Below are 60,948 nucleotides of genomic sequence, written 5' to 3' on the forward strand. Positions count from 1 at the left end.
CACTGACCACATTCAGGAAAGAGCCATCTTACCTGTCCCCACACATTCACTCTGGGTCACTTTCCCCACAGTTCTTACCAAAAACAGGATGAGTCTGAAAATTTTTCTCTGACCAGATACTTGTGTGAGCAGGGGCCACCCTAGGCCTTGTGGGGACAATGACAGATGCCTCCTGCTACTGTCAGAGGACATGAATCCTGATCTTTAAACATGAAAAGAAAAGGTGTGCTCCAGTAAAACACAGAGTAAAATATAAACAAACTATGAGGCCTGAGGATGCAACCCTAGCCTGAGGATAGGCTGACCCAGCCACACACAGCCTCTATCCACATTCCTGGAGACAGGACAGGCCCAGGTGTCTGAGTCCCTGTGATCACAGGCCCTGCTGGGACAGGTGCTACTGAAAGACAAGGAAAAGGAGCAGAGAGATGACACCTGAAGAGTGACCACACAAAGCCCATGACACACTGAGCAGAGACTGGACACAGGCCCCGTCCCCCTCGGCTCCTCACAGCCTCTCCCGCCCCAACCTGCACAGACTCAGCACAGGGGACATGCAGTTCTGGCTGGTCTTCATGACTCCTCTTTATTTCCTATCAAAAATTAGGAATCCTTTTAATTAACTCACCTTCCCCACATGACAAAATATGAAAAAATAATTTCATCTCTGGATTACTATTTTCAAAAGGGAAACAGACATTGTTCCTCAGGAAAACACAAAGTACAGGCAGGGGTGGTGTCAGCCAGCCCCACTGCTGCTGGGACAGGAAAGTCATGAGTGAGAGGAGGCTGGGAGGGCCCTGGTTGGCAGGGCTGGGCCAGTCTCCCCACCTCCTCACATTGTGCTAATATGATCGCAGACACATGAGGACTGCCTTCCCAGAAAGAGATACCAGAGGATCTGTGTAGGATCAAACCACTGTGCGTAGTTCCTTTGGATCAGAGTCTCCTCGTCCAGGTCCTCTTGCCCCACCTGCTCTGCCCAGGGCGCCCGTGGCTCCACACTCTGGTCTGGAGAGTCGCTGTCGAACCGCCCGACATGTGTGTCCTCTGCGTAGCCCACCGTGATGTAGTGGGGCTCCCCGATGCCTGGCCAGGACATGGTGGTGTAGAATATCCTTAGGGAGTGGGAAGCTGGGGACGGAGAGGGAGACCCTGGGCTGACCCTCTCTCAGCATGGGCCCAGGTACCAAGGAGATGGGCCTGGAGCAGAGAAAGGGGCAGGGGTGGGGGGGGCTGTGAGGTTGAAAAGGGGCGGTGGGCCATGAAGGGCCCAGACTTAGGGGACCAGAACACTCAGGGGAGGTGGGAGGGACAGAAGGGGCCAGAATGCAAATGGCCTGAAGGGGTTCAAGAGGTTGTGGGGAGATGAGCCTTTCCTGGGGTCCTGCACCCGCAGGGGGCTCCTTGCTCCTCCCTCCTGGAACAACAGTGTCCAGCTGGACATGCACTCACCCGCCGGGGTCTCCATCTGGGCTAGGGGACCCCAGAGCAGCAGCAGGAGGGTGAGGGGCATCACACCCCATCCAGGGGCCTGGGGAGAAGGAGTCCAGGAGGGTCCTTGGAGACTTTGTAACTGGAGCAGGATGATGCTGATTGTCTTCCCTGGAAACCCCCAGGAAATAGGGCGATTGAATGGGGGTGAGTGTGGGGTCATCAAGGCTGCACCACCCCACAGAGCCTGTGAGAGGGAGACATGATGCTCTAACAGGGTGACATCCACAGAAAGGGGAGGCTCCAAATTCCCTTCCCCACCTTAGGGAGGAGTGGATTTGGGCTGGGAGAAGCAGCAGCCTGGAGGAATGAAGAAAGTAGTAGTGTTTTCAGATAATTGAAAACTGTACAGGTGGTAGTTTCTCCAAGGTTATTTGTTAAGTGAAACCTGAAATAATATCAGAGCATATTTCCTATTCTGTTACATTTCCAAAGGCCTCTCGTTTTTTTTTTTTTAAGGATTTTTTTCTTTCTTTATTTTTTTTAAATGAATTTTATATTTATATTCCCCAGATGGGCAACATGTGACCTCCTGTCTTTGGTGAGCTCTCAATATAGCCTCTGAACTGGGCTGTCCCAAATCCCTGGAAATAAGAATTACTCTTCTTCTTCTTTTTTTTTTAAAGTTCTCTTTTTATTTTATTTTATTTTTGAAAATAAATTTTATTTTTATATTCCCCATACAATTGCAACCCCCTTATTTTGACCCCAATCCCTCCCCTCCCCACCCCACACCCCCCATAGAGTGTCTCTGGTTCATAGTTGTTTGTTGATTTTGATTTTCACTTTCTTATAGTTATTCATTTTCCTGGTCCCTTATTTAAGTTTTCTAGATTCGTGCTATGAATGAGACCATCTGCTATTTTTCTTTTTCTTTCCGGCTTATTTCACTGAGCATGATCCCTTCCAGCGCCATCCATGTTGCTGCAAACTGCATGTGTTTATCTTTTTTGAATGCTGAGTAATATTCCATTGTGTATATATGTACCACATCTTCTTGATCCAGTCATCTATTTTTGGGCATTTGGGTTGTTTCCAAAGCTTAGCTATTGTAAACAGTGCTTCTGTAAACATAGGGGTGCAGGTGCTCTTTGGAATTGACGTTTCTGTGTCCTTTGGGTAAATACCTAGGAGTGGAATTGCTGGATCATATGGAAGCTCTGTGTTTAGTAGGTCCAGAAATCTCCACACAGCTCTCCATAGTGGTTGGACCAGTTTGCACTCCCACCAACAGTGCAGTAGAGTTGCTTTTTCTCCACATCCTTGCCAACATTGGTTGTTGCTAGTTTTTTTAATATGTGCCATTCTCACTAGTGTGAGATGGTATCTCATGGTAGTTTTGATTTGCATTTCCCTGATGACAAGTGATGTTGAACATTTTTTCATATGCCTGTTGGCCATTTGCATTTCCTCTTCAGGGAAGTTTCTTTTTAGCTATTCTGCCCATTTTTTGACTGGATTATTTTCTTTGTTTGTGTTGAGTCTCATCAGCACTTTGCAAATTTTTGTGATCAGTCCTCTATCATTAGTGTTGTGTGCAAAAATGTTCTCCCAGTCGGTGCGGTTTCCCTTTGTTTTTGTTATTGTCTCTTTTGCTGTGCAGAAGCTCTTTAATTTGATGTAATCCCAGCTGTTGATCTTTGCCTTCACTATCACTGCTTTGGGTGATGCGTCTGTAAAGATGTCTTTGATGTGCATATCACGTAGTGTTTCGCCTATATTTCTTTCTGTGTATTTTATGGTTTCAGGTTTTATGTCTAGTTCTTTAATCCATTTTGAGTTGATTTTTGTGTATAATGTGAGGTAGTGGTCAAGCTTCATTCTTTTGCATGTAGCGACCCAGTATTCCCAGCACCATTTACTGAACAAACTTTCTTCGCTCCAATGCATATTCTTTGCTCCTTTGTCAAAGATTAGTTGACCATAAATCTGTGGGTTCATTTCTGGATTTTCTATTTGATTCCATTGGTATGTGTGTCTGTTCTTGTTCCAATACCATGCAGTTTTGATGATTGTGGCTTTATAGTAGAGTTTGAAGCCTGGGAGTGTGATGCCTCCATTCCCTTCTTTTTGTTTCAGGAGAGCTTTGGCTATTTGGGGTTTTTGGTGGTTCCATATGAATTTCATCAGTAATTGTTCTATTTCTTTGAAGAATGACATTGAAATTTTGATTGGAATAACATTGAATCTGTATATTGCTTTTGGTAGGATGGCCATTTTAATAATGTTTATTCTTCCAATCCATGAGCAGGGGATGTCTTTCCATTTCTTTGTGTCTTCTTCTATTTCTTTTAACAGTGTTTTATAGTTTTCTTTGTATAGGTTCTTTACCTCTTTGGTTAGATTTATTCCCAAGTATTTGATTTTTTTGTTTTGATAATAAATGGGATGGTTTTTTTGATTTCTTCTTCTTCAGATTTATTGTTTGTGTATAGGAAGGCTACTGACTTTTGCGTGTTGATTTTGTATCCTGCCACTTTACTGAACTGATTGATGAGTTGAATTAGTTTTTCTGTGGAGTTTTTGGGGTTCTCTATGTATATTATCATATCATCTGGAACTATTGATAGTTTGACTTCTTCTTTTCCTATTTGGATTCCTTGTATGTCTTTCTCTTGTCTTATTGCTCTGGCTAGGACTTCAAGTATTATATTGAAAAGCAGTGGTGAGAGTGGACATCCTTGTCTTGTTCCAGATCTTAATGGAAATGCTTTCAACTTTTCACCATTGAGAATGATACTGGCTGTTGGCTTGTCGTATATGGCCTTTATGATGTTGAGGTATGTTCCTTGTATCCCAAGAATTTCAAGGGCTTTTATCATGAATGGGTGTAACACTTTGTAAAAAGCTTTCTTGGCATCTATTGATATTATCATATGGTTTTTATATTTCTTTTTGTCAATGTGTTGGATAACGTTGATTGATTTTTGGATGTTGAACCATCCTTGTGTCCCTGGAATGAATCCTACTTAGTCATGGTCAATTATCTTATGCATACATTGTTGGATTCTGATAGCTAAAATTTTATTGAGGATTTTTGCATCAGTGTTCATTAGCGAGATTGGCCTGTAGTTTTCTTTTTTTGTGTTGTCCTTGTTCGGTTTTGGTATTAGTGTAATGCTGGCTTCATAGAACATTTTTGGTATTATCCCTTCCTTCCCAATTTTTTGGAAGAGTTTGTGAAGGATAGGCACTAATTCGTCTCTGAATCTTTGGTAGAATTCATTTGTAAATCCATCAGGTCCTGGGCTTTTGTTTTTGGGGAGGTTTTTGATTACCATTTCAATTTTGCTGCTTGTAATTGGTCTGTTTAGGTGTTCTATTTCTTCTTTATCTAGCTTTGGGTGATTGTAGAGTTGTAGGAATTTGTCCATCTCCTCTAGATTGTTGAACTTGTTTCCATATAACTGTTCATAGTAGTTACTGATTATTCTTTTGATCTGCTGTCTTTTGTGATTTCTCCTCTTTCATTTATGATCCTGTTTATTTGTGCTTTCTACTTTTTTTCCTTTGTAAGCCTGGCTAGGGGTTTGTCTATTTTATTGATTTTTTTAAAGAACCAGCTCTTGGTTTCATTGATCTTTTGGATTTTGGATTTTTTTTTTTTTTTTAGTTTCGATTTCATTTATTTCTGCTTTGGTTTTCATTATTTCTTTTCTTCTACTGGTTTTGGGGTTTTTTGTTGTTCTTTTTCTAGATCTTTGAGCTTCAAGATTAGGTTGTTTCTTTGAGTTCTTTCTTGTTTCTGGATGTGAGCCTCTATTGCTATATATTTTCCTCTTATTACTGCTTTTGCTGCATCCCATACATTTAGGAAATGGGTGTCCTCCTTGTCATTCAATTCAAAGAATTTTTTAATTTCTTCTTTGATCTCCTCATTAGTCCAGTGGTCTTCCAGTAGTGTGGTTTTCAATCTCCATGAGGTTGAAGAGTTCCTGGCCTTCTTTTTATGGTTTATTTCTAGTTTGATGCCTTCATGATCAGAAAAGATGGTTGTTATGATTTCAATCTTGGTGTATCTTTTGATGTTTGTCTTATGTCCCAGTATGTGCTCAGTCCTGGAGAATGATCCATGTGCGCTTAAGAAAAATGTGTACTCAGTTTTTTTTGGGTTTAGTGTTCTATAGATGTCTGTTAAGCCCAAGCGCTCTAGATCCTTATTTAGAGCTTTAGTGTCTTTACTTATTTTTTGTCTCGTTGATCTATCCATTGTTGATAGTGGTGTGTTGAAGTCCCCCACTATGTATGTGTTTTGTCTGATGTCTGTTTTCAGAGATGACAGTAGTTGTCTGATATATTTTGGTGTTCCTTCATTTGGTGAATATATGTTAATGAGTGTTATTTCTTCTTGAAGTATTGTCCCTTGATCATAATGTAGTCACCGTTGGGGTCTCTTTTCACCTTTTTGAGTTTGAAATCCGTTTTATCTGATAAGTATAGCTTTTCCTGCTTTCTTTTTTGGTTCATTTGCTAGTAGGATTGTTTTCCATCCTTTAACTTTGAGTCTATTTTTATCTTTTGTAGCTAAATGTGTTTCCTGGAGACAGCAAAAGGTTGGGTTTGTTCTTAATCCAGCCTGTGACTCTGTATCTTTTTATTGAAGAGTTTAGTCCATTTATATTTAGAGTTAATATTGATATGTTAGCATCTCTATTTGCCATTGTGTTTGTCTTTCCTTTGATTTTATTTGTTTATTCTTTTAATAACTTTTTTTTGGCCTTCTTTCATTGTTATTTGTCCCTCTGAGGTTCTGGCTTTAGGACTCCTTGTAGTATTTTTTGGAGTGGGGGTATAGTCGTAATAAAATTCCAGAGTTTCTATTTGTCTGGGAAGGTCCTTATTCTTTCCTCATAGAGGAAGGAGAGCTTTGCGGGATAGAGTATTCTTGGTTGGCATCTGTTTTCTTGGAGTCTGTTGACTATGTCCCTCTACTCTCTCCTTGCCCATAGTGTTTCTTTGGAGAAGTCTGATGTCAGTCTGATTGGTTTTCCTTTGAATGTTATCTGTTTCTTCCCTCTTTTCAGTTTCATTATTTTTACCTTGTCCTGAATTCTTGGGAGCTTTACTATTATGTGTCTTGCTGTATTTTTCCTTTCGTCGTGGAAGTTTGGTATTCTTCTTGCTTCTTGTATATCAATTTTCAGCTCCTTCTTCACGTTAGGGAAGTTCTCTTCAATCATCTCCTGGAATATTTTCTCTGTTCCTACATCTCTCTTCTCTCCTTCTGGAATTACTATAACTCTTATTTTTCCTTTCCTCATGGAGTCAGATAGTTCCCAAAGTCTTTCTTTGGTCTTTTTCCTTTGTATTTCTCTTTCTTTTTCTGTTTTGGTTCTTTTTATTTCTGTGTCTTCAAGAGTACTTATTCGTTCTTCAATTTCATCTATTCTGCTTTCATTGCTTTTCCCAGAGTTCTTTAGTGCCTCCATTAATTCTTTGATCTCCTGCATTTCTTTTACTTCCCTCTTTAGGGACTCAATTTCATTCTTCTGATCGTTGATTATTTTTCCCTTATCATTATTTTCCCTTATGACTTCTGTCAGTTTTTTAATCACGGCAATTTTAAATTCTCTTTCTGGAAGGCTCAGAAGTTCTTCCAAGTTACTGTCATTCCAATCTGGGGGGTAGTTTTCTTTTTGCAGTGTGCTTTTTTCCTGAGGAGTTGCTAGGTTGCATGTGGTTTTTCTACTCCCTACTGTCTGTTTTCTAATTTGCCATATGCATTGGGACACTGTGTTGCTGGTACTGGCCGGCATCTTGGGTGAACTTCTCAGCTTCCCTCTGGCTCCTCTGGGAGCCATCTGCCAGTTTCAAGCAGTCTTTACTGAAGAAATGTCCCTGCTCTAAAGTGGCGATGCAGGACGCAGTCCCTGAGCGCCCGGTCTGCCCTGCCGGTGTGTTCCCACTCCCCCTCTGGGCTCGGACTGCAGACCAGAAGGGGTCCATAGGCCTTGCTTGCATATCAGTTGGAACTTGTACTAATGTATGATGTTTTTAAGTGATAGATTATTTCTCTAAGTTACATAGATCTTTAGTGTTCATTACACTAGAATCAAATCGTCAAAAAAATATGTTTTGTTTTTTAATCACAAATCCCCCCCAAAAAATGTTGTCAGGTAGTGATGGCACTCAATTTTTAATAATTCTGGCTTTCTCTGAGAGCTTATATTTTATCAGGTAAAATTACTGTGAATGTCAATTGTCTGTTGATTTTCTTCAAGAAACAGACATTCATTCTGAGGAAAGTGTCTGCTAATTAACCAAATTTAAATGACCTTAGTTTTTGTCATTCATCCCTTCAGGTAAGTGTTGCCTGAAAATAAAAAGAGTCTATTGCATCTCATACAAATATTTTCCTCAGGACACAGTGCTTGCGAATGCCACAGAAGTGCTCTGTGTGTCCTTCCAGGTCAGCATACCAGATATTTTTAAATTTAGAGTTAAGGATGACACAATAATGAAGATAACTTTTAATGCTTTTTCCAGGACATTTTCCAGTGAAATTGGCTTTAATGTTTGTTCCTCCAGGCAAGTGCTGGTGAAGAATTACTGCTTCTGCAGTGGTGCTCTAAGCTCCACTCTTACTAAATTTTACCTCAGCAAATGCCAAATGGTGAAAAGACAATTGTGTCTAAGTGATGTTTTAAAGCCAGTTTTACCTCATGGATCCCATGAAAGGTTCCGGGTGACTTCAAGGGCTCCACAGACCACACTTTGAGAAATGCTTTTCTCAGGAAACCAGGGAGCATCTCCCAAGTGTTCTCTGCCTTTGCCTCCTATTCACTTCCCAGCATCCCTCTCCCTGGCTGGCTCCTGCCTCCCCAAGCTGCCTCCCCTGCAGATACAATGGGAGCAGAGAGAGGACCCTGGAGATGTGGAGCTTGCACCGTCAGGAGAGATGGACACTGAGTAAAGGTGACAAAGACACGTGTAAACCTGACCTGAGCCCCATGCTGTGAGGAAGGAGCGGGTTTGTTGTGAAAGCAGAGATGCAGGACCCTAACAAGTCCCAACCACTATTATCAATAGTATCAACAGATGTAAAAAATTTTTTTAATTAAATATATATATTTATATATATAAACCAATTAAGCATAAGGAAATCAGAGTTTATATCTTCCCACAGCTGTCACTTCTGTCCCTGATACACACATGTAAAAACGTGCTCTGGCCCCGCAGACCAGCCTGTTCCCTCTGCCCTCAGCCCCCTCCACTTCCTGCCCCAGGATCCAGCCATATTGAGGAGACCTGTAGTCTAATCTGCCTCCTGGTCCTGGCCCCGTCCTCACCCTCATCTGCTCTTCCCTCATTTATTATGCACTGAAGTCAGGCCTCCCCAAGATGTTCAGGAAGGTGTCCCCCAGACAGGCCACTTTGCCATGTGGGTTATTTCCATCAGGGGTTCATCTTAAGAAACGGTGACCACTTCTAGAACCACCTAGTATGAAATCAGTTGTCTTATCCACAGTGACAGTTATTAAAACAAACAAAGTTTCAATCTGAGAAATCAACATATATTAAAAAACATCTGCTCTTCATATATGAGTCACCATTTCCTTGCCATGTCATCCCCCTCCTCTCTCCTGGGGTCCCAGGCCCCATCTCACTCTTAGCTCAGGAGACACATCCTCATTTCCTGCATGGATTTCAAACACTCATTGAGATATAGATTCCCTATGCATATATAGGATAATTTGGTTATTTCCTAGTACTAAAGAAAAAGAAAAAAAGATTTTATAAAATTGCATGTGCTCAGAATAACAGTTATTAAAAATTAGAGATTTGATCATAGAAATGAATAAATCAGTAGAAGAACTGGAATATTAAAGTCTCACTCCCACTAATAATGTAAATGAAAGGAAATGACAAGCAAAGAGAAGACCTACAAGAAACTGAGCCTGTCAATCAGGAGATTCCAACACGTTAATAATAAGTGTCGAAAAGAGTGGATAGTGGAAACGATGAAAAAAATTCAAGAAAATCCCTGAGCACTCACAGATAAAATGTGCACGTTGAATGTCCTCCCTGGGTTCCTCCTACAGAGGATGAGCAGCCCCACACCATGACCCACCCCAGCAACTTTCAAAAAGAGGCTGGAGAAGGACAGACCTTGGGGCCCTCAAGAGACATCTCAGGCCTAGAGGCCAGAAGACCCTGGAGCCAGGCCTGCCCAGTCCTCAGGGGAATCCAGCCAGATCCCATGACAGGCCCAGGTGAGGGAGACGCTGGGGCACAGACATTCACTTCAGCTGTGTGTGGTCTCAGGGGTTACTGTCCATATCCCTCCTCTAGTGGGCAAGTGACACTAGTGGGCAAAGGGGAAACAAAGATGATGGACACAGAGAACAGGACACAGGAAAATCAGCCACAGGGGAGCGGGGACAGGAGAGATGCCAAGGGTGAGGTGAGGGGTCCAGGCCTTCAGCCCCTGCCCAGGTGAGCAGGACCCAGGCCTGGGAGGCAGAACTGAGGCTGTGGGACAGGGGTCTGCCCTGGATGAAGCAGGCAGAATAACTGGTGTGTGTGATATGTCCATGGAGATTCTGACCGTGGGGTAGTCTTGGGGGTGAATAGGAATGAGCACAATAGGAACTAAGCTAGTGAGGGAACAAGATATTTATAACTCCAGGGCCAATAAAAAAATCAATCCAAGAAGGAAAAACAACCTGGTCTACTCACTGCTCAGCTGTGACCAGCTCTCACGAGGTCATAAGGATGCAAACCCTGGATCCCGGTGTGTATCTCAACAACCTGCCAGAGGGGTCTCAGGGGGCAAATGCTTGTGCTGTGGATCTGAGGGGCCTCCTTCGAGGCCTCCTTGCCACTCAGACCCAGCTCTCAAGACCTAGGCAAGAGGCCTAGGGGGTGTGGGTAGGGACATCTCCCTGATTCTTGCTGAAAACTTTAATGTAAAAGAGCAGAGAACAAGTAGACCTTCAGGGGGGCCCTAGAACGGCTGCCGGAAAGTGACAAGGCCACCCTGGGGAGGTGCCCTGGGAGGTTTTGAAGGACAAGCTGGAGGCCTTGACCTGCCCACAGACCTGCCTTGACCTGCCCTAAACCTAATCCTAACCCTAACCCTCAGTCTGTTGTATTTTATGAACATTTTCAAGCACACAGAAAAAATGAAATAGCAGTGCAGAGCACACCATCTAGATCCCAGCATTAGCATTCACCACATTTGCTTTATCACTTATCTTTTTTTTTTTCAATTTATTTATTCATGCACACAAGAACCCAGGTACAGGCCAGATGAGCAGGAGGGTGGGAGGATTCACCAGAGACAGAGTGGGGAATAGAACAGGCAGACTGACAGAAACACACTGCTGAAGGGAGCAGCACTCAAGACAGGAGACGTGTGGGATTCTCGCTGGCAGGCCAGGATCGAACCCGCACTGCAGCTGCTGCAGACAGCTTCACAGTGCTGCTCTCAACCGCCTGCATCACCAAAGGAGGCCCTTTAGCACTTATCTTTATCCACGGATCCATCTCTCTGTTCATCCATCTTATCTTTTTGATGCATTTCAAATTAGTTGCCGATGTCAACACATTTCATTTCTCAATACCTGAGCATTCCAATTAATAAGTAGAGTTCAAATTGGGTTAAGATTTTTTTTTTAGATAAAACTTCATTTGAAGAAATGCACAAATCTTAAGTATACTACTAGAGGAGTTTTGACCTTTGTCAAGATTATGATATATTATTATTTTCTGCTCTTGAAAACAATGAACACTTAAATAATTTAATGATGTGTCTCACTTAACAATACAATTTATCCGCCCTCCCTCCTTTTGAGTAACTACCACAGTCCAATCTGAAGCCTCCCTGGCCCCTCCATTCTCAGCGCATTCCTGTGACCACACTCTCCTTGGGACAGAGCCCAGGCCTGAGTCATCTTCATAGCTATTTATTTAGTTATTTATTGATTCTGATAGCATTGATTTTCCAACCATATATACATACGGGATTATAGGTACACACACACACATATATATGGGATTATAGGTACAAAACTCCAAAATATATGTTATCTCCCCATATAAATATTATGTATCAATATGATATGTTATTCATCTTTGATCTTTCAACAAATAAGTTTATCTAACTCTCCCTTTTTCCTGTCATCCACAAGACTGTTAGTCAATCATAAGCAGCAGCTTAGCTGTTTTCATACCTTCACAGCCATATATTACCATTGATATCTATGGTAAATATTTTTATCGTCAGTTTTATTAGACAAAACTGTATTTACAGTGTAGGGTAAGTGGTTTTCAGGATTTTCTGCCCTCCCACCATTAGGCTTTCCCTGCTTGATGGGGCACCTGCAGTTGTTACATTGTTGTAAGCTAAGTTGTTTACTTCTATATGCCAAGGCTCAGTATTGAGATATTGACCAGGGGAAGCAGAAGCAGGAGAGAGGCAGGAGAGGGAAGGGGAGAAGGAACAGGAAAGAAGCCACAGCAGCCCAGAGTGAAGACTTGTGGGGGCCTTGGAGGCCTGCTAGGCTCCTGGCCACCGCCCCCCACCTCTGTCTGTCGTGTACCTGGTTGCTGCACTACATGTAAAGGCTCAATAAAAGCCTGAGAAAGCCACCGAGGGCTCCAGGACTCTACCCGTCCACTCTAACCTTAGAAAACCAGCTCTGTGCTCATCCTGCCCCTACAACAGGCAATGTCTGAAGCATCATTTCATTAGAGCAAGAGATGGACATTTCTTCTAGAAAAACGAATGTCTGAAGTTAGATGAAGGACAAGGAAATAGGGCCTCCCAGGTGGCCCAGGGTTTAAAGTCTCAGCGCTATCAAGCTATCACCAGCCACGGCAGCATGAGTTCGATTCTTGACCAGAGAGCTGATCCACGTGGCTCAGCAGACCTCTCCTCTCCTGCTGCTCCCTTCAGCAGTGTATTTCAGTGGATCCTCATGTTCTGCTCCCCGCTCTGTCTCTGGCAAATCCTCTACTTCTACAGCTCTGGCCTATACCCCAGTTCTTACATGCATATGTAAATGAAAATAAATCTTTAAAAATAAATAATATAAATAATAATAATATGGGCCTCCATGGTGGCACAAGGGGTTAAGATGCAGCCTATGAAGCTATCCGCAGCCACTGCAGCACGAGTTTGAGCCCCGGCCAGGGAGCTACCCACATGGCGCAGCAGACCTCTCCTGACTCTCCTACTGCTCCCCTCAGCAGTGTACTTTGGTCAATCTGCCTGTTCTGTTCCCCACTCTGTCTCTGGTAAGTCCTCTCAACCCCCACACCTCTGGCATATACCCCAGTTCTTGTATGCATAAATAAATAAATCTTTTTGAAAAATCGAGAGAGGTAGTCACGATGCCTTTTTCTTAAGACCTACAGGTTAGCTCCCTGTAGACTCTGAGAATGACTCTCAGGGACACTCGGGTGTCAGGGGGCTCCTCTTTCCTGGGCCTGTGGTATCCCAGCACCAGGAACCTTCTAGAGTGGGGAGGGAGGTGCTGACCAGCTCCCAGGGTGCATCTCTCAGGGGGAGGAGAAGCCCCACCTCAGGTTATGATCCGGGTGTGACTCTCGCTCTTTAGCTCACAAGGGGCTTCACCTCGGGGTCCTGGTGCTTGTTCCTGCTGCTGAAACAGCTCCAAGATTTTTCTGGTATTGCTCCCAGTCAAAGGACGTGGCCTCTGGAAGAAGAAATGGAAGATTAGTCCCCGTGGAGGGGACTAAAGAGGGAGAAGGGGGGCCTGCCCTGGTGGCGTAGCGGTTGAGCACTGGGCTGCGAAGCTGCCAGCAGCCTCTGCAGCGCCGGTTCGTTCCCCAGCCACTGGAGGAGGGTCCCACATGGCGCGCAGACCTCTCCTGCCATGCCCACTGCTCCCCTCAGCAGTGTATTTTGTCACTCTGCCTGTTCTGTTCCCCGCTCTGGCTCTGGTGAGTTCTCTCACCCTCCCATGCTTCTGACTGCACCCAGTGCTTGTATAAATAAATAAATCTTAAAAAAAAAAATAGAGGGAGAAGGGGCAGAAACCTGCCTGAGGTAACTCTGCCGTTAGGTAAACCTCTTAGGGTAAATATTTTTTCAGTAGGCTCATAAACTCAACCAGATTTTGTTGTTTTTGTCAGATCACTGTGAAAAGCTGTAGAACATGATGTAGCAAAGAACATGATCTCAAATGAAGGAAAACTGAGTTTGAATCCTGACTCTGCTCTTAGTCGTACCACCTTATCACATTATGAGTGTTATAACTTCTCTAGTCAGTTTTATCACGAGTACCATGAAGGGTAATAAGTTATGTGAGCATACTGAGGACACAGCTGTGGGACTGGAAACTGCACCGCCTTCCACCTGAGGGAAAGAAAGTTCAGTAATTTGGGGTTCCCTATACACCCCCTCCAGAGTCAGAGGGTCCCCAAACTAAGAGACCCCCCTGCTGGCACATGTGAGAGGCGTCTGATGAACAGACCCTCCTCCCTGACAGGCTGAGGAAATAGGATGAGGGAGACTGAAGACTGGGATCATTTCTAGAACTGACTGGTCAGACCAGTTTGCAATCACACCAGGCAGTGGAAGAGGCTCCATTCCCCCCACATCCTCACCAGCACGTGTTGTTTCTGTTTGTTTGTTTGTTTGTTTGTTTTTAATAGGGCCCATTCTTATAGGTGTGTGTTGGTCTTATTGTGGTTTTGATCTGCACAGATGGGTATATCAGGAAGATGTGGTCAATAAACCAATGGGATACTACTCAGAGATCACAAAAGATAAACTGTCATTGTTTGCAACAAAATGGAAGGAGCTGGGAGGGATTGTGCTAAGCAATACTAGTCAGAAGGAAAAAGATAAACGTCCGATGGTTTCACTTATAGGGAGAGTATAGAGAAACGAACAAATGTCAGGAAAAAGATAAACTTCACAAGCTGACGTAGATCTGATGCATACAACAGAGCAGGGAAGAGGTAGGAGTCACACAGGGGAGGGAGGAGCACAATGCACTGTGGTGACGGATCACAGATGTCAGGGGAGGGGGAGAACCATGGGAACTATGCTGAGGGGAGAATTCAAATACTGTCTAAAAGTTAACAATGACATAAGAAAATAAATATAAAAAATAAAATATTTCAGATGCAGAGAAAAATGCAGCACTTTATCTTTCTAGAATAGTATGGCTTAATCCATAATGGAGCAAGTTACCAAAGATTTGTCACAAATTCAGAATGACAGTAATACACTTTACCGTATAAGACCAAGAACCTTCCCCTTCTGCAGCGCTGTGTGACCGTTGTGATTAGGATTGTTGTAAACCACATCCTCCCCTCCTGGTCCTGCAGAAATAGAAAAATACCATTTTCCTGTGCTGCCCACAAAACCCCATTCCTGTACTGGTTTCTCTCCCCTGGACTCCTGAACTGGGGCCAGAGCACAAACTGACCAGGACCCAGTGGGGCTGCTATTCTCTCTGGGGTGGTTCCTAGGATCTTAGACAGTGGGTCTGAGAGTGAATCAGTTGTTTTGTTGGTGCCAGTTGAGCTCCAATCAGATTGGTCCATTTAAAGCCCTAAATGGTCTCAAAAAATTTGAATGGCACCCAAAGCTCTATTCTGATTGGTCCTTTTTACAATTCAGGCACTGCATTCATAAATGAAACACCTGCCAGTGTGTCCACATGCCTGAGATCAGATAGTCTCACACAGGAGTGCAGGCTGCTGTCACTCAGAGCCCACTAGACAGGTCCACAGGCTGCACACACTAAGGTCCCCTCTCCTCAGGGCATCAGGGATCACAGTGGGAGTGGGCTTCAGAAGGGCCAGATACTCACCTGAGCACCCAAAGCAGACATCCCTCTATCACAGCCCAACAGGCCGGTCTCCCACCTGCCACAGCACAGCCCAGATCAACGCTGCCAGAGTTCAGGGATGCCCAGAGGCTACATGCTGAGCTTGGGGCCTGGCACACCATGGGCCTCTCTCCCCATGGCTTGTGTCAAATCTTGCTGCTGAAGCGGCCTCAGCAAAGCCACTGATTGCACCAGGTTGCAGGGATCCTCATTTAATGTGGCTACTGGAAAATGACCACTGGCCAATTCTGACCTTACAGACAATCTGTCCTCAGAGGACACACCCACTGGGGCTGCTGTCCCCTCTTGGGTGGTTCTTGGAAGCGTGGACAGCACATGGCCCCTCGGTGGGTCTGAGAGTGACTCGGCTGTGACAGGCCTGGCAGAAGCTAGGTCACAGGAGATGTTCCCCGAGCCCCTGTCTCCAGGCAGATGCTGCAGGTCCCCTCTGCCAGGAGGGTCCACTAGTGGCCCTGAGATCATGACTTTCCTACAAGGTGGGTGAGGAAGGTAAACAAATGAAGGGCAGAGGAGATGGTCAGGGAGGAGGTGACCACACCTGCCCTGGTCAGGCTGCAGGAGCCTCCTCCCTGCCCCGCACACTCTCACCCTCTCCAGTCTCTGCTCCCCATGGCGCCCCAGGCCTTTCTCAACATGAACCCTCATCTGCCTTCTCTGCTCCCCACACCAGGCAGGGAGGGCTTACAGGGCCTGGCATCACCTCCACTTTCTCCCCCACGCCCTTTCCCTGCAGCCAGGAGAGCAGACAGGGGCTGAGCACCCACGATGTGCCAGGCCCTGTGCTGAGACTCACAGGCATCAGCTCCCCGTCCTCACCGCATCCCTAATCTCACCACAAACAGGCGAGGAAACTGAGGCTCTGGGGGGAGTCTCTGTGTGGGGTGCTCTGTGCTCGTGTGCTGGGAGGGACGGGCTGGAGTCCAGGCCCAGGGTGAGGCCCACACTCCTCAGCACCCACTGCAACAACTCCAGCCCCTGCCCGTGCCCAGCCCTGGGCCTGCCCCACGCCCAACACCCAGGACCCTCACCCCATCTCCTCGGGGTGACTCAATCCCTGTCACCTCCCGCTCCCTGGGGGCTCAGGTCACCTGTCACCTCCTCGGGGAGGAGGCCCAGTGGCTCCCAGGTCAGGAGCCCCTCGCTCTGTGCTGCCGGGCCCATCTCCAGCTGGACTCTAAGTTACAGACACACAGCCCTGGGATGCTCACTCTGTGCCCAAGTGCCTGGCAGGTGGCACCTCAATATATATCATTTTAGTTAAGAAATTAATACAGTTATGCAAAGAGTAGCTCAGGAGGACTCTTGTTTCTGGTAATGGCGGGTTAGGACTTTCACACCAACCAACATACTGCAAACACCCATGTGTTTTGTTGGGATTTGCCCTGCTTATGCACACAGGGATTTCAGACATTTCAAGGGCTCTGATATGAAAAAGTGTCCTTAATCAGTTTGAGCAGAGGTTAGAAATTGGTCTTTCTATAGAAGTTTTGGGGCCCAGCCTCTCTCAACACCTCCCCTCTCTCTCACTCATCTCCCGCCATCACAAGAGCAATATCAGGGGGAATTTTTTTTTATAAAACTTCACAATAAAAGGGCTGCCTGGGCAGGTAGTGGGTGCCCGTCACTAAGAGGACACAACCCTCACTCTGGATGTTTCCAGGGGATTGTGATGATGAGAAAATGAGAAAGAAACAATAATTTCACCCCCTCTAACGTTACACCTTCTTCTAGGAGCTGAGGCAGACCCTGCTCCATCTCTCCCTCCCTTCCTTGACTGTTGCCAGGGACCAGCATCGGCAAAATGTCGTGTCAGGGCTTCCTGAAAGGATGAGACGGCCTCGGTGAAAACGAAAGGACTGAGGGGAAGGGGATGAGGTAGAATGAGGAGACACTGACACTTGGTGAGGTGCTAGTATCTTCTGCCGAGAGACTCAGCAGGTCTTTATTTATTCATTTTTAGTAAGCAGAAAAAAAAATACATTGTCATGTGTAAAGCAGAGACAATTAATGTATTATGTTCCCATAGACTACTGGCCCCTACAGGTCCCAGCTAGACAGTAGCCTTCAAGGTTAATAGATAAAAAACCAGACCTAACACTAAAACTTATTATTTCAGCTAGACAGTTACCTAAGACAGTGGATAGCCTCCAGTGCATCCCTATCAGTTAAAGCCTAAGCAAGAAAAGACTTTTCTTATTCTCATGGCCTTCACAGCAGGGGCTGGCTGCTACTCAGCTATCAGAACTTTTTCTACCTAGAAACTCCTTAACTCAATAGCTTCATTTACTCAAAACTCAAAACCTTCCCAAGAAACTTCAAGGGAAGGCAAAAGAAGGACCTACTATAATAGTTGTATTGTAATGCTTGTCAGGCATGTTCAATAACTTGCCTCCCATTGTCAAGTGGGCCAAATTGTTTAATAATTAGTTTCTAACAGATAATTTTCCATGCCGTTTATTTGCAGTATACTGATGCATATAATGTAGTGTCTAATGTACTTTTTGGGAAATTTTTCTCCTTTTATGACCAAGAACAAAAAGTGAAGGAATGTTAGATCTTCAGCCCCACGGTGTGAGGCACAAGGAATCTTCAGCCCCACGGTGTGAGGCTCTTTAGCTTCGGCCCCACGGTGTGAGGCCCTTTACCTTCGCTGCTTGCCAGTGTCTTATCTGGCTGGGGCATCAAGGCCTCCTGCAGCACCTGGTGGCACAGGCGGTTGAGCGCCGCACTATGGGGCTGTCTGCAGTCTCTGCAGCGCCAGTTCCATCCCGGCCGGCTGGCAAGGGTCCCACATGGCACGGCAGACCTTTCCTGTCTCCCCTGCTGCTCCCCTCAGCAGTGTATTTCATCAGTCTGCCTGTTCTGTTCCACGCTCTGCCTCTGGTGAATCCTCTCACCCTTGCACGCATCTGGTCTGTACCCTGGTTCTTGTATAAATAAATAAATAATTCTTAAAAAAAAAGAAAAAGAAAAAGAAAACGATGCCTTTCTGGGCTCCTCTGAGCAGTAGAGACCAGAAGCAATAGAGTGGGGAGAAGGCGAAGGTTGTGGTGTTCCCTCGAAGCACAGTGGTACAGCGGGTGTCTCCTTGTTCACCCAGACCCTAGTTCGCAGGGACCTTCTACTTGCGTCCCAGATCTTGCTCTCCCTATTTTGGCTGAGCCCTGTGATGCACCCACTCTGTAGAGACTCTGGTCTCTACAGACTCTGGTCTCTACAGAGCAGCCCTGCCCTTCACCTGCTCCTGAGCCCAGGCAGAGGGCGTGGCTCCTGCTGAGTCCATGCTGGCAGAAAAAAACCTAGATGGTGTGACCACATTAGAAGCCTTTGCTAATTACTGGTTATTTTATCTCTCTCTATTATTTAATGTAATGTTAGGTGGGTTCCAGTTTACTGGCTGTATTAGTGAGAGTAGAAAGCTCAATGACTTTTTTGCCCAGTGAGACAAGGACACAGAGCTGAGAACCCAGAGCGCTGGGCAGGAGGATTTTGACTTGGGGCTCCAAGCTCAGGGACAACATCCTCCATGCAAGTGTCTGTCAGCCCAGGCATCCTATGGAGCAGGTGCCGCCCAATATCGCTCCCCCGTGGCCACAGTCTTCCTGTGGCCAGGTGGAGCAGGACCTGAGCTCAGCGAGGCCTTCCTTGGGCCTGAGATGTTCCTCACTGCTCCCCAGCCTCAGTCCACCTTCTCACAGAGCAGAAAAGCCTGAGGGGGACTATGTGGATGGAAGGGTGTCACCCACACCTCTGGGGAGATCCCTGTCACCGTGCTCAGGGGAGAGCTAAGCCTCCCTCCCCAGGCTGAGGGAGACTCAGGCCCTGATGGGCCTGCAGAGAGGGAGCTCCTATTCCTCACCCTGAAGGAGAAGCTGGGCAGGAGGGGTGGGGAAGGGAGGCTTCTCCTCAGCTGTTTGCTGGTCAGGGCCACCCGGGGTCATGGACTGGACCACGGACATCACCTCAGGGGTTGTGAGCTAGAGCCTCACCCAGGGGTGCTGTCCCTCCGGGGAGTCCTTGGGCTTCCAGTTCCTCCATGTGCTCAGATGTAGCAGGTTCTGTGTAAATTAGACATTTTAATATTTTTTTACTACTCATAGAGTAGGGGGCAGAAGAGGCAGATCTACTGAAATACACTGCTGAGGGGAGCAGCAGGCAAGACAGGAGAGGTCTGCTGCGCCATGTGGGTCACCTCCCTGGCCGGCAGTGGATGGAACTTGTGCTGCAGTGGCTGAAGATAGCTTCATGGTGCTGCAACTTAACCCTTGTGCCACCAGGGAGGCCCTCATAGGCTTTTTTAAAAATCATAAAAGTAGGGCCTCCCCGGTGGCGCAGCGGTTGAGCGCTGGGTTGCGAGGCTGCCCGCAGCCTCTGCAGAGCCAGTTTGCTCCCTGGGCCACTCCCTGGCCACCGGAGGAGGGTCAGCAGTGTACTTCGGTCCTTCTGCCTGCTCTGCTCCCTGCTCTGGCTCTGGTGAATTCTTTCACCCTCCCGCAGTTCTGACTGTACCCAGTGCTTGTATAAATAAATAAATAAATCTTTAAAAAAATAAATAAAAATCATAAAAGTCACTAAAAATTATCAACTCTCCAAAAAGGTGCCCCTTCCTAAAAGGCAAACACCTTTAGCCCTCTGAGACATCTGTCAGCATTTGTCTCATTTCAGTCCTAACTTCTTTCCTCCCCCAAAGAAAAATATGTCCTGACTTTAATGATCATCATGTCATTGCCCTGTTTTACAATTTATCATTAAATTGTATTCTAATTTTACCTTTTAAAATTTTGTTCTTTTTTTTAAATAAAGATTTATTTATTTATATGAGAACTGGGGTACAGGCCAGAGGCACAGGAGGGTGAGAGAATTCACCAGAGACAGAGTGGGAAACAGAACAGACAGACGGACCGAAAGCACTGCTGAGGGGAGCAGTGGGCAAGACAGGAGAGGTCTGCTGTGCCATGTGGCTGGCCAGGAATCGAACCCAAGCTGCAGAGGCTGCGGACAGCTTCACAGAGTTCACTCAATCTGCTGTGCCACTGGGGAGGCCCTTGAAGTTTTGTTCTTGTATGGGTTCCTCTTGTGTGTTTTTATCCTCCTAATATGTCTATCTGCAGAGTTTCCATTAAGTTTGATTTTTTTTAAATTTTTTGTACCAAAGAAGTCGTGCAGGCCAGAGGTGCGGGGTTGGGTGAGAGGATTGACCAGAGACAGTGTAGGTGGCAGAACATGTGAATTTACTGAAATAAATGGCTAAGGAAAGCAGCGGGTGAGACAGGAGAGGTCTGCTGTGCCATGTGGGTAGCTCCCAGGCTGGGGATCATCTTAGGCCATGGTGGTGATAGCTTGGAGACTTAACCCCGAGGCCTCCAGGGAGGCCCCAGATCTTCATTTCCTTTGAGTAGCACCTAGACATGTAAATGCTGGTTAATGTAATTCCTGCTTAATAACTTTATGAAAAGATACAAAACTCTGTCCCAGGGTGGGTGTTTTATATGCCTCAGGAGAATGAGTGAGAATTGAGCTTGGTCTACACCCTCCTCAACCTTGATTGTTACTAATCTTTTCACTTTTAACCCGTTCTAATGGGTGCACAGTGACTTCTTACTGTGTTTCTACCTTGCATTGCCCCCTCACCCTCACTACTGATGTTGAAAATTTTTTCATACACACATCGACCATTTATGTATCTTCCGTCATAAAATGCCTATTTAAATCTTTTTCTATTTTTTGATACTTGTCTTGTTATTATGAACTCATGGGAGTTATGTCTATACTTTGGATAGAAATCTCTTGTCAGGGACCTCCCTGGTGGCACAAGGTGTTAAGATGCAACCTATGAAGCTATCTACAGTCACTGCAGCACCAGTTAGATCCTTGGCCAGGGAGCTACCCACATGGCACAGCAAACCTCTCCTGACTTCCCCGCTGCTCCCCTCAGCAGTGAATTTCAGTCAGTCTGCCTGTTCTGTTCCCCACTCTATCTCTGGTGACTCCTCTCAACGCCCCCCCCCCCCCCCCCCCCCCGCCTGTACCCCAGCTCTTGTATGCATAAATAAATCTTTAAAGCTAAAAATAAAAAAATAAAACCCAGCCCATGTTGTTCTTGTTCCTAAGAGGTAGACAGGTTAACGATAATATTCCTTTACCTTTCACTTGAGCTCATGTTTGGCTGTACTGATAGCCAAGTTTATATTTCTGTGTTTTGAGAGGATCAAGGCAAGAGACCTGGAAATGTACATAAGTGAGAACTGTAGACCGGGGAAAGGAAAGGTTAGAAAGACAGTACATTGCATCTGTTAAAATATTATTTACCTAAATAAATTTAAATAAAATGTTTCATTGATGGGAATTAAATACATATTAAAAAACCACAGATTTCTTAATAAGTAACATTTACTTCCCCTTTGTAGGTTCCCTCCTGTTTCTCCTTTCCTCAGCACTCCCTCCTCTGCCCTCCCCAAACGCGCTCCCCTCCCCCCTCCCCCCTGCACGCACGAGCCCGCGGCAGCTCAGGTGCGCGCACCTGGACGGTCAGGCGGGGACACGGGCCCGCGCTCGCCCCGCCGCTTGGCCGCGGGGAAGGCGCCGCCGCCCCGGCTCGGGGAGGCCCAGTCTGTAGGGGGGGGACACCCCGGGTCTCGTCACGTTCCTCCCCGAAGGGGGGCACCCCGGGGGGGGTTCCCCGGATCTGCCCGTCGCTGTCCCTCCGGGCGGCGGGGCCCCTCCAGGGGCGGCCCGGGCGGCGGGGGTCCGGGAAGGGTTTTCGGGGGCACGTGGGCAGCGAGAACCGTTCCCTCGTGCGGGCCCCGGAATCTGCCTGAAAGAGGCGCCCCCAGGACCCCCCTCCAGGCCCCAGGACCCCGGCCCGGGCTGCGCAGTGTCGCGACTGCGGGAGGGACAGCCCCGCGGCTTGCGAACCCCCCGCCCGGCTCCAAGCGCCTCCTCCCTCCTTTTTTATAAAAAAAGGAAAAACTGGTTCCTTCCGCCACGATTGGGGGCGGGGCGAGCTTCAGACTCTCTATGATGCTGGCTCCGCACGCGCAGCGCCCCAGCCACCCTCCGCGTCTGTCTCCATTTTCTGAAACGGAGTCCGCAGCGGGTGCGACGGGGTCCTCACGGGAAGGAAGAGCCCCCAAGCTCGTGAGTCCAGGAGCCCAGAGGTGAGCGGAGGAGAGAAAGGCGTCCGGAGGGCAGCCCGGAGGGGCCTCAAGGCAGGTGGGGGTGTTAGGGGGAAAGGATGTCCTGAACTAATCCCATACAGGCTTTGTGGACTCCACCCCCACTCCAGACCAAAGCCATCAGGACATTGGGAAAGACAAATCCCGTCACCACCAAAGGGAGGGTGGCTGGAACCTGAGGTGGAGTTAAGCAGCCAAGTTGGATATAAAAACCAAACACGTGGGCCTTGGAGTGGCTCGCTTTTCCTTGCCTCCTGGCTTCACGGCTCCTGGCTTGTGGCCAGCTCTCAGAGATCCATTTGGGATTCCAGATCGGTGGATCGGGTAGGACTCCTTTAAAACTTTGTCTCCCACTTTTCTCCCTGAGCTGTACATTCCCTCATTTCCCCTTCCCTTGTAAATAAACCTTTTATTAACCTTTCATGTGTGCCTGCAGTAGAGCATTGATAAGTCCTTTTAAGGGCGCAGGTGAGGACCCACAGTCAGGCACCCCATTTTGTATCCGGGCTGCCCTATAATGGGGAGGGGATCGTTTTTAGGACAGAAAACCTGAGTCCTCGCGGGGAAGGGGGAGCCCCAGCTCTATCCCAGGGAGCGCCCCCAATCCAGAGCCCTAGACCCGCGGGGCCTCCCCCACCCTCCCAGAAGGAGTAGGATTTGCTTCCCCTCGTAAAGCAGCCATCTGTGACACGCTGGGCCACACACCTAACAGTGTTATTGGTCCTGATGTCGTTTTTGGAGTCAGGGGGTTGGAGTGCGGGGTCCTGGGGTTCACTCTGGGAAAGGTGTCACCAGAGCTCCCGTTTCAGCGGCCCGCGGCGAGTGTCCCAGGCGAGTTTCTCCACGAGACAGACACGGTAGTGATATTTAAAGGGCAGGTTATTAGGGAAAGGGACAGAGGAATAAAGGACACTTGCATAGACACAAGCGGGCCGGAAGAGCTGCCCCAGAAGGGACAGGTTTGCTGAGAGAGGCCTGCCTGGTTGCAGGCAGGCGGCCTTGACAGGTCACAGGCAGGCAGGAGGCTGCTGCCCTGCAGAGGAAGAGAGTTGGTGAAAAGAGGCACCTGCATGGTCACAGGTGGGCAGAGGGAGTGCTGCCTCCAGCCTGTGCAGCGACTGCTCTGATACAGTCCTTTTCTCTTTGGGAGGGCTCACTCCTCCGGAGTGGCCTGTTTGTTGCTGATTTTGGATAAGAAGGCAAAACTAGAAAGGGGCCAAGGTTCCAGAATGGGCCCATCTCCAGTATTACCATTTTTAATTTTTTTTTAATTTATTTTTGCAAAGAAGAACTAGGGTGTAGGTCAGAGGCGCGGAAGGTTAGTGGATGGACCTGAGACAGAGCGGGGAGCAGAACAGGTGGATCTACTGAAATGCACTGCTGAGGGGAGCAGGGGGCCAGACAGGAGAGATCTGCTGAGCCATGTGGGTCAGCTTTCTAGGGGGAGAGGCTCAACTCAGGCCCTTGATAGGTCTGAGACTTAAACCCTAGGCCACCTGGGAGGTTCCATTTTTAAATTATTACAAGTCTTTTTGGCATTGAGTGTAAGCAGAATGAGAGTTTCCTGGCGCTGCCATCCCTAGGAAGTCCTGAGAAGTGGGGTGGACACGGTCACCTTGGATTTAGCAGGGCTGAGCTCCCTCTCCCTCTCCACTGCCTCTGTCCTTGTTATGGCAGTTTCCAGGAGAAGCCAGACTGTGCTCAGAGGTGGGGGGGAGAGAGAGAGATTTATTCTTCATGATGGAAGACAAGAGTAGAAAAAAAAACAACTGGAAAGGAAACACCACAAGATCAGAAACCTGCTCACACAAGACGATGGGGGCAGAAGAGATTAGCATAGCCATTGACACAGCTATGGAAACTGAGATCCTTATACACAGACAACACAGTTATAGAAACTAAGATCCTTAGAGGATCCTTAGAGGCCTAGATTACAAAGCATAACATCCAAGCAGGCATCCTAATGTGCATCCAAAGGGAAAGATATGAAAATGGAACCCACTGTAGAATCTTGGTCCCTTTCAAGTCTGCATAGTTCTCCCAAATCAGCAGCTAAGGGAAGGCTCACAAGAGGTGAGCCCCTCCCAAAACAGAAGGCTCTATCAGTGCAGTCTCTGCACTGGCTTGGAGCAGCACTCCCTCTGCCCACCTGTGACTCTGCAGGTGCTTCTTTCACCACCTCTCCTCTGCAGGGCAGCAGCCTCCTGCCTGCCCGTGACCTGTGCCATGCTGGGGCTTCTCTTCACTCACCTCCCTCAGTGGAGGCCGCTCTCCTCAAGGCCGCCCGCCTGCAACCATGCAGGCCTCTTAGCTCTTCCTGCCCGCTTGTGTCTAAGCAAGTTTCCTTTATTCTTCTGTCCCTTTCCCTACAAACCTGCCCTTTAAATAGAACTAACGTCTCTGTCTCGTGGAGAAACTTGCCGTGTGTGGCTGAAACAGGAGCTCTGGTGACACTTTTCCCAGAGTGAACCCAAGGACCCCGCACTCCAAACCCCCTGACTCCAAACATGACAACAGTCACACCGAGGGGTCATCGGATTATTTCTGAAAGGCCTGAGCCCCAAGTAACATGGGTTGTGGGTTTTTATAAAGCTTGGGCAAAAAATGTTGCGGAAACGGTACGGTACAGCTCCCGTTTCCCAGGTGAGCATTTGCTTTGCTGAGTTCCACTGAACAGGCGTGGGGTGGGGGTTTGTGAGAGTGTGTGGTTATCTTGTGTGACAGAGCCTGGCCTTCCAGCCCCTGGTCATTTTCTACTTCATTGTGACTTGGGCAAGGAAAAGAATCCCTGAGATGCCATCCCTCATGGGGCGGGGAAATGATGGTGGGCCAAGTAATAATGATAAAGTGAATCTGAAAACTAGGAAATTGTTAAAACTGTGCAACAAGACTTTTCCATACACAGGGTTTTATAGGCCAGTAGAGACAGGCAGAGTTCAAGGCTAAAAATAAAAAGCATGGCAGGGAGACAAAGATGACATGACAGAGCTCCTCATCCTGAGTGGCTCATGTCTTAGTGGGGCTGTAGGATGGTAAGATGGGTTCAAGAACCCCCCCCCAACACACACACACACAAAGGCCACACCCTTTTGAGAAGGTCACCCAGACTCCCTCCTGAAAGGTCCATGCAGCAGGCCGGAATGCAAAAGCCTACCAGGAAGCCCACCTGGGGGGCAGGAATGCGGATACCTGCCTGGAGGATTCTGGCAGTGAGCCTTCCCCCTCCCCCTACAAGTCTCTTCTCAGACAAAGAACCTCTACCTGCCCCACAAAACTCCCCCCCCCCCAACAAACTTTCCCACCGTAGGAGCCCAGTTTCCCACCTGACCTCTCCTCACCCTGTAAAACCCTGCTTCCCCCTAACAACGTGCGCGGCTTCACTGACCCCCACCTTGGGTCCGTGAGGTCCGCCCGGGGCGCAATAAACTTTCCCTCCCTTTGAGAAATTTAGCCTGGCTCTCCTTTTCTTTACTGCGCCAAACCTTTCACCTCCCACCTCCTGGAAAGGCCACTGGCTCCTGCCCACCAGGACCAATGAAACCCCCTCCCTCCACCTTCAGGTCTCCCCTTAATCCCTTTGCTTTCCTTGGGGGTGGGGGAGAAAACACTTTCCCTCCACCTCCTGCACTCTTAGCTTACACCACTGTGATGAAAGACGGTTCCTAAGGAAAGGGCAGGGAGGGTCAGATCATGGACTAGACCAGGGCTTCTGACACCCACCTGCACGTGGACACTGCCCAGGGAGTTGGAAGGGGGAAGGGAGAGGAGGAGGAGACCATAATGGCTGTGGGGCTTTGGGGGCTTAGAGAGTTTGGAGCCTGAGGGATAAAGCTTCGAAGGAGGCAGAGATCTGCATTATTCCATCTCTTCCAGTCTCTGGTGACTTTCCCCGTGACCCTGGTGCAGGCCTGGAGGGTGTGCAGGGAGAAAAGGAGAGGAGGAGGGAGCAGGAGAGGCTCCTTGGAGTCTCCTCAGGAGCTGGGGGAGGCCTTGCTCTGTGGGGGAGCAGGAGCAGTGATCGGGGGCTGCTGGGATTGGGCCCTTCCCAGCTGCTCAGAACCACTTCCTGGGACTTTGGGATCCTAAACTTAGGCTCTTGTAGCTTTGTCCATTTTTTCTCCCCTGCACAGGCCTCCCGACCCTGGGTCCACGTATTTGCTTTCCTCCCTCCATTCTTTTTTTTTTTTTTTTTTGCTTTCCTAAGGGAGCTGTGGAAGGGGCGGGAGGGGCAGGAAATGCTGGGAAAACAATTGAGAGGCGGCCCGAGGGCTGGTTCCGAGGGCTGATCGTGGGCTGTCCTGCCCTCGCTGGCCCCGTCCGGGTTTCTCTTTCTGTGGCTTCCCTTTCTGCTGTGTGTCTCAGCCGCTGCCTAGACGAGTGTCCTGTGGGGTGTGTCCTCGGGGCTCTCCAGGCCCCTGTGCTGCGCTTTGGGCCGCTGGGGCCGCCCGCGCCTCTGGTTGGTGGCGCTGCTGGTGGGCGGAGCAGTGGGGTCCATCCCGTCCATACAGTGCTGTGTTTCGGGCTGTGCAGTCTTGCTTCTGGCTGCTGTCACTTTCTTCGAGCGGCGCTGATTGTCGGGGTCGGCGGCGGGTCTGGTAGCTGGCGCCTCCGGAGGCCAATGCAGGATGGGGCCGTGCCCAGTTCTGCTTCTGGCTGCCCCTGTCCCCTCTGTAGCCCTGGGCGCTGGTGAGTGGGGGTCATTGGTCCCGGGGGCCAGGAGCCTGGGCCTTTCTGGGGTCCCGGAGGGGTCCCCTGGGTGTCTTGGGGACCCTGTCAGGAGGGGTGTGGTCTGTGGGTTTTTTTTCGTTTGATTCATTTTTATTTATGCACAAGAACTGGGGTACAGGCCAGAGGTGTGGGGGGGTGAAAGGATTCCCCAGAAACAGAGTGGGAAGAACAGGCAGATCTACTGAAATACAAGTGTGGGTTTTTTGGTTTTTTTTTTTTGAATATTTATTTATGCTACAAGAACTGGGGTGTAAGCCAGCGGTGGGGGGGGGGGGGCGGTGAGAGGATTCACCAGAGACAGTGGGGAGCAGAACGGGAGCATCTACTGAAATGCACTGCCGAGGGGAGCAGGGCCGGACAGGAGAGGCTGCTGTGCAGGGGGGTCAGCCCCCGGCAGGGGATGGAACTCAGGACGCAGCCAGGTTAGCTCCGTGGTGCTGGGGGCGGGGGAGGGGAGGGCGCCCTCTCCGGGGTCGGGGGTGGCCCTGCCTTTCACCCCTGCCCCTCCAGGGAGGCCCTGAAATACAGGGAGGCAGGCCCTGAAATACGGGGAGGCAGGGCCTCCCCGGTGGGTGGCGGGTTGAGGGCAGTGCTGTGAGGCTGGAGCGCTCCGCCTCCCTCTTCTGCTCTGCTTCCCTGGGCTCAGTGGAGGAGGCTGGGGACACAGAACAGGACACACAAGACACGACTTGGCGGCAGGACATGACGTGCCGCGAGCCCCGCCCCTCCTCTCCCCTCCGCTCAGTTCAGCTGCCCACATTCTCAATTTCTGCCAGCCGGGGAGAGTCCCCCATGGCGAGGCAGACCTCTCTTGTCGTGCCCGCTGCTCCCCTCAGTGTATTTCAGCCCGACTACCTGTTCTCCCCACTCTGTCTCTGGTGAATCCTCTCACCCTCCCATGAATCTGGTCTGTACCCCGGTTCTTGTGTAAATAAAAAAAAATTTTCTTTTTTTAAAAGAAGGGACAGCAGGCTGGACAGGAGAGGTCTGCGGGGCCTGGGTTAGCTCAGCTGCCTGTGGGGCTCAAGCTGAGGCGGAGGCTTCTGGCCACAGCCTGACAGCGCGGACATTTTCACCCTGAACCACCAGGGAGGTCCTAGTTTTCCATCTTCTTTCCCTGTTTGGATTCCGTGTGTGTCTTTCTCTTGCCTTGTTGCTCCTCCAGGAGTAAACTGGGCTTCCAGGATTACACGGAGAAGCAGTGGTGAGAGGGGACATCCTGTGTGTTTGTCACAGATGAATTTTACCGTGTTAGGTCAGGCGTGTGCCTTCTGTCCCGAGGATTTCCAGACCTTCATCATGAGTGCACGTTGAATTCTGTCAAATGATTTGTCAGTATCTGTTTATAAGATTTTAGTTTTTTCTTTTTGTCGATGGGTTGAGTTACATTAACTGATTTTTGAGAAATTTTTTTTTTTAAGATTTATTTATTTTTATACAAGAATTGGGGTACAGGCCAGAGATGCACAGGGGGGCGAGAGGATTCAACAGAGACAGAGTGGGGAATAGAACAGGCAGACAGACCGAAGAACACTGCTGAGGGGAACAGCGGGCAAGACAGGAGAGATCTGTCCCACCATGTGGGTTTCTCCCTGGCCAGCTGGGAATCGAACTTGTGCTGCAGTGGCTGCGGATTGCTTCATAGGTTGCGTCTTAATCCCTGCGCCACCAGGGAGGCCCCCATTAACTGATTTTTGGATGTTGAACCATCTAGTGACCCTGGGGTAAATCTCACTTGGTCATAGTATATTATCCTTTTGATGCTTTGTTGGATTCTGTTCGCAAGGATTTTATTGAGGATTTTTGCATCAGTGTTCATTAGGGAGATTGGCCCATAGTTTTCTTTTTTTTTTTTTTGAAAATTTACTCATTTATGCATACAAGAAGTGGGGTATAGGCCAGAGGTGTGAGGGGGTGAGAGGATTCACCAGGACAGAGTGGGAAACAGAACATGTGGATTGACTGAAATAGACTGCTGAGGGGAGCAGCGGGCAAGTCAGAAAGGTCTGCTGTGCCATGTGGGTAGCTCCCTGGCCAGGGATCCAACTCAGGATGCAGTGGGCTGAGGTGACCTTCCTAGTTTTGCATCTTAACCCCTTGCACCACCTGGAGGTTCCCTCTTCTTTTGTGTGTGTTGTCATTGGTTTTGGCATTAGTGTCATGTTGGCTGAGCAGGAGGGGCAGGAAGTGCAGGGAAAACAATTGACAGGCCTTGATGTGAGCACATCGCTGCTCACCTGAGTGGTCCTGCCTTCCTGGCTTCTGCCTCCAGCTGACATTCTGCTTCCACTGCAGCTGTGGTCTCTGCTGCTGCCTTGGCCTCCTCCGCCTAGGCCAGCTCACTCCTGTCAGGCACGGAATGTTGCCAGCTTCAGGATGGGCCAGTGCCCTGTTCTGCTTCTGGCTGCCCTCACCTCCTCCCTAACCCTGGGCGCTGGTGAGGGGGCTTCATGGGTCCTGGTGGGCAGGAGCCTGGGCCTTTCTGGGGTCTGGGAGGGGTCCCCTGCATGCCTTGGGGCCCTCTCAGGAAGGGTGTAGCCTTTGGGGGGTTCTTGAGGAAGGTCAGTGGGGATTTGGCTGGTTGCACACCCCTCGTGATATACTTATGTATATTTTTTTTATGTATTGATGTTATTTAAGCAGTAAAGTTGTGGCCTGCATCTGGGCCATACCCCACCTTCCCAGGTTGCCTTAACAGTGCCTCAGTTCTTTTCTGTCCTGCATGTGGACCCCTCCTACTCCATCCCTCTCCCCAACCTTCTGGTCTCACCTGCTGCCCCCTCCCTGCTGCTCCCCTCCCTGACACTCTCACCTTCCTGCCACCTTCCCTTTCTCTGTTTCCCCTCCTTCCCAGCTGCCCCCCTTTCCAGCTATCCCCCATCCCTGATGCCCCTTTCCCTGCTGTACCCCCTCTTTGCTGATCCTCCTCCCTGCTGTCCCCTGATCTTTGCTGCCCCCTTCCCTGCTGTCCCTCCTCTCTGTGTTCTAGGGTGTCGTCCTCTTCCTCACTCGTTTTCTTCCTCCCTCCTGCACCATTGCCTGCCAGGAGCCTTCACCTGATGGAGCCTACCTCCCCCCATTTTACTAAGCCCTGCTTTCTGAGGGTGCTTTGTGCCTCAGGTATCTCCCTCCATGCTAGCCCCCCCCCCCCCGCCTCATCCAGGAGAGCCTGGGAGCTCCGCATCTTTGCCTTGACTGCAGGCACAGCCCCTGTGCACAGACCTCCCTGTCTTCTGGCCTCAGCTCCCACCTCCAGCCAGTGCAGCTCCTGCTCCTGGGCCCTCACCACGGGCCCTTCCCCACGCCTGCTGTCCTCACCCCAGACCCTCCTCTCTGGTCAGCACCCTACCCAGTTGCCCTCCCTACCCCAACCCAGGCCCTGCTCATTTTGGTCCCCAGTCCTGGCCCTCAGCACCAATCTTCCAGCTGCCCCTTTCTCTTGCAACCCCTGCCCTTCCCAGACCTGAGAGCTGCTCTTGATGCTGTTCCTCTAGCCGTCACCCCTTTGGGTTCCTCGACCCCACAGATCCGCCACCCTGTGGCTTTCTCCCACCTGCTGCCTGATAGATGCGGCCCCCTCTATGGAGGGGCCTCATCACCACCTGCATCACCCTGAACTGCCTCCCCAATCTAAACTCTCCCTGGGCCCACAGGCTGACTCCCAGTCCCTGCACCTGCCTCTCTCCGGGTCCTGGGCAGGTTCATCCACCTCCCCAACCTGTCCTTGAGGAACCACAGCCCTGCCTGGCTCATGTCATCCTCCTGCCTCACACCACAGCTGCTCTGACCTCTGACCCCTGCTCTGGACCCTCACATCCCCTCGCTGCTCTCTGACAAGACCCCCCAGTCCTCCTAGGGACCCGGTGCCCCCTCTCTTGACCTCTGACCCCAATTTCCCCTCTCCATCCCTTTTCCACCTTCACCCCTCTCCTTCCTTCCTTTTCTTAGATTTATTTTCTTACATAGTTGTTGACTTTTGTACAGAATTTGATTTCCCCTCTCAGGTGCAGTCCCCTTGGTCCATCGCCCCGTCCCTGTGCTCTCCCTCCCCAGGCTGCCCCTCCCTGCCCCTCCCTGGGCCCTCTCCTTCCTTCTCCTTGCCTGGTGTCCTGTGCTGCGAATCCTCCTCCTGTCCCTACGAACACAGCCCTGTCTGCAGCCCCCAGGTCTCTAGGAGCTCAGGACATGCAGCTTCAGGTAACTCTAATGCTCAGGTAGCTCATACCTGCCTCATTTCTCTCCCCAGGACCCCACAGGCTTCAGTATGAGCTCACGGAGACCCAGGATGCCTCGCTGTACTCGCGATTTGTTGCCAAGGAACACTTGGATGATCAGCTCATCCTGCGCTACGACAGTGGGAACAGCAGACCAGACACCCCAGGCCTGCTGGCATGAGTAGTCCTGGGGGCTGAGCCGGGGGACACAGTGACCAGTGGCTTTACAGGGGACAGGAGGGACCTCTTGAGGAAGCTGGCAGATATCAGGGAAAAGCAGAGCCAGAGTGGAGGTGAGAGGGGCAAGCATGGGGGGCCTTTCCCAGGACAGTTAGGGCAGCCGGTGGGGCCTGTCTCTTTCCACTGGATTTGCTGTGGGGGGTTGAGAATGGGGGTGGGGACTTCAGCACAGAGGTGATGTCTCTTCAGCCAGCACAGGGAGAGGTGGGGAGAGTGGGGGCGGGGGTGGTGTGAGTTTCTCCCCTGGGGGAGCAGGGGACACAGGACTGGGGGAGTTACCACTGGGTCTGTGTTGGGGGTAGGCTCCCGTTCCCTCCAGGAGGTTCGGGGCTGTGAGATCCAGGAAGACACCACCAGGGCCTTCTGGCGGTCCTTCTATAACGGGGAGCCCTTCCTCTTCTATAACGAGACGACCCATGAGTGGGAAGCACCCCAGTCCTCGGTTCTTCCCTTGGCTGTGGAAGTCAAGAAATCCTGGGACACAGATAGGATTGGAAGCCAGAATTCCTGGGCCCTTGTGCGTGGTGACGTTTGTGGAAAACTGCGGAGATATCGGGAATCCTGGAAGGCCTTCATTTAGAGAACAGGTAAGGCTCTGGGCACCCCATACCCCCCAGCCTGTCTTCCAGCTCTGCCCAAGGAGACCCGCCAGTACTATGAGCTGCCTGAATGGTCTCAGGGGTGTGGTGTTGTGAGGTGCCTGCACTGTTATCCCCCTGGGTGAAGACAAGAGCCAGGGAGGGCACGGAAACCAGGGAGCTACGGAGCACTGAGTGGGAGAGCCGGGGGTCAGGAAGGAGGGGAAGCCCTCAGAGTGGACGTCAGCCCTGCTGGCTCCCAGCCTGTCAGTCCCTCCTGGTCCCTCCTGTGCAGGAGCCCACCCCTCCCAACCCCCTCCTCAGCTTCAGCATGTGGGTCCCGGGCCTTCCTCACACCAGCCTGAGGAGCTGGGCCCCAGGGTGCAGAACCACCTGGGGAAGTTCCATGGTCAGTGATCGAGGTGGGAAGGAGCAGCCTTGGTCTCTCAGTCTCCCTCACTGGGGAGCAGGGCTTGGCCTTGTGTTTAACTGACTCTGTGCTTCTTCCCGGTACCCCCAGCTGTGAATGCCACCTGCAGCCCTGCCTCGGAGGGCATGGTCATCATGACCTGCTGGGCATCCGGCTTCTCTCCCTGGAATATCTCACTGGTCTGGCCTCAGGACGATGAGCCTCTGAGCCCAGATGCCCAGCTGCCTGGGGGTATCCTGCGTGATGAGAATGGGACCTATTGGTCCTGGGTGACCCTATGGGTTCCCCAAGGAGAGGAGCAGAGGGTCACCTGCTCTGTGGAACATTACTGGAACTGCACTGTGACCTGTGGTGAGCCTGGGGTGATCTGTGGGAGTTGGACCTTGTAGGGTTGGGGATCAGGATGGGGTGGAGAGCAGGCCTGTGGCTCTGGGTGCCCAGGTTAAAATAAGATCTTTTCTAGGAAAGGAGCCAGTGCATCGGCGTCCATGGCCAGCTGTGTCTTGGGGTATCGCTGTCGGTGCCAGTTTCACTGTCCTTTTCGCTGCTGTCCTTCTTTATAACTTTTGGCTCAGAAAGACATCAGCTGGGGAATGTCCAGGTGAGATACGGGGCTGTAGGTGGCGAGGGAGGGCCTTTTCTACCTGTGACCAGGGTCTCACGTCACCCACTCTGCAGCTAGGAGAGGGATGACTGGCCTCTGTAACAGGAGTTCGAGTGGGGTCCTTGTGATGGGTTTGGGGGCCACCTCTGCGCCCTTATCCCTGCCCAGAGCCAGGGCCCTGAGTGTGCAGCCGGGCCCCCCTCCTGGGAGGAGGGTAATGGGGTGGCAGAGACCATGTCCCCTGCTCAGTCTCCTCAGGCTTGTCCCTGCTCTCAGGCTCCCCAGGGCTTGCGGGGGTGTGTTGGGACCATGGGCATGTTGGGGGTGGGGCTGTGTGATCCTGGATTTGGGGTAACAAGCAATAAGAGCACCTGTGACCTAGTGGGAGGATTAAATTCTGGGGAGTGGTGATCTGAGCCCCACAGCCAGGGGCTCAAATAGGCAGGTCTGTGGGTCTCCTGCTCATCTGCTTGACACCCCCTCCCCTTGGGTCAGAATGTTGCTTCTTCTGTCATTGAGATGTGGATGCAAAAGAATATGAAAGTCATGAGCTAATTTCCAAATTTCCTTCTTTGAACTTGAAGTCCAAAGCAGAGGCTTATGACTGTCGTTGGTTAGCCTTAATGGGGTTTCCTCGAATTTCGGGTTTGCGATGCGTATAAGTGAACAGGAGTTCTCTGGGGAGCTCCCTGTTTAAGAGGGTTCCAGATCGGAGGTGGGGGGCGGTGACACTGACAGTCCAGGGTCAAAGAGGACAGACCTAGCCTCAGGCTAGGGGTCTCCAGAGTCCCTCACTGCACTGAGAAGCAGACCCACTAAGGCTGTGAGCCAGTGCCTGGACAGGAGGGAGGGCCTGGGAGCCTCAGCCAGGCAGCAGCATGGGGTGGAGCTCAGACTCCAGGCACCAGGGCCAAGTGCAGCGTGAGATCCTGGGGGGCCGCGAGGGTCCGGGCAGGGCTGATCTTTTCTGAGGTGCTCCAGGGCCCATCAGCCACCTAGCATGTCACTAAGATCCCGATAGCCATGCAGTTAGGAGCTGCTTACCAGGGCTGGGGCAGAAGCAGGATGAACTGCAGGGATAGGGGTATGGGGAAGAGAGCAGGCAGTGGCCCTGGGGTACAGGCAGCTGTGAGGAGAGGAGGCTGGGAGCTGAGGAGAGAAGCCCCTGTATGTGAGCACCCCCTGGCCTGGATGCTGGGCCTAACCTCTCTCTCAGAGACCCTGGCACTGGTAGGGGAAGGCCAGGGCTGGAGAGGGGGGCATTGGGTTTCTGCTTCTGGATCTGGTCCTTCAGTCTGGCCCTTCCGAGCTCTCACCTTGTGGTGCTGGGCGCAGGGACTGGTGATGATGTGGTGGAGTCAGGGCCAACCGAAGGGCAATTCCTGAAGAAACAGAAGGCAATATTCTGCAGCCAACTGAACATTTATTGATGTCTCTTTTCCCAGGGACCGTTAGCCTGCAAGACCTGAGCCAAGTGGTGAAAACGGACCTTGGGTGCTGGTCCGGATCTTCAAGCTGCTGGGCCTCAGGGCTCTCAGCCTCTGTTGTCAGAGCCTGAGTCCGGGGACTCAACTGTGGGCTCTTAGCATCTGCACATTTAGAGTGGACTCACTGCCTGCACTCCTCTCATCAGCACTTTCTCTTGGTGCCTTTGTTTTCTCATCTGCAATTAGATAACAGCATTCTCTGTAACTGTCTTTCCTCTGTACCTCCTGAGGATTCTCACACCAGCTTTCCTTTGTGCTCTGTCACTTTGTATCTCAGTGCACATCTTGTAATATGTGTGTATATGTATATATGTGTATGTGTATTTATATATAAACCTATTGATTTCATTTGTGCAGTATTTTACAATTTTATATTATAAATCTTTAAACATACATATATGGTGTGTGTATTATTTCATGTGTCTGGGAAGGGATACTATGAGGTTGTGGGGAGATGGAGAGGTAGATAGAGCACTAAAAATCCCACCTCCTGCTCCCCAGCTCCCAGTACTACCAGACTCACAGGAAAGCATGAAGGGCTGGACTAGCTCGAGTGGGGGGTCTGAGGCCAGTGCTCAGGGATTGAGCCTGGAGAGAATCTGACCTGATGGTGGAACCTCAGGTGATACGGCAGAGCTGATCTCCGGAGGAACAGGGACACTGCATTGGGGTGACCTTGTGACAGGGTAATCCCCAGGGTTCCATGCCCCATGGGAAGGGAGGGTGGGGTTGAGCAGGGAGGGGAAGCTGGAGGAGAAGCTAGAGAAGACCTGGAGAAGGCAGGAAGGGGAGCATGAGGAGGGCTTGGGCGAGGCACAGGGGCAGAGACATGTGAAGGAGCTGCACTTGCTTGGCCTTGGCTTGTACCAGGGATGGGGACATGGAAGGAGACACTTAAGACAGAAACGTGTGTGAGAGGCTGTGGGGAGGCTGATGATGGCATCTTTTACTTGATTTCAGTTTTGATTTTTTCTCCTTTCCTTGAAGACTTGCCTGGCCGCTTCTGCCCCTTTCCCATGGTTCCACACCAGAAGGTGCCTTAGACTTGTGGCAAGATTTTGGGCCTCAGCAGTCCTGCTTTCAACCCACCTTGTTTGGGCATTTACGCACAAGGCATGGGTAATTTTGGGTGTTTGTTTTGGAAACTCTTTCCTTTTCTCCATTGCACACTAATTGTATTAAAGTTCCTCTGCAGGGAAGGTCTCATGCACTAGATTATGTTTTGTGTTGATGAGGCAGATGGTAGAAGGCAGTTAGTAGGCAGGTTTGGGGGTTCCTGGGATGCCCCTCCCCCTGTGCTGTGACAGCCAACCACGCAGAACAGGCGCGTCTGCTGGGATGAAGTGGTTTCTGGGCGTATGACAACTGAGTTGAGGAGACAAGTGAACTGAATGTGGAGGAGCACACACAACCATAGCATCTCCCCCCTAGTTCTGTGAGGTTTCTGCAAGAGGGAAATTTCTGCAAGGGAGAGGAGGCACTCCCCCTCTGAGGATCATGCTTCCTCACTTCGGGGGGCACACTGACAGTTGGTACTCTCCTTGGTCAGGAATGACTAACCCCGTACTAGGTTAAACACTGACGACAGCACTGAGGTGGGGGTTTGCACCACCCACAAACCTAACATTTGAGGGGAGCCCAGTGGGCAACAAGACCTGCCTGGAAGGAAGTGGAGGGTGAGGGTCCTGTTCCCCTTACTGAGGTTCACAGGGTGAACAAAAAGAAATTGGAAAAGAGAATTCTTTGATACATCTTTTCATATTTGTGTGTGTTGACATATTTCGTGTTTTTATTCAGGGTTGATGTCATTCATTCAGGCTTGTATTCCGGTATTTTTGCGTTTTAGCTAACTGTCAAGTGTCCTTTGTTACTCAGTTGTCATCAAGTAAACTTCATACTCAGGCAACTTTTTGCTTTTATTTGAATCAGTCACAACTGTTTATAATCACAATGCAAATATTTGTGCAAGATTTCTCCTGAAATTGACACCATTGTAGTCCTCTTCTCAGTTGTTGCCTTACTCCAGGTAACTATTTTCAGTATTTTTAGATGATTCTGTTGGCTTTTTACTTTCCTATGTCTAAAGTCCATGTCTTTAGTACTGTTGCTTGATGTTCTGGTTGTGGCATCCATCAGTGATTGATGTGATTGTTAATAGTAGATATTTTCTTTTTCTTTTATTCTTCCCACTCCTACATAGAGTGATTGCTTCCCATAGAGTGATTACATTTAGTTGACTCATTCAATATTTTCTTTTCCATGACTAGTGTTCTCATACATAAATATTAGTCCTTGTAGCTGCTGCACAACTTTCTATTCTCCCTGGAGTTCATAATTGCCTTTGTTTTTTTCTGTCATTTTCTATGTACTTTCACAATTTGACTTTGGTATTTATTGTATTACTTCTTTTTAAAGATTTATTTATTATTTATGCATACCAGAACTGTTGTACTAGGCACAGGTGTCGGGGGATTCACAGAAACAGAGCGGGGAGCAGAACAGGCAGACTGACTGAAATACACTGCTGAGGGGAGCAGCGGGCGAGTCAGGAGAGGTCTGCTGTGCCATGTTGTTATCTCCCTGTCCGGGGATCGAACTCGTGCTTCAGTGGCTGCAGACAGCTTCATTCGTTGTGTCTTAACCCCTTGCACCACCAGGGAAGCCCCTCTATTGTATGACTTTGAAGAAGTGAGGACACTAGGTATTTTACCCATTTTACCTTCATTTCTCCTGGACCCGACTTAAATTCACCCATCTGGATTGGATTCTTTTACATTGGATTCTTTTACATCTCTTTGAGATCTCCTTTCACCCCCATCCTGCAGAGTATTTTGTGCAGCACAATTACCTGGTAACCTGCTAAAATGCAGACACATTAAAGATGTCAAGGTTTGGGCCAGTGAGTCTGATTTTCTCTCTAGTTTCATGTGATCCTGATGTTGCTGGTCCATGGACCATAATTGACATAACAAGGAACTTTCTGTTTTTTTCTCATGTGTTACCTTCACTTTTCTATACCCTGCATCTTTCTCTCTCTTAAATGCTAAGCTTGAGGCCTCCCTGGTGGTACAGTGGTTAAGATACAACCTATGAAGCAATCCGCAGCCACTGCACCACGAGTTCAGTTCCCAGCAGGCCAGGGAGTAACCCACATGGCGGGACAGACCTCTCCTGTCTCGCCCACTGCTCCCCTCAGCAATGTACTTCGGTCTGTCTGCCTGTCCTGTTCCCTGCTCTGTCTCTGGTGAATCCTCTCACCCCCCCACATCTCTGGCCTATACACCAATTCTTATATAAAAAAAAAAAAATCTTTAAAAAAAAAAGAAATGCTAAGCTCTTACTAATACACTTTAAATTAATTAATGGTAATTAATGGGATTAATAAAATTAACAACTTTTATTGTGGTAAATAATATATAACATAAAATTTGCCAACATAACCATTTCAAATGGCAATTTTTGGTTTTATTTAATTTTTTTATATCCAAAAGGGCCGGTTTATTATATAAGAAAATTTGAAGGCAGACCCTCCTGGTGGTCAAGCTATCAGCAGCCACTGCAGCATGAGTTTGATCCCTGGCCAGGGAGCTAACCCACATGGTGCAGCAGACCTCTTGTCTTGCCTGCTACTCCCCTCAGCAGTGTATTTCACTAGATCAGCCTGTTTTGCTCCCTATTCTGTCTCTGGTTATTCCTGTCACCCGCCCCCCCCCCCACCTCTGGCCTACACCCCAGTTTTTTTACGTAGGAATAAATACAAATAAATCTTTAGAAAAAAATCTAAAGGTCTGTATAGCCAAAGAAACAATAACCTAAATGAAGAGACGGCCCACAGATTGGGATACAATTTTCACACCATACAACAGAAAAATGAGTGATTTCAAAGGTCTACAAGGAGCTGAACTCAACAAAAACCAAACAAACAACCTAGCCAAAAAATGGGCAGAAGAACTAAAAAGACACGTCTCAAAGAAAATGCAAATGGGCAACAGGTATTTGAGAAAATACTCAACATCATTTATAATAGGGGAATGCAAATCAAACCACAATGAGATAACATCTCACAACAGTGAGAATGGCCTATAGTAAAAAACAAAACAAAATAAACTGGCTACAACCAATGCTGGTGAGGATGTGGAGGAAAATGAACACTCTTACACTGCTGGTGGGATGTAAAATGGTCCAAGCACTATGAAAGCTGTGCAGAGATTCCTCAAATTACTAAAAATGGATCTACCATATGACCTAGAAATTCCACTCCTAGGGATCTACTGAAAGGACACAAAAACTTTAATTCAAAAGGAAACCTGCCCTCCTATGTACTGCAGCACTATTTACAATAGCTAAGATTAGGAAACAATCTAAATGCCCCCAAAGAGATGACTGGATCAGGAAGATGTGGTTTATATACACAATGGTATACTACACAGCACCAAAAAGATAAACGTATGCCATTCCCAGCAACATGGATGGAGATAAGTCAGAAGGAAAAAGAAAAATATTGGATGGTCTCACGTATAACGGGAATATAAGGGAATCAACACTGGGGTAAAAAATACTCCAAACCTTGCAGCCAAACTATAGATTGATGCATATAGCTGGGGAGGGGAGGGGGAAAAAAGGTGTCGAAACAGAGGAGGGAAGAGCACAAGGGATGATGGTGACGGCTCATGGGTGATAGTGGTGGTAGGAGATTTGTAGGGACTATAACTGAGGGGAGAAATCAATTATTAACAACTATGTAAGAAATAAAGGAAAGAGAGAGGGAGAAAGAGGGGTGGGGGGAGAAAGAGAGAGACATAGACAGAAAGAAAAGGAGAAAGAAGCAGCAGCTAAGCAGAAGCGGAAGAAGCAGAAGCAGAAGAAGCAGAAGCAGAAGAATATTTATTTATGCATACAAGAACTGAGGTACAGGCCAGAGGTGTGGGGGTGGTGAGAGGATTCACCAGAGACAGAGTGGGGAGCAGAACAGGCAGACAGACTGAAAGCACTGCTGAGGGGAGCAGCAGGCGAGACAGGAGAGGTCTGCCGCACCATGTGGGCATCTTATTGGCCTCAAGGAACACTATGTGGCCTGTCTGTGTATAAGCTAAGGACAATGAGACACTCAGGTTTTGAAGTTGTCTGAGCATAACCCAGGCACCGTCCTGCATGCCCACAACTCATTCTTTTCATTATACCTGCTCTTATGAATAGTTGTTTATATGTCTGTCTAAAGCACTGAAGAAAAATTCAATGCTATTCAAATGTGGAGGATTATCTTCAAAGAGAAAGGGTCTGATGTTGGATTTTAATGAGCATTTTGGAGCATAGGGCATTCACTTCATATGATATGAATAATATAATAATTTTTCACTAAATATGGTCTCTCCCTGAGTCTCTCCCCACAGAAATCCAAATTCACATTAAGAGATAAAATTTCACATGTTTCACACAAGGTGTAAGTCACCAAGTTATCACCCCCTGGAGACATCACTGTCAAAACCTCAGGAATATTTTCCAAGTTTTCTTCTTTAAAATACATACTGTGTAGGGGCCTCCCCGGTGGCGCAGCGGTTGAGTGCTGGGTTGCGAAGCTGCCCGCAGCCTCTGCGGCGCCAGTTCGATTCCCTGCTGCTCCCTGGCCACCGGAGGAGGGTTCCACATGGTGCACAGACCTCTCCTGCCACCCGCTGCTCCCCTCAGCAGTGTACCTCGGTCCTTCTGCCTGCTCTGCTCCCCGCTCTGGCTCTGGTGAATTCTCTCACCCTCCCGCGCTTCTGACTGTACCCAGTGCATGTATAAACAAAACAAACAAACAAACAAATAAATAAATAAAATAAAACATGCCTCTATAAAAAAAAATACATACTGTGTAAGTGGTATTATAATTGCATATCAAGAGTTCACTAGCTCTCAGGGAAAGCTTAAAAGTACACAGGCACATCTTTTCACAGCAATAGGGTAAAGCCTGTCTTCTTCCTTGCAAAGGCTGCACAGATTTCATCACTGGGCTTTTGGGGTGACCATGTTGAACATCTTCATTGGGGTGCTGATGACATGGATGTGTGTAATTGCTAAAACTCAGCCAGGTGTGCACTTCAAAGAGACACATTATGTTTTATGTAAAGTGTACCCTAATAAAGTTGGTATTCAAATATTATCCTCTTTGAAATGGATGCTCTGGTTATGTAAAAACAAAACTCAGCCCCTGTTGTTCTTGTTCCTAAGAGGGAGAAATGTTAACGGTAACGATTTCTTTACCTTTCACTTGAGCTCAAGTGGTTTGACTGTGCCCATAGCAACTGTACATTTATGTGTTTGAGAGGGTCAAGGCAGGAGGCTTGGAAATGCATATGTGTGAGTACATTATCAGGGCATTGTGTCTGATAAAACATTGTTAACTTAAACAAATTTAAATAAAATATTTCGTTGATGGGAATGAAATATATTTCAATAAACCATCGATTTATGAATAAATAACAATTACGTCCCCTTTATAATTTCCCTCCCTTTTCTCCTTTCTTCAACACTCCACCCCCTGCCCTCCCCGCCTGCGCTTCCCTCCCCGCCTCCCCCCTGCACTCGTGAGCCCGCGGCAGCTCAGGTGGGCGCACCTGGACGGTCAGGAGGGGACACAGGCCCGTGCTGGCCCCGCCGTTTTGCACGCGGGGAAGGAGCAGTGGTTCCACCTTCAGGGAGGTCCAGTCTGGGTGGGAGCCACACCGGGTCTAATCACGTTACTCAGGAAGGGAGGAGAACCCGGTGGGTTTCCCCGATCCTGCCTCTTGCTTTCCCTTCGGTAGTCGGAGACCCTCCAGGGGGGGCCCAGGTCTGGGAAATGTTTTAGGGTGTAAGGGGGCAGCAAGAATCTTTTCTCTATTGCGGAGCCCCAGGAATTTGCCTGAAAGTGTTGCAGAAATAAATTCTAGCCTTTTACTCAAGTAGAGGAAAAAGAAGCGGTACTTAGGGAATGGTGAGGTCAGGAGAAGCTTTATTACTCATGCGTGAGGTCCCAGACTGGGTAGCACAGTAAGGTCTGAGCACCAGTCTAGGGACAAAGGGTTTCTTTTATACATAACCATCTTACATTGATAACACCGGTCAGTAAGCACAAAGGTTTGTGACAATAGGTATTTGAGGATGCCCTGGGACATCAATCAGCCTGTCCTGTTGTCTGGCCTAGTTAAAATGTAACCTGGGTTGGCCTCCCCTGGTGGCGCAGACGGTTGAGCACATGGCTGTGAGGCTGTCCGCAGCCTCTGCAGCGCCAGTTTGATCCCCAACGGTCATGGTCGGCGAGAGTCCCACATGGCCAGCAGACCTCTCCTACCGCGCCCGCTGCTCCCCTCAGCAGTGTATTTCGTCAGTCTGCCTGTTCTGTTCCCTGCTCTGTCTCTGGTGAATCCTCTCACCCTCCAGCGCATCTGGCCGGTACCCTGGTTCTTGTATAAATAAATAAATAAATCTTAAAAAAATGTAACCTGGGTTAGGTAATCTCATCCAGATAGGCTTTAGAAATGCAAAACTTGTTGTTTACATTTACTTTGCATTATTTACTGCACCAAACCTATGACTCTTTTAGCAGGAAACAGGAAATATTTCATTTGCTTGGCGGTTCCCTTTGAAAAGAAGTGGCCTGCAGGACTCCAACCCTCCGGGAAACCCAGCCCAGCTGTATGCGGTTCTGTGATTGGCGGGAGGAACAGTCCGGCACTTAGCAAACCAGTAACCTAAGGGCCGCTAGCTCCTCCCCACTGGGCTCCAAGCACCTCCTTTCTGCATTTCTATCAAAAAATACATGGTTTCCTTCTGCCAGGGTTGGGGGTGGGGCGGTCTTGTGGCCTCACTGCAATCTAGTCTCCGTTTCCGCAGCTCCCCAAATCCCCGCCCTTTGGTGGCATAGGTTTCCTGCTCAGTTGGTTTCGGTTCTCTAAAAACGGTGTGTGCAGTGGATGGGACGAGGCCTTCACGGAGAGAAAAGCCCCTGTGCTTGTGACTCCAGGAGCCCAAAAGGTGAGTGAAGGAGAAACAGTCGTTTGGAGCACAGACCAGAGGGGACTGTGCAGCATGACTTTTCCGTAACAGGGTTTTGTAGGCCAGTAGACAGGCAGAGTTCAAGGCTGAAAATAAAAAGCAGGTTAGGGAGACAAGGGTGATGTTACAGGGCAACCAAGACTTGAGACAAAGATGACACTGCGAGTCCTGCAGACCTAGTGCGCTTATGGTGACCAACGCAAGGAAAGTTACTTTGGGCTGGTGAACCACGGGTGTAGCTTGGAAACCACATTGGGCTCCAAACTGTTACAGGGCAGCCCCAATATAAAATGGGTTGCCTGACTGTGGGTCCTCATCCGCGCGCTTAAAAGGGACTTATTAATACTCCACTGCAGGCACACACAAAAGGTTAATAAAAGGTTTATTTACAAGGGAAGGGAAATGAGGAAATGTACAGCTCAGGGAGAAAAGAGGGAGATAAAGTCTTAAATGCGTCCTACCCTTTCTGCTACCCAGGAATCCCAAAGGCACGCTGAGAGCAGGCCGTGAGCCATGAGCCTTGAAGCCAAGAAGAGCCCCCCAAGTCCCCTGAGTCTGGTTTTATACCAAACCTGGCTGCTTAACTCCACCCTCAGGTCCCAGCAACCCTCCCTTGGGTGGTGACGGGATTTGTCTTTCCCAATGTCCTGATGGCTTTGGTCTGGAGTGGGGGTGGAGTCCACAAAGCCTGTATGGGATTAGCTCAGGACATCCTTTCCCTCTAACAGATTGACTGAAGTACACTGCTGCGGGGAGCTGTGGGCCAGGCAGGGGGGGTCTGCTGTGCCACATGGGTCAGCTCCCTGGCCAGGGATCCAACTGGAGCCACTGAGGTCTGAGTGGTGATAGAGCTGAGACTTAACCCCTAGGCCGTCAGGGAGGTCCCATTTTACAATTATTAGAAGTCTTTTTGTGGCTTCCTGAGCCTAATGAGAGTTTCTTGGTGCTGCCATAGGAAGTCCTGAGAAGCAGGATCACCGCCAAGTCACCTCTGGAGGTTAGCAGGGCTGTGCTCCCTCTCCCTCTCTACCACCACAGTCCTCGTGACTTTGGCTGGGAAAAGAATCCCTGAGACCCTGTCCTTCACTGGCTAAATGATGGTGGTCCACGTAATTCATGAGTAAAAGTGAATCTGGAAACTAAGCATTTGTTACAGTTGTGAAACATGACATTTTCATACACAGGAAAATACAGGCTAGTAGAGGCAGTTAGAGTTCAAGGCTAAAAATATAAAGCACGGCAGGGAGACAGAGTTCCTGATCCTGCGTGGCTCATATCTTAGTGGGGTTGTAGGGTGATAAGATGGGTTAAAGAACCCCCCCTAAACAAAGACCACTCACCTCTTTAGAGGGTCCTCAGGACACCCAGGGGACCCCTCCCACCTCCTGGAAAGGCCCCTGGCTCCTGCCCACCAGGACCAATGAAGCCCCTTCCCTCCACCTTTCAGGTCTCCCCTTAATCCCTTTGCTCTCCTTGGGGGTGGGGGAGAAAACACTTTCCCTCCACCTCCTGCACTCTTAGTTTCCACCACTGTGATGAAAGAAGGTTACTAAGGAAAGAGCAGGGAGGGTCAGTCATGCACTAGACCAGGGCTTCTGACACCCGCCTGCACGTGGGCACTGCCCAGGGAGTTGGAAGGGGGGAGGGAGAGGAGGAGGAGATCAGAATGGCTGTGGGGCTTTGGGGGCTTAGAGAGTTTGGAGCCTGAGGGATTCAGCTTTGGAAGTGGCTTCCCAGACGCCCAGGAGGCAGAGATCTGCATTATTCCCGCACATCTGGTCTCTGGTGACTTTGCCTGAGACCCTGGTGCAGGCCAGGAGGGTGTGTGGGGGTGGGGTGTGGGGTGGGGGTGTGTGGTGGAGGGAGCTGTAGAGGCCTGGAGTCTCCTCAGGAGCTGGGGGAGGCCTTGCTCTGTGGAGGGAGCAGGGGCAGTGATCCGGGGGCTGCTGGGGTTGGGCCCCTCCCAGCTGCTCGGAACCGCTTCCTGGGACTTTGGGATCCTAAATCTTAGGCTCATGTAGCTTTGTCCATTTTTTTCTCCCCTGCACAGACATGTGGACCCAGGGTCCAGGTATTTGCTTTCCCTTCCCCACCTTTTTTTTTTTTTTTTGCATTTCTCTAAGAAAGTAAGGTAGCAGGTGGGGCAGGAAATGCTGGGAAAACTTGAGAGGTGGTGGAGGGCTGGTCGTGGGCGGGTCTTGCCTTCGCTGGCTCTGCCGCCAACAGTTCTTGAGAGACTGCACACAGTGAAGGTCAGAGTCTGAGTCTCTCCTCTGGCTGCCGCACTGCCACAGGTCCGGGTGGGTTTCACTAGGCTTCTGCGGGTCCCCAGCGCTGCAGGTTGCTGGCGCCAGGATGGGGCTGTGGCCAGTTCTGCTTCTGGCTGCCCTTGTCCCCTCCGTAGCCCTGGGCGCAGGTGAGTGGGCTTCATTGGTCCTGGTGGGCAGGAGTCTGGGCCTTTTTGGGGTCTGGGAGGGGTCTTCTGGGTGTCTTGGGGACCCTCTCAGGAGGGAGTGGCCTTTGGGGGAGTTCTTGAAGGTGGGGCTGGACTTGGCTTGTTGTACACCCTCCTGATACATTAATATATTTATTTTTGATGTATTGATTTTATTTAAGCAGTAAAGTTGTGGCCTGCTCTCTGGCCCCGCCGTGCCTCCCCCATCCCTCCCCCCCACCCGCCTTAACAGTGTCAGTTCTTTTCTGTTTTCTGGTCCTGCGTGTCTGTCCCTCCCCTAGCCCATCGCTCTTCTCCCTCCCCCTTTTCTGGTCTCACTCACCTGCTGCCCCCCTCCTTGTTGACCCTCTCTCTGCAGCCCCTCTCCCCTCCTGCACCCCACTTCTGCCCTCCCCCTGCTACTCTCCCCCTTCCTGGGACCCTCCCCTTCCACCCCCCTCCCCTTCCACTCCCTTCCCTGTCGCCTTCCCCATCCCTGCTGCCCACTCCCTTCTGCCCCCTTCCCTGCTACCCCCATCCCTGCTGCCCCCTTCCCTGCCAGACCTGACTCTTTGCTGCACCCCTCCCTACTGACCCCCTTCCCTGCTGTCCCTCCTCTGTGTCCTAGGGTGGCCTTCTGCCTCCCCCTCACTATTTCCTCCTCCCTCCTGCACCATTGCCTGCAAGGAACCTTCACCTGTGGATCCTGCCTCCCCACAGTTTAGGAAGCCCTGCTTTCCCAAGGTGCCTTTGGCCTGAGGTATCTCCCTCCATGCTGGTCTGCCCCCCCCCCCTTATCCCCGGGGAGCTCAGGAATTCCTTGTCATTGCCTTGACTCAGGCACAGCCCCTGTCCTCCAGCCTGTCCTCCCACCTCAGGCCAGTGCAGCTCCTGCTCCTGGGCCCTCACCATGGGCCCGTCCCCAACTCCTGTCCTCACCCGGAGACCCTCCTCTCTGATCAGCACCCTACCCAGTCTCCTCACCCCACTCCTGCTCCTGCAACCCAGACCTTGTTTATCTCTGCTCCCCAGTCCTGTCCTCAGCACCAGTCTCCCGGCTGCCTCTTTGTCTTCCAGCCTCCCGCCCTCCCAGACCTGAGAGCTGCTCTTGATGGGACTCCTCTTAGGCCTTCACCCCCTTGGCTTCCTTGACCCCAGTGGGCTCTCACTCCTCACACCACAGATCCGCCACCCTGTGGCAGCCGCCCCTGCCCCCTCCCCAACCTGCTGCCTGATCACACAGCCCCCCCACAGTGGAGGGGGCCTCATCACCACCTGCATCACCCCCACACTGCAGCTCTCCACTCCTGTGCCCTGGACACCAGCTGGGCATTGAAGTTCTGCTCCCTGGGCCTCCCCAGTCTAAACTCTCCCTGGGCCTGAGTCCCTGCACCTGCCTCTCCCCTGGTCTAGGGCAGGTTCCTAGAACTTACCACAGGGTCTCCCCATTGGGGCCCAGGCCATACCTTCACCTCCCCAGGGGCCCTGCCCACCCTAACTCCCTGTGGTTATAACCCAGCCCTCCCCCTACCCCTCAGGACCCGGCTCCACTGGCCCCAACCTGACCTTGAGGAAACGCAGCTCCCCAGCCTCTTGTCGCCCTCCCCGCTTCACACCACAGCTGCTCTGACCTCTGACCCCTGCTCTGGACCCTCACATCCCCTCGCTGCTCTCTGACAAGACCCCCCAGTCCTCCTAGGGACCCGGTGCCCCCTCTCTTGACCTCTGACCCCAATTTCCCCTCTCCATCCCTTTTCCACCTTCACCCCTCTCCTTCCTTCCTTTTCTTAGATTTATTTTCTTACATAGTTGTTGACTTTTGTACAGAATTTGATTTCCCCTCTCAGGTGCAGTCCCCTTGGTCCATCGCCCCGTCCCTGTGCTCTCCCTCCCCAGGCTGCCCCTCCCTGCCCCTCCCTGGACCCTCTCCTTCCTTCTCCTTGCCTGGTGTCCTGTGCTGCGAATCCTCCTCCTGTCCCTACGCACACAGCCCTGTCTGCAGCCCCCAGACGCGCAGCCTCGGGTGACTCTGATGCTCAGGTAGCTCCTACCTGCCTCACTGAGGATTTCTCCCCCAGGACCCCACAGGCTTCAGTATGAGCTCACAGGGACCCAGAATACCTCTCGGCACTCGCAATTTGTTGCCAAGGAATATCTGTACCATCGGCTAATCCCGTGTGACAACAGTGAGAACAGCAGGGTAGAGACCCCAGGCCTGCTGGCACGAGTCGTCCTGGGGGCTGAGCCAGGGGACACAGTGACCAGTGACTTTGCAGAGGACAGGAGGGACCTCTGGAGGAAGTTGGCGGATATCAGGAAAAAGCAGAGGCAGAATGGAGGTGAGAGGGCCAAGCGTGGGGGGCCTTTCCCAGGAAAGTTAGGGCAGCTGGTGGGGCCTATCTCTTTCTACTGGACTTCCCAGGGTGGTGTGAGAATGGGGGTGTGTGGATTTCAGGACAGAGGTGACGTCTATTCGGCCAGCACAGGGAGAGGAGGAGGAGAGTGGGGGCGGGATGGTGTGATTTTCTCTCTTGGGGGGTGCAGAGGGGCACAGGGACTGGGGGAGTCACCAGTGGGTGTGTGTTGTCTTAGGCTCCCATTCCCTCCAGGAGGTTCGGGGCTGTGAGATCCAGGAGGACACCACCATCAGGGCCTTCAGGCAATTTTTCTATAATGGGGAGCCCTTCCTCTTCTATAACGAGATGACCCATGAGTGGGAAGCACCCCAGTCCTCGGTTCTTCCCTTGGCTATGGAAGTCAAGAAATCCTGGGACAGAGATGGGAATGGAAACAAAATATCCTGGGCCCATGTGCGTGGTGACCTTTGTGGAAAAATGAAGAGAAGTCAGAAAAATAAAACAGGTGAGACCCTAGGTACCCCCTTGACCCCCAGCCCATCTCAGCTCTGTGCAAGGGGACCCTCCAGTACTATGGGCTGCCTGGATGATCCTAGGGGTGTGGTGTCATGAGGTGCCTGTGCTGGTATGTCCCTGAATGAAGACATAAGGGCGTCCCGCTATAGAGCACTGAGCAGGAGTGCAGGGATCAGAAAGGAGGGCACACCCTCAGGCTGGACGTCAGCGTCATGCTTGTCAGTCCCTCTGGGTCCCCCCACCTCCCTCATACAGGAGCCCACCCTTCACCTTCCCCTCCTCAGCATCAGCATGTGGGTCCTGGGCCATCCTCCCACCAGCCTGAGGAGCTGGGCCCCAGGGTGCAGAACCACCTGGGGTAGGCCCGGGGTCAGTGATCGAGGTGGGGAGGAGCAGCCCCAGTCTCTCTGTCTCCCTTATTGGGGAGCAGGGCTTGGCCTGTGCCTCCCTGACTCTGTGCTTCTTCCCGGTACCCCCAGCCGTGAATGGGACCTGCAGCCGGGTCTCGGAGAGCGTGACCTACATGACGTGCTCGGCACCCGGGTTCTCTCCCTGGAATATCTCACTGGTCCAGCTGCAGGACGATGTGCCCCTGAGCCTGGATGCCCAGCTGCCTGGGGGTGTCCTATCTTATGAGAAAGGGACGTATTGTGCCAGGGTGGCCTCACGGGTTCCCCAAGGAGAGGAGCAGAGGGTCACCTACTCCGTGGAACACAGCAGGAATCATACTGTGACCTGTGGTGAGCCTGGGGTGATCCTTCAGGAACCTAGTCCTGTAGGGTCAGGGATCAGGATGGGGGCGGAGAACAGCCCTGTGGCTCTGAGTGCCCAGGTTAAAATAAGACCTTTTCTAGGAAAGGAGAAGGTGCATCATCGCCCATGGCCAGCTGTCGCTGCTGCTGTCACTGTCCTTGTTGCTGCTGCCCTTCTTTATAACTTTTAGCTCAGGAAGACAACAGCTAGGGAGCATCCAGGTGAGTGGCCAGGGAGGGGCTCTTCTGCCTGTGACCAGAGTCTCTTGTCTCCTGCTCTGCAGCTAGGAGAGGGATGACTGGCCTTGTAACAGGAGCTGGAAGTGGGGTCTTTGTGAGAGGTTGGGGGCCACATCTGTGGCCTTAGCCCTGCCCAGAACCAGGGCCCTGAGTGTGCAGCTGGGGCCTCTTTCCTAGAGGAGGGGGAGGCAGAGGCCGTGTCCTCTGAACAGTCTCCTCAGGCTTGTCCCTGCTCTCAGGCTCCCCAGGGCTTGTGGGAGGGGGTGTGGGAACCATGGGCATGTTGGGGGTGGCCTGGGTGATCCTGGACTGGGGGAACAAGCAGTAAGAACACCTCTGACCTACTGGGGGTTATACACTGGGGAGAAATTGGGAGGAGAGGTGACTCCTTCAGTCCCTTCCTGTCTGTGCCCACCCCCCATCCCACAGCAAGGGCTCAGTTTGGCAGGTCTGGAGGTCTCCTCATCTGCCTGACACCCCTTCACCTTGGGTCAGAATGTTGCTTTTTTTTTTTTTTTTAAAGATTCATGTATTTATGCATACAAGAACTGGAGTGTAAGCCAGAGGTGTGGGGAGGTGAACGGATTCACCAGAGGGAGTGGGTGCTCACAGACAGATCTGTTGAGAAACACTGCTGAAGGGAGCAGCGGGCAAGTTGGGAGAGGTCTACTACGCCATGTGGGTTGCTCTCCTGCCGGCCAGGGATGGAATTTGTGCTACAGTGGTTGGCACTAGCTTGATAGTGCTGTCTTTAACCCCTGTGCCGCCAGGGAGGCCCAGATTGTTTCTTCTTTTGTCATTGAAACTTGGATGGGAAAAGCATGTGAAAGTCTTGAGCTAATTTCCAATTTTCCTGCTTTGAACTTTGAAGTCCAAAGCAGATGCTTATGACTGCAGTTGGTTGACCTTACGGGATTTCCTCCAATGCCAGGTCTTGCAATGCATATAAAGTGAATAGAAGTTCTCTCAGGAGCCTCAGGCTGGCGGTCTCATGGGATCTCTCACTGCACTGAGTAGCAGACCCCCAAAGACAGTGAGCCAGTGCCTGGACAGGAGGGAGGGCCTGGGAGCTCAGCCAAGCAGCAGCATGGGGTGGAGCTCAATTCCAGGCACTAGGAATCTAAGGGCCTGGGGGTTGCGAGGGCCCCGGCAGGGCTGGCCTGAGTGAGCATGGGGTGCTCCAGGGCCCATCAGGCACAGAGCATGTCACCTGAGATCCTGATGGCCATGAAGTTAGGAGCTGCTGGTCAGGGCTGGGGCAGGAGCAGGCTGAGCTGCAAGGGAGTGGTGTGGGGGGTGAGGAGGGAGCAGGCAGTGGCCCTGGGGTGCAGGTGGCTGTGAGGAGAGGAGGCTGGCAGCTGAGAAGAGAAGGCCCTGTGTGTGAGCACCCCCAGGCCTGGAGGCCAGGGCCTGAACTCTCTCTCAAGGACCCTGGCACTGAGTGGGGGAAGGCCAGGGCTGGAGAGGGGGACATTGGGTTTCTGCTCCTGGATCTTGTCCTTCAGTCTGGCTCTTTCAAGCTCTCACCAGGTGGTGGTGCTGGGGGCAGGGACAGGTGATAATGTGGTGGAATGGAGGGTGGGAGAGACCAGCAAGTTGTGAAGTGGGGTGAGAGGGAGAAAAAGTGGGGGTTATCTTCCCTCAGAGACAGGCAGAATGTGATTCCAGAGCAATTTAGGGGGAATTCCTGAGGGAACAGAAAGCAGTAATCTGCAACCAACTGAGCATTTACTGGTGTTTCTTTCTCCAGGGCCGGATATTGTGCAAACTCAAACCAAAACCAGGTGGCGCCAACGGACCTTCACTGCAAGGGCCCACAGGGCTCTCAGCCTCTGTTGTCAGCGCCTGAGTCCAGAGACTCAACTGGGGGTGCTTAGCATCTGCACATTGGGCCTGGACTCACTGCCTGCGCCCCTCTACCAGCAGTCTCGCTCTTGGTGCTTCAGTGTTTTCATCTATGTATGTATGTGTATTTGTGTGCATACCCATATGCTTGAATTATTTGTGCAATATTACAGAGTTTTATAACTAAACATACATATCTGGTGTGTGTATTATTTCATGTGCTGTGAAGTGATAGTATGAGGTTGTGGGGACATGGAGAGGTACATACAGGGCTTAAAAATCCCCAGCTCCCGCTCCCCAGCTCCCAGTACTGACAGAATCACTGACAGGCTTCAGCACAAAGGAGAAGCTGGAGAGGGTGGAATGGGGCATCTGGGGCCAGTGCTCACGGGCTGAGCCTGGGGGATTCTGCCCTGATGGTGGGAGCTCACGTGATGGAGCAGAGCTGATCTCGGGAGGAGACAGGGACACTGCATTGGGGTGACCTTGTGACAGGGTAATCCCCTGGGTCTGTGCCCGTCAGGAAGGAGGGTCGGGTTGAGCAGGGAGGAGAAGCTAGAGAAGACCAGGGGAAGGCAGGAAGGGGAGCATGAGGGGGGTTTGGGCGAGGCACAGGGGCAGAGACACGTGAAGAAGCTGCACTTACTTCTTGGCCTTGGCTTGTACCAGGGATGGGGGACATGGAAGGAAACACTTGAGACAGAAACGTGGGTGAGAGGCCATGGGGAGGCTGACGAGGGCAGCCTTTATACTAATGTGGGTTTTGGTTTTCGGCCTTTCCTTGCAGTCTTGCCTGGCCGCTTCTGGCCTTTCCTATTATTCACACCAGAAGGGATCTCGGATGTGGCAGGGTTTTGGGCTTCGGCAGTCCTGCTTTGGGCCACGAGGGCATGGGTAATTTGGGGTGTTTGATTGGGAAAGCATTCTTCCTCTTCTCTCTATTACATACTAACTGTGTTAAAGTTCCTCTGCATGGCAGGTCTCATGTACTGATCATGTTTTGTGTTGATAAGGTGGAAGGCAGAATGCATTTAGCAGGCAGGTTTGGAGGTTCTTGGGGTGCCCCTTCTCCTGCCCTGTACCAACCTCACCGTGGAGAACAGGGGCCTGTCTGCTTCTGGGATGAAGTGGCTTCTGGGCGTGTGAGGACTGAGTTGAGGCGAGAAGAAGTGAACACAGATGTGGATGAGCACGCGCAGCCCCAGCATCTCCCCCCTAGTCCTGTGAGGTTTCTGCAAGACAGATGGGGAGGCGAGGGGTTTCCTACCTGAGCCTCAGTGGTTCCTCACTTCAGGGGACACACAGACAGTTGGCGCTCTTCTTGGTCAGGAATCACTGATCCTACCAGGTTAAACACTGATGATGAGAGCACTGGGGTTGGGGGGCACCACCCACAAGGCTAACATTTGAGGGGCCCAGTGGGCAACAAAACCTGCCTGGAAGGAAGAGGAGGATTTGGTCCTGTTCCCCTTATTAGGTTCACAGCAAAGATATTGGAAAAGAGAATCATTGATACATCTATTCAGAGTTGTGTATGTCAACATATTTCATGCTGTTACTCAGGGTTGATGTCATTCACACCATTGTGCATTCTAGGTTTTTTTTTTAGATTTATTTATTTATGCATACAAGAATAGGGGTACAGGCCAGAAGTGCGGGGGCTGAGAGGATTCACCAAAGACAGAGTGGGGAACAGAACAGGAAATCCACTGAAATCCACTGCTAATGTGAGCAGAGGGCGAGTCAGGAGAGGTCTGCTGTGCCATGTGGGTACCTCCCTGGCTGGGGATCAAACTCGAGCTGCAGTAGCTGCCGATAGCTTCATAAGTTGCGTCTTAACCCCTTGCACCACCAGGGAGGCCCCATCTTCAGTTTTCTATACCCTACATGTTTCTCTCTCCTAAGAAATGCTAAGCTCTTACTAATATACTTTAAGTTAATTAATGTTAATTAAGTAATTAATGGGGTTAATAAAGTGAAAAATTTTTATTGTGGTAAAAAAAATACATGAGATAAAATTGCCATAGTAGCCATTTCAACAGTGAGGTACAGCAATTTTGTACTTTATTTTTATTTTTTTATATCCAAAAGGGCCAGTTTCTTATATAAGGAAATTTGGAGGGGCCTCCCTGGTTGTGCAGGGGTTTATTCTCAGCGCTATCAATTCACCAGCCACTCAGCCAGCTATTGCAACATGAGCTCAATCCCCAAGCCAGGGAGTGACACACATGGCGCAGCAGACCTCTCCTGTCTTGCCCACTGTTCGCCTCAGCAGTGTGTTTCAAGGCATCTGCCTGTTCTGCTCCCCACTCTGTCTCTGGTGAATCCTCTCACCACTGCACTTCTGATTTACACCCCAGTTCTTGTATGCATAAATAAGTAAGATTAAATTTCCTTAAAAAAACAAAAGAAAAGTTGAAGGAGAAGACACACAGACAGGAGTGCTCAGGAGAGCTGCCCCTGAATGGGACAGGTTTGTGAAAAGAAAGAACTGCAGAGTCACAGGTGAGCAGTGTTGGGAGGAGAGCGGCCTCTGACCATTTTTATTTTTTTTATTTTTTTAAAGATTTATTTATTTATTTATACATGCACTGGGTACAGTCAGAAGCGTGGGACCGTGAGAGAATTCACCAGAGCCAGAGCGGGGAGCAGAGCAGGCAGAGAGACCCAAGTACACTGCTGAGGGGAGCAGCGGGCTGCAGGAGAGGTCTGCGCGCCATGTGGGACCCTCCTCCAGTGGCTGGGGAACGAACCGGCGCTGCAGAGGCTGCGGGCAGCTTCGCTGCCCAGGGCTCAACCGCTGCGCCACCAGGGAGGCACCTGACCATTTTTTATTATCCCTGTTTTTAATATGTGTTGCAGAGTGAGCACCTCTGTCCACTTTTTATTGGGTTGTCTATTGTTCTGGTCTATAAACTGTGTATTTTGGCTGTTAGCGCTTTTCTTATATGCGGTTTGCAAATTTCTTCTCCATTCAGTCAGCTGTCTTTCTATTTTATATTATTTTATTATATTTTTAAGGTTTGTTTTTATTTATGTATGCATACAAAAACTGGGGTGTAGGCCAGATGTGTGGGGAGTGAGATAACTCATGATACACAGAACAGGCGGATCTACTGAGATACACTCCTGACAGGAGCAGCGGGAGAGACAGGAGAGGTCTCCCACGCCATGTGGGCCACCTCTCTTGCAGCTCCCTGGCAGTGGCTCAAACACATGCCCCAGGGGCAGGAGACAGCTTGATAGCACTGAGACTTTTTAGCCCCTGCTCCACCATGGAGGCCCTGTCTTCATTTTTTAAAAAGATTTATTTATTTATGTGTACAAGAACTGGGGTACAGGCCAGAAGTGTGGTTGGGGGTGTGTGTGTGTGAAAGGACTCACCAGAAACACAGTGGGGAACAGAACGGGCAGACTGACTGAAACACACTGCTCAGGGGAGCATCTGGCAAGACAGGAGAGGTCTGCTGCGCCATGTGGGTTGCTCCCTGGCTGGCTGGGGATCGAACTTGTGCTGCAGAGGCTGGGATAGCTTCACAGTGCTGTGCTAACCCTTGCACCACCAGGGAGGCCCCACCTGTCTTTTCATTTTAATAGTTCTTTCTCCGTGCAGGAGCTTTCTGGTTTGACCTAGTGCCATTGTTTATATTACCTTTTGTTCCTCTTGCTTTTGGGGATGCATCAGTACCTATATTTTCTAACTACCATCCTCTTTCCTGCTTCTGTAACTTTGCTTATGGCACACTTCACAGGGTGGAATCATGCAGTGCTGGCCTCTCTGTCCCTGTCTTACTTTCCTGAGCATAATGTGCTCTTTCACCCATGTGATAGCAAATGACAAGATTTCCTTTTTATTTTATTTTATTTATTTTTTTTTTTTTAGAGAAAAGCACTCGTAGCATTTAATGAACCTTCCTCCAAGTGGCTTCAAGCTACCAAGACACAGGCCCCTCCCACACCCTTAATCTTCTCCTCAGCTCTTCTACTGAAGAATTTGGCCTTGACGATCACAGGCTGCTTTGGAAGCTTTCCCTTCCCCAGAACTTTGTAGTAGCCCGCTCGCACCACATCAATGATGGGAGCAGCTCCAGTCTTATTTTTGGCAGCATTTACCCGAGTCTGCTCAGGGACCAAGGTCCACAGTTTATCAAGGTTGACAGTTGGGCAGAAGCTCTGATTCCTCTTTAAGTGGTAATGCCTCATACCAACTTTCCCAAAGTAACCTGGGTGATATTTGTCAAAGTTGATCCTGTGATGATGCAGGCCACCAGCATTACCTCGGCCTCCAGGGTGCTTCCGGTGCTTTCCGATGCGGCCGTGGCCGTGGCTCACGTGGCCCCGAAGTTTCCGGGTCTTCCTCAGTCTGGATGGCATGTTGGCGGCGCAGACGAAAGAGAAGATTTCCTTTTTAAAGCTGAGTAGAACCCCATCACATGCATAGAGAATATTTTAATGATGCAGGTATCTCTCTGTAAACAGAGAGCTTGTGGCTTCTGTACCTTTGCTTTTAGAAAATTGCTGCAGTGCACGCAGTGGGGTGTCTGTCTCTATTTTTATACCCTCCCTCACTTTGGTGGAAATAATACTTCAGTAGTTTTTTAGGAGCAAATGTTTCAGGTCCATCTCCCACATTTCCTAGGGTGTAATTCACGTGCTTGTATCAGTCAAGTGCTTGATGGATAGTTTGACTGAGTGAAAACTGTAAGCCAGGAATCTTCCCTTTGAAGAAAGGCATTGCTTTCTGTCTTCTCTACCTTTAGGGAGGGGGGGAAAGGGAGAGGAGGAGAGAGAGAAAGGGGTGGGAGGGAGAGAAAGCATTTTCAGTGTTGAAAGTCTCATTTCAAGGGCGCTGACAGTTTTTTGGTGTAGAGGATCACAGTAGCCATTCAGTCATGTATTTGTAGTTGTGCTGTGATAATTGGCATTTGGAGGAGGCGCAGAACTTCAGTGTAGGGAAAAGAACTGAAATCCTTAAATACAGAGGAGGAAACATCAGCACAACCCTCCATGACGTACATCTCAGAAATTTGTTTGAGGACTTATCCCAGAGGCAAAGAAAATAAAGGAAAAGCTACACAGCTGGCCCGACATCAAAACAAAAACCTTCTGTACAGCACAAGAGACAAGAACCAAACGCAGAGATATTCCACAGATTCGGAGAAACGCCATACAACTGATAAGGACCAATTTCGCACCTTCACCATAGTCACTCTGGTCCCTCCTCCGCCCTGCGCGTGCAGGTGACTCCCGGAGCCAGGAGAGCTGGTGGCTCCGCTGTGTCCCTGCTTGGCAGAGGAAACCTAGATGGCGTGACCCCGTTATAAGTCTTTGCTGATTACTGGTTATTATTTTATCTTTATATCTTATTTAATGAAATGTTATGTGCGTTACATTTTACTGGCAGTATAAGAGAGAGTAGAAAGCTCATTAACTTTTTTGCCCAGTGAGCTAAGGACACAGATGAGAACCCAGTGGGCTGGGCAGGAGAGTTTTGACTTGGAAATCCAGGCTCAGGGATAACATTCTCCCCTCAAGGAATTGCTCAGCCCAGTCACCATCTGGGAGGAGGAGCGGCCCAATATCGCCCCCTTGTGGCCACTGTCTTGCTGTGCCAGGTGGAGCAGGACCTGAGCTCTGCCTGTCCTTCCTTGGGCCTGAGATGTTCTTCACTGCTCCCCAGCCACCTTCCCACAGAGCAGCCACCTTCCCTATGATGAGTCCACCTTCTCACAGCAGAAAAGCCTGAGGTGGGACTATGGGTGGAGGGTGTCACCCACACCTCTGGGGAGATCCTTGTCACCATGCTCAGGGGAGAACTAAGCCTCCCTCCCCATGCTGAGGGAGACTTGGGCCCCTGATGGGCCTGCAGAGAGGGAGCTCCTTTCTCCTCACCCTGAAGGAGAAGCCGAGTGTCTGCCGGGGGTGGGGGGAGCGAGGCTGTTCTTCAGGTGTGTGCTGGTCAGGACCACCCAGGGTCAAGGACTGGACCGTGGACATGGCCTCAGCTGTTGTGAGCTAGAGGCTCACCCAGGGGTGCTGTCCCCCCAGGGGGTCCTTGGGCTTCCAGTTCCTCCATGTGCTCAGATGCCTGACAAGATGGTAGCAGGTTCTGTGTAAATTAGACATTGATTATTTTTTTTCACATAGGCTCTTTTTTTTTAATCTTAAAAGGTACTATAAAAGGTCAACTGTCTGAAAAGGTGGCCCTTCCTAAAAGGCAAACATCTTTAGCCCCCTGAGACACGTTTGTCAGCATTTGTCCCATTTCAGTCCTAACTTCTTCCCTCCCTCAAAGACAAATATGTTCTGACTTTAATGATCATCATGTCATTGCTCTGTTTTATATTTTATCAATAAATTATATATATATTTAAAGATTTATGCATACAAGAACTGGAGTACAGGCCAGAGGTGAGAGGATTTACCAGAGACAGAGCAGGGAACAGAATAGACAGACTGACAAAACACACTGCTGAGGGGAGCAGCGGGTGAGACAGGAGAGGTCTGCTGTGTCATGTGGGTCAGCTCCCGGGCTGGGGATCGAACTGCTGCAGTGGCTGTGGATAGCTTCATAGTGCTGTGCTTAACCCCTAGGCCATCAGGGAGTCTCGAGATCTCCATTTCTTTTGAGTAACACCTATGAATGTAAATGCTGGTCCTAGAGTTCATGTTTAATAACTTTATGAAAAGATGTAAAGCTCTGTCCCAAAGTGGGTGTTTTATATGCCTTAGGGCAATGGATGAGAATTCATCTGTTCCGCACCCTCGCCAACTTTGATTGTTACTCATCTTTTCACTTTTAGCCATTCTAATGGGTGCGCAGTGACTTCTCACTGTGGTTCTACACTGCATTGACCCTTCTCCCCATGACTATTGATGTTGAGAATTTTTTCATATACACATTGACCATTTATGGATCTTCTGTTGTAAAAACGCCTATTTAAATCTTTATTTTTTGCTGTTTGGTACTTGTCTTGTTATTAAAAAGTCATGGAAGTTGTGTGTATACTCTGGATAGAAATCCCTTGTCAGATAAACGTATGACAAACATTCTGACAAAGAGCTGTCAGTCTGTCCCGGTCAAGGCCACTAACATGCTCTGTGTCATCACCCGAGATGGAAACATCTGTGTCTCTCTCTCCACCTCTCAGCAGCTTCCCCACACGCCAGGCTGCTCTCTCCTCTTATTCATTTTGCTCAATCTCTTGGATTTCCTTCACACATTTCACTAGAAGTAGATCTATTAGAAAGAAAAAAAAAAAACTGATCTACTAGAAAAAAAGCAACAACAGTAAACTTGATGTGGTCACCACCAGGTTTGATACTTGGCACGTGTGACAGTGTTTGCTAAATGTAGTGAACAGAGCCACCCCAGACAGTACTACAGGTAGCTCAGGAATGCCAGGGCCATTCTTAGGGCTCACTGACCCACCCGGCTGTCACCCACAGGGGTCACATCGGCCCCCTGCTGTGCTGGGTGTGGGTGGCCCTGTGGTCCAACATGAGAGGTTCTGGTCACTGCTATGGAGATTTGTGGAGGGGTAAAAATAAAGGGGGTGTGACTTTTATCCTGGTATGGGGCAGCTTCCCAGAGGTTGAGTGTCCTTTAAGTGTCAAGGCCAACATTTTTAGAGAATCCAGGCCAGGCACTCAGAATCCCAGGGACTGCCTCTCAGGGTGTGAAACTGAACTAATGCACCCCACTGTCTCAGGGGTGGTGGGTTCACAATTACATGAAAATCGGTAATCTATAGGTGGATGGTTTTCTTAGTGTTGCCTTGATTGCTCAGCTGACTCCTACAACAAGGATGATTACGAATAATTCCTTTCCGGGACTCCCTGACAGCGCAAGGGTTAGACACCGTGCTGTTTAACTATCACGAGCCCCTGTGGCACGAGTTCGATTCCTGGCCAGGGAGCTGGCCCATGTGGCGCAGCAGAGCTCTCTGTCTTGCCCCCTGCTCCCCTCATTAGTGTATTTCAGTCAGTCTGCCTGTTTGTTCCCCTCTGTGTCTCTGGTGAATCTTCTCACCCATCAGCGCCTCTGGCCTACACCCCTGTTCTTGTATGCATAAATACATAATTTTTTTTTAAAGATTTATTTATTTATTTATACAAGCACTGGGTACAGTCAGAAGCGCGGGAGGGTGAGAGAATTCACCAGAACCAGAGCAGGGAGCAGCGCAGGCAGAAGGACCGAAGTACACTGTTGAGGGGAGCAGCTGGCGTCAAGAGAGGTCTGTGCGCCATGTGGGACCCTCGCCTGGCGGCCGGGGATTGAACCGGTGCTGCAGAGGCCGCGGGCAGCTTCGCAACTCAGCGCGCAACCGCTGCGCCACCGGGGAGGCCCAAATACATAAATCTTTTTAAAAATAATTAATTTCTTCCCTTAGGAGGAGGGTGAAACCTGCTCAATCTCAGACAGTTAAAAAACTGTATAGAAGCAGAAAGCCGGAGCCTGTAGCAGCGGCATCTCCATAAAGGCAGAGGCACCATGTTCCCTGCCCAACATGTGCAGCAGCCTTGACTGGCCACTGGATTTGGAGGAAGCTGAGCCCCCAGGTGAGGCTCTACTGCAGGGCAGGCAGGTGAGTAGGAGGAAGATGAGGAGGAAGACACTGCTCTTGTCCTGCTGCAGGTGGAAATGACACGTGAGTGGGAGAAGTGTGGGAGGACAATGGCAGCCCTTATCTCATGTGGCAGCTCCTTTTGTCTCAACTAGCTGGGGCTTGCTTTAGGACCCTTTGGCTTGGCTTCCCTGCCAGAAGTTGTGGCAAGATTTCAGGCCTCGGCACCCCCAGTTTGGTCTGACCCAGCTTGAGCATTCGCCCTTGAGAGGAGTGATCATTTGGGGTGTTTATTAGGAAACTCTTCTGCTTTCTTCCCTGTCTATGACACTAATTCTATTAAAGTTATTTTATACTAAAAATCTATTTTGATTTTGTGAGCATGGATGGCTGAACACTGTAGAGGGTGTAAGTTTGGGGTCCCAGGGTTTCCCTCTGTCACAAGTAAAAAACACCTGTTGTCACCAACCGGGCGACCATGGGGGAACCTTTTGATGGGTTCAGAGGCTCTTGCCCATATGATGGGGTCCCTGTAGCTGTGCTTTGCAGCCCTGGTCCCCACAGTGTGTTCTATGGGTGTGAATCTGTGTGGTCTACACAGACACACTGTGAAGTCTTTTGAATCCTCTTTTGAAAATGTTATGATTAGCAATAAACAACCTTGGAATGTTCCCATCTTTTCTTAAACACTTTTTGAAGACTATCATTTTATTTATTTATTTTAAAGATTTATTTATTTATGCATACAAGAACGGGGGGTACAGAGCAGAGGTGTGGGGGGTGAGAGGTTTCACCAGAGACAAGTAGGGAACAGAACAGGCAGACTGACTGAAATGCACTGCTGAGGGGAGCAGTGGGTGAGTCAGGAGAGGTCTGCTGCACCTGTGGGTCACCTCCTGGCCAGGGATCGAACTCATGCTGCAGTGGCTGTGGATGGTTTCATAGGTTGCGCTTAATCCCTTGCGATTCCAGGGAGGCCCATATCATTTTATTTTATAAATGCATTTATTTTTCTTACATCTTTGTTAACTTTTCTACAGTATTTGATTTCTCCCCTCAGGTGTAGTCCCTGTGGTTCTCCCACCACGGCCCCCTGATCCATCTCCACAGTCCCTTGTGCTCTTCCCTCTCCTGTTTTGACCCATCTCCCTCCATTGCCCTGCTGTAGCCTCAGATCTATGGTCACCTTGCAAGTTTTGTCTTTTTCCTGACAGTATCTCTGTATTCCACATGTTAGTGAAACTGTTATGGGGAAAGTATTCCCTGAGCAAACTCCATACAGGTTTTGTGGACTCCACCCCCACTCAAAAAGACACTTGGAACTACATATCCCATGATCCCCAAAGGTAGGTTGCGAGGACCCAAGGGCAGAGTTAAGCAGTCATTTTTTTCTGTTTGTGTATTTAACCAGCCATGTGAGTGGGGGTAACTCTCTCTCT

General features: G+C 50.0%; 2 protein-coding genes and 1 long non-coding RNA gene across 4 annotated transcripts; 2 read left to right on the forward strand and 1 right to left on the reverse strand.

Moving 5' to 3' along the window:
* The first annotated feature begins 22,328 nt into the window (after positions 1-22,328).
* LOC119252188 (uncharacterized) lies at positions 22,329-35,191 on the forward strand. Its single transcript, XR_005126739.2, has 6 exons — positions 22,329-22,483; positions 31,476-31,736; positions 31,986-32,270; positions 32,782-33,042; positions 33,155-33,292; positions 34,741-35,191. It is a non-coding gene; the product is annotated as an uncharacterized LOC119252188 (long non-coding RNA).
* Positions 35,192-42,658: 7,467 nt separating this feature from the next.
* LOC119253223 (MHC class I polypeptide-related sequence B-like) lies at positions 42,659-51,126 on the forward strand. 2 transcript variants are annotated; one of them, XM_037520825.2, is made up of 6 exons: positions 42,659-42,777; positions 47,311-47,571; positions 47,825-48,094; positions 48,585-48,845; positions 48,960-49,079; positions 50,848-51,126. In XM_037520825.2, the coding sequence occupies exons 1-5, from the start codon at positions 42,717-42,719 to the stop codon at positions 49,046-49,048; spliced, it is 942 nt and encodes a 313-aa protein (XP_037376722.1). In that variant the 5' UTR covers positions 42,659-42,716; the 3' UTR covers positions 49,049-49,079; positions 50,848-51,126. The 2 variants fall into 2 exon arrangements, with proteins under 2 accessions (XP_037376722.1, XP_037376721.1); XM_037520824.2 differs by lacking the exon at positions 42,659-42,777 and adding an exon at positions 45,040-45,214.
* Positions 51,127-54,816: 3,690 nt separating this feature from the next.
* On the reverse strand, positions 54,817-55,333 carry LOC119253224 (60S ribosomal protein L27a). The gene has a single exon (XM_037520826.2). The coding sequence runs from the start codon at positions 55,314-55,316 to the stop codon at positions 54,870-54,872; it is 447 nt and encodes a 148-aa protein (XP_037376723.1). The 5' UTR covers positions 55,317-55,333; the 3' UTR covers positions 54,817-54,869.
* Between the last annotated feature and the right edge of the window lie 5,615 nt (positions 55,334-60,948).

The sequence above is a fragment of the Talpa occidentalis genome, unplaced genomic scaffold (assembly GCF_014898055.3).
Source record: "Talpa occidentalis isolate TD23 unplaced genomic scaffold, MPIMG_talOcc4v2.1 talOcc4.2, whole genome shotgun sequence".
Lineage (NCBI taxonomy): Eukaryota > Metazoa > Chordata > Mammalia > Eulipotyphla > Talpidae > Talpa > Talpa occidentalis.

Bases quoted from the DNA above. Each gene is read 5' to 3' on its own strand.
- LOC119253224 (XM_037520826.2), bottom strand. From the start codon at position 55,316: ATGCCATCCAGACTGAGGAAGACCCGGAAACTTCGGGGCCACGTGAGC.
- LOC119253223 (XM_037520825.2), top strand. From the start codon at position 42,717: ATGGGACGAGGCCTTCACGGAGAGAAAAGCCCCTGTGCTTGTGACTCC. The intron at 47,572-47,824 runs GTGAGAGGGCCA...GTGTTGTCTTAG, and splicing joins AAAGCAGAGGCAGAATGGAG to GCTCCCATTCCCTCCAGGAG. The intron at 48,846-48,959 runs GTGAGCCTGGGG...GACCTTTTCTAG, and splicing joins GAATCATACTGTGACCTGTG to GAAAGGAGAAGGTGCATCAT.